At 39.8% G+C, this 72,089-nt stretch overlaps 2 protein-coding genes across 3 annotated transcripts; one reads left to right on the top strand and one right to left on the bottom strand.

The window, feature by feature from the left end:
- Positions 1-26,240: 26,240 nt before the first annotated feature.
- Positions 26,241-32,025, bottom strand: LOC116574951 (wiskott-Aldrich syndrome protein homolog 1-like). The gene is made up of 4 exons (XM_032316001.1): positions 31,978-32,025; positions 27,453-28,501; positions 26,949-27,052; positions 26,241-26,859 (listed from the first exon to the last, which is right to left on the bottom strand). The coding sequence occupies exons 1-3, from the start codon at positions 32,023-32,025 to the stop codon at positions 27,043-27,045; spliced, it is 1,107 nt and encodes a 368-aa protein (XP_032171892.1). The 3' UTR covers positions 26,241-26,859; positions 26,949-27,042.
- PLEKHF2 (pleckstrin homology and FYVE domain containing 2) lies at positions 27,946-58,367 on the top strand. Of its 2 annotated transcripts, XM_032316225.1 has the most exons (3): positions 27,970-28,041; positions 50,062-50,192; positions 55,782-58,367. In XM_032316225.1, the coding sequence occupies exon 3, from the start codon at positions 55,796-55,798 to the stop codon at positions 56,543-56,545; it is 750 nt and encodes a 249-aa protein (XP_032172116.1). In that variant the 5' UTR covers positions 27,970-28,041; positions 50,062-50,192; positions 55,782-55,795; the 3' UTR covers positions 56,546-58,367. The 2 variants fall into 2 exon arrangements, with proteins under 2 accessions (XP_032172115.1, XP_032172116.1); XM_032316224.1 differs by lacking the exon at positions 50,062-50,192 and having other exon boundaries at positions 27,946-28,041.
- Positions 58,368-72,089: the final 13,722 nt, after the last annotated feature.

Below are 72,089 nucleotides of genomic sequence, written 5' to 3'. Positions count from 1 at the left end.
CCACCCCCACCCTGGGGTTCCACTCTCATTCCGAACTACCCTACCTCTACTGCCTCACCTCTAAAGTATTTCCTATAACTGGGCATTTGCAAATGCCTATAAAATAATGGCTCTTCCATTAATACAAGATTGGCCTCTATTGCTTTTCTCTGGTACCCTTTTCATCACTTCGGGCTTCAGGGGAGCATCTGCAAAAGTGCTTTCCCAAGCCCTCTCCCTCTGAGACTCTGAGAGTGTTTGGGCTTTCTGCATTGATCTAGGCTGCAGATAATGAATCCCTGAATCATACATGAGGCACTATAGTGAGTTGAATACGGGTGAGTCTGTCGGATCTAGAAATTGATCTTAACCAATCAGGGAAGCTAGATTGTAAAGGTTCGATCCAGGGGCAGTTCTTCCCCTTCTCGGCTCCTGATCAATTCCTGTTGTGCCTCACTCTGTGTAAGGAATAAGTATACAATCACAAAAACACACTGAAATGAGGATATCCGTAAGAATTAGGTTTTAAAATGATTTCCTCCCCAGGATGCAGTCTACATGCAAAAAATAGACGAAGGGAACAATAGTAAACAGAAGGACAAAGCAAGTAATTAAAACTAGAAAGCAAGTTTTGCTCCACAAAAACTATGATGGAATTGTGGTTCACTTTTTCCTCTTTGTCAAATAAATCTTTTTAAAAAAAGAAAAAGAAAGAAAAGAAAAGAATAAAATTACTAATAGTGAAAAGAAAACAGTCTGATTTGCTGAAATGTTTGGTTTAGAGGCTACTCTGTAGAAGGTGAGATGCAAAGTTGCCTTTGACTTTCTAAATATATCATAGTTTGAATACACTTGTTACTGATTTTCTATAGGTTTAGTTTCACTTTCTGTGTGTTTTTGGTATATGTTAAACCAACTTCTATTCTAGAGCTGGGTAGTTTGGAATCACATATTTTTAAAAGTATATTAATTCAGAGGGTGCTGGGAAATACTGGCTAAATAAGGCAGCTTTCAGTATAATTTCTGACTAGAAAGCTTTGCATTAAAGAATTCTGAGTCACTATATCTATTATGTCCATAGAAGAACACATTGTTTTCTATTTTTGTAGGCATTTCCTGTTTTACTTTTACATACTCTGTGATGTAGGTATGACTATTGTTTTGTTGAGTCTTGTGCTTGGACAAGCCAAAACTCAGCAAAACCAAGCTCTTTTTCTTCTTCCCCTCCACCCCGCCCTCCCTTGCCCCAAGGTTACTATAAAAAGCAGGAATAAAGTGAATGTTGGCTGCCTCCCAGGTTAATGTTCCATAGTTTGGGTGAAGCCAGATCTTGGAGCACTTTTCATTTACCTACTCATTTAAGCAATCTAATTCTGAGTCAGGTAAATACACTTGAGCCAAATTAAAGCCAAGTGTTTAATATGTTTGTTTTCAGAATAATTTTATTTACAGTAATTGCTTTCCTGTTTTTCATGCAATACATTGTGTTCTCAGCAGGGCAAAGAAGTGAATTTAGACACTCCTGTCTGGTGACTTGGTCCATTTTCTTTGCATCTGCTGATAATATCTGTCAGTATCCAAAGTTCCAATCTCAAGCGATTCACATAATATACAATGTTGTCCTAGTCTGGTTTTCTCTTAACTGGGACTGTCTAATAGGATTTGGGCTAAGAAATTTCCAGAAAGATAATAGTAGAATCTTAGATTTGGAAGGACCTCTCAGGTCATTCAGTGCATTTCCCACCCAATACAATGATCTCTTCCATAGCATACCTGCCAGTGGCCATCACCCCTTGACTCCAAACACTTGTAGGGACAGGGCCCTCACAGTGGACAAGCAGTTCGTTCCACTTTTGGATAATGATGATGAGGGACAAAAGGCTAGCTGAAGACAAAGCATAAGCTGACACACTGCAACCTTTCCCCAGCCCCCACTCCTAGATGGGATGGTATGACATTCTTTCAGGGATCTCCCAACTATCTTAATGTTAATTCCTTGCTAGAGGGGAAAACAACCTTAACTCGACAATGGCAAGGCCTCCTGTATCTTTAGGAACTCTTTAGCCTATGGAAGTTCTTTTGAAAACTTTCCTTTCCCCTTACCAACCTCAACCCCATAGCATATAATCAGACACCCCTCACCAACCCCCTGCAGCAGCTCTTTCTGCCCCTGGGTCCTGTCCCCTTACTTTAATAAACCCCCATTTTGCATCAAAGACATCTCAAAGAATTCTTTCTTGGTCGTGGGCTCTGGACTCCACCCCACCGAACCTCACCTACATTCCAAAACCCCATTACCGAATTCCTGGAAAGTTCTTCCTCGTGTTGTCATGATGAACTGAGATTTTGTCTCTGTAATTTCCATCCATTGGTCCTAATTTGATCATCAAATGACAAATCATATTACGGTCATAAAATTCAAATTGACAGTAACATTTCAATTCTTCTTTCCCAGGGTAACAATGTAAACAGTTCTCATACTGCCTCCTAAGGTGACTTTCTTTCTCCAGGTAAACAACATTTCCTGTTCTTTTAACTGTTTGTTCTCCTTTTGTGGCTTACAAAATTGAGATTCTTTAACTTGCCAGAGGCAGAAACCCAACTCAAAATGGCTCAAATGAAGAAAAAAAGTATTAATTTACTCACTGACATGTCCACAGGAAGAGGAAGGTTCTGGCCCAGTCAATGCCATTAGAGCTTGGTCTCACTTGACATCTGTGTCATACAGTGTCCCATCAGGATTAAAAAAACACAATCTTTGGGACGCCTGGGTGGCTCAGTTGGTTAAGCAGCTGCCTTCGGCTCAGGTCACGATCCCAGTGTCCTGGGATCCAGTTCCACATCAGGCTCCTTGCTCAGCAGGGAGCCTGCTTCTCCCTCTGCCTCTGCCTGCCATTCTGTCTGCCTCTGCTCGCTCTCTCCCCCCCCCCTCTGATAAATAAATAAAATCTTTAAAAAAAAAAACAACACAATCATTTATACAGGTAAAGTTTAATCTAAAGAACTGTTAATGATAACAGGGTGTTGGAATAACAAGGGATTGGCTATAAAGAGAACTCTTTTTTTTTTTAAGATTTTATTTACTTATTTGACAGAGAGAGAGAGATCACAAGTAGGCAGAGAGGCAGGCGGGGGGGTTGGGGAGAAGCAAGCTCCCTACTGAGCAGAGAGCCCTATGCGGGTCTCCATCCCAGGACTCTGAGATCATGACCTGAGCTAGAGGCAGAGACGTAACCCACTGAGCCACCCAGGTGCCCCCAAGATTTTATTTTTAAGTAAGCTCTACACCCTCCATAGGGCTTGAACTCACAGACCCAAGATCAAGAGTCACATGCTCCTCCAACTGAGCCAGAGGAGCCGTAGAAGCAAAGAGAATTCTTTAAAAAATGCAGGAATAACACATATAAGGAGCAATATTCCTCTTGGCGCTGGGATAGAGTATCCAAGGGAGCACCAGCCATTCCCATCCCCTGACCCCAAGCTGAGATCCAGACCTTGTTGGAGCGGTCACAGCTCTATTTCACTGATTGGCAGACAAGGCTGTCATGCTGTTTCAGGAGAACTTCCTGGAAATACACCCCTGGGAATTTGCTGGAAGGTCATCCTCTTAGAATATAATATAGTATAGTATAGTATAATATATACTATATTATTTACAGGTAGTAAAGAAAAAAAATATTTAAGGGCCCATCTACACTTCTGCAGAGCAGACAATAAAAGTTGAATTTGGGACTAAGAGACAATAGATCAGTAACTGGCAAACAACCATTATATTCCTTTCTTCTCTTCAGGCTCTGTACACACTCTCTTACGATGGCAAGAGAGCTGTCAGCAGCCCAAGTTTCTATCTCTTCCTTTTGGTGACTCAGCTGGGAAGAGAGTACTTTCCCAAGTATTACATCAGATTAAGTTTAAACAACCCCAGTTTATCAATCTTGTATCATATGCTCATTCCTGCACCAATCACGGTATCCTGGTGGCTCTGTTGCCCTGATGCGCCAGCCCTGAAGTATCCTGCCCCTGGAGGAAGGGGGTGAGTCCACCTCACCCCTATCAAATATACAGAGAAAATTCCAAGTAAAATCAAGTCGTCCATACCAGAAGAAGAAATGGCTGATAAGCAGGCATAAATCACACTAGTGCCTGTTAGGAGCAAAGATCTCAATCAACCAATGCCTCTCTCTGTTTAATCACTTTTGTAAAGTCAAACAATAATAATGCCTATTTGAGCTAGAAGGGATTTTTAAAATGCTACACCTTTATTCCTGCCCACATTTAGAAATAATTGAGAAATAGAGTCAATAATCAGTAGGATGGAGTACAGCACTTCAGCTTTATTAGGGAGGAAAGTTGATATTGATGATGTTCAGGGGCTGACCCAGTCTCTGGTACTAAACAGCCCACGGGATGCTGCACACATCCCTGTCCCTCAGGCCATATGCATTGGCAGCTGTAAAGCTTATGACATAGGGGGTGCCAGGGTGGCTCAGTGGGTTAAAAGCCTCTGCCTTTGGCTCCGGTCATGATCCCAGGGCTCTGGGTTCGAGCCCCGAGCCAGGCTCTCTGCTTAGCAGGGAGCCTGCTTCCTCCTCTCTCTCTCTCTCTCTCTCCACCTGCCTCTCTGCCTACTTGTGATCTCTGTCAAATAAATAAATTAATTAAATATTTTTTTAAAAATTTAAAAAGCTTATGACATAGACCTAGGGGAGTAGACCAAGTCTTGTGTTCTTTGTAGGTAGACAAATCTCAAAGAGAAGGAGAGGAGTGAGCTGATCCAGATATGCACAATTCTTTTTTCTAAACTTCCCTCTGCAAATAAGCTACTCTTCTTCCCCTGGGGAAGAATCAGTGGGGGGGGGGGGGGGGCAAGAGAATGTCTAGCAGAGCCCTAGCCACGTTCTCTAGCTTGGTTACTTGGGCTAACTGAAGCTTTAGCTAGCTATCCGTGGAGCATCAGGCATCTATCCGATCTGGCTACCTCCTTAATGTGGCTCTCTCAGTTCCAACCACTGCTCCTTTGGGTTATTCTCTGGGTGCTTGCAGTGTTTAAAATTTGAATTAATTGCAACATCTAAAGAGTGGGTGATATCACATACAATTCACATTTCAAGTTCTTTGGTGGGAGGATGGAAATCAAGAAACTTGGGACTCTCGTTCTTGATGAAATAATCAGTTAGACCGGAGTAGTGGCTGTCACCTTCTGGATGGAGGATGCCCTCTCCTTTTCGCCCCCATCTCCACTAATCCCAGTGACTACAACTGGTCACCTCACTCATTTACCTACCTGCCTGGCCAGTATTGGCATTTAAATGTGTGCTGGACCCCCATGGTTGGGGCCTTCCCTGCCATGCTGGATATCCTGGTTCAGCCAGGTGGACATTCATCCGTACTCCTTTAGGTGGGACTAGTTAGCCTTCTAGGCTAGAAAGGCCCAGGCAAAGGCTGATCTATATCTGTAACTCTTAAAAGAATAAAACAACAGGGGCACCTGGGTGGCTCAGTGGGTTAAAGCCTCTGCCTTTGGCTCAGGTCGTGATCCCACCGTCCTGGGATTGAGCCCCGCATTGGGCTCTCTGCTCTGCAGGGAGCCTCCTCCTCTCTCTCTCTGCCTGCCTATCTACCTACCTGTGATCTCTGTCTGTCAAATAAATAAATAAAATCTTTAAAAAAAAAAGAATAAAACAACAATAGTCACATTAGCTTTGCAGTTAAGCACGGCTATGATGATTATGGTGGTATAATCACCATGTAGAAAAGATTTTAGAATGTCCACATTTGCAATCAGGAACAGCACCTCACAGCATACACAATAAAATCCTATGATCTTCCTAGTATTTACACACACACACACACACACACACACACACACACACAGTGAGGAGAAGAGATTTATTGGTAACTGTCAGAAAACAACTCTCCATGGATCTTTTTGGAGTTTTTCTGTATGGCTTGCAAGCTCAGTTACTGACCTCCCTTTATTTCAGATCATATTCCTTTTTTTTTTTTTAAGATTTTATTTATTTATTTGACAGAGAGAAATCACAAGTAGATGGAGAGGCAGGCGAGAGAGAGAGAGAGGGAAGCAGGCTCCCTGCCAAGCAGAGAGCCCGATGCGGGACTCGATCCCAGGACCCTGAGATCATGACCTGAGCCGAAGGCAGCGGCTTAACCCACTGAGCCACCCGGTGCCCCAGATCATATTCCTTTTTTAAAGATTTTATTTATTTATTTGAGAGAAAGAGTCAGTGTACACAAGCAGGGGAAGTGCAGAGGGAGAGGGAGAAGCCGACTCCCTGCTGAGCAGGGAGATGATGCAGGGCTCCATCCCAGGACGCTGGGATCATGACCTGAAACAAAGGCAGATGCTTAACCAACTGAGCCATCCAGGTGCCCCTCTAGACCATTTTTCTTAGCCTCATCTAAGAATGTTTATACAGTGAATAGCCTTGGAATATGGTTGGAATATAGAAATAGCATCTTCCAGCAGAGCGAAGGGCAGCCATGTTTACAGTCCAGTATAATAAAGATAATGTCTCCTCTGGAGCAAAGGGTATTATTACTGCCCATTGTAAAAGATTCATGTTTCCTAAGCTCAGGCTTGCCTCCTGTAACTCACCCCATTGTGAGCACAGTTGCCATTGGGTTCTCTCCACATTACCCCAGCAGCTGTGTTTATTTTGTGACCTTAGTCCCTCCTCATGGCAAAGTAAATTGGGCCAGTCTGGGCGCCTGATTCTAGGACAGTATTACATTGGCTGGTCAGTACTTACTCTGCACCCCAGCTGGACAATCAGAACTCTCTGAGAGAATGAAGTTGCTACTAACAGGAACAGGAAAGGAAAGGCTGCCTAGAAAGCCTGAACACGAGTTAGATCTGGGGCCACCAACAACGGTAATAGCGAGTCAAATTTTGAATGGAACACATGGACACAAAGAAACAATGTTGCTGTAAGAAACAGAGACAGAGATAGTGTAGCCCAAGAGAAAGAGAGAAAAAGTAGCTTTGGTTCCTGATGGCTTCCTAGTCTCTGCTAACAGAGATCTTTATCATAAATGTCCTTTTTCTAAGGACTTGAGTGAGTCTTTGTTTCAATCAACCAAAGGAGCCTGACCAAGACAGCTGGCCATGTCTGTAAGCAAACGTCTAGCTGGGAGACAATACACTCTTGCTCTATCACAAAAGACTCCTCTTCCAAAAAGGGACCATGAATGTGGGGCAATCATCTTAATCACTCATAGGAACCAGAAAGTTGCCTTTAAGAATATTACTTTCGGGGCACCTGGGTGGCTGGGTGGGTTAAAGCCTCTGCCTTCGGCTCAGATCGTGATCTCAGGGTCCTGGGATCGAGCCCCACATCGGGCTCTCTGCTCAGCGGGGAGCCTGCTTCCCCCCTTCTCTCTGCCTGCCTCTCTGCCTAATTGTGATCTCTCTCTCTCTCTCTCTCTCTCTGTCAAATAAATAAATAAAATATTTTTTTAAAAAGAATATTACGTTAAAAAGGAGAATCTTGTGGTATGTGACTTATATCTCAATAAAGCTGTTATTTTAAAGTGATTTTTTTTTAAGAAAGCTAATATAAATACAAATTATTGAGTTTTTCTTGAAAGTACCAGAGAAGTCATTAAAGACAAATGTGTGGGACAGATTGAGTCTTCCTGAATATAAGGAACAAGAAGAGCTTGGGAGTGTAATGTCCACATGCCCTGGGTCATTTGGATCGGTGACCTAAGAGCTTGGACAGTCCCAGGGGAAACCTGAGGGACCCAGGATGGCCCTGACTATGGAATTAAATAGTCTGGGCAGCAGGTATCTAGTTAGGTCGACCTAAGGTCGCTTAGGTGACCTTAACATCTGCTGGCGTTTCTCATCCATTAGGATGGCCATTAACCAAAGAATAGAAAACAACAAATGTTGGCATGGATGTGGAGAAACTGGAACGCTTGTGCATTGCTGGTGGGGACGTAAAATGGTGCACCTGCTGTAGAGAAACTGCCATACTATTTTCTACAGAAAAGGAAATCCAGTTACACAGAAGATGTTGTCCTGAGTGGTGGGTGTGGAGTGGGGGGCCTCTAAGAGGAAATGCAGTGAGGTTAGCACAGAGAGAGCATTAAATGGCTCCCAAAACCATCCCTTAGGTTTTATCAAGATCCAGGACCCAGAAGAATTGGGCAGAGCCTTGAGATGAGTCTCAGACCAACGTGGAATACTTAGGGGCTCTCTTCTCTGTAGTAGTAAACTCATGCATAAATATTCATATTCATATTCATATTATTTTGAGTATGCAAATTAGAATATCATAAATGGACATGGCATCTAGACCCAAGAGCATAGGGACAGGCTAAGGGTATGGAGTTCTGGGTTAGCCTTGAGAGAACACCTTTGTCTGAGCCAGGGGAGGTGCTACCTGGGCCCTAGGGACATAATGAATGACCCCCACACACACACTATAGATCCCCTGGGATAGTGTTTCTAATAATGTGTCATATGACATTCTGCGTGTTCCATGTAAGAAAGGATTTGGTCTTCCAATAAGGCTGATAGGTCATTGTCTGCAACCTCTCTACCCCCTTTGCTGATATGGAAACAAACTTTAATTGGTGAAATAAAAAGTGGCTTCTCCAAGATTTTGCAGATGGGGCCATTTCTGCCTCTCTTAGGAAGTATTTTGTTACACTTCCAAACAATTTGAAGTTGTGGATCAGTATGTTTTTATAGGAATTCTTCTTTTCTCTATCTTCTTTGAATTACCTTTATCAAGCCCCCTGGATAATGATAGAATGCGTTCTTATCAATTCAGAAAGGGGATCCTAATGTTGCCCCACGGAATTAGGGCAATTCCTCCAGTAATCATGCCCTTAGTCCAATAGTAGCCAGTAATGGTGGGCAGGTGTTCTTAGGACTAGGGGCATGTACCTGAGAGATGTTTGGAGAAGCAAAGACTTCAGTTTGAGGTCATGAGACAGAATGAACATATTTAACTCTGTAGCTGTGGTCTCATTAGCATCTTGCCTACCCCACAAACCATGCTGCAGACAGAACAAGCCTCAGCCTCTTACCCAGCAACCATCAAGATGCCTTTGCAGGGGTGCCTCGGTGGTTCAGTTCGTTAAGCAGCTGCCTTCCACTCAGGTCATGATCCTGGATTGAGTCCCGCATCATCAGGATCCCACTCAGCGGGGAGACTGCTTCTCCATCAGACCCTCTCCCCTCCCATGCTGTTTTTCACTCGCTCACTCTCTCAAATAAATAAATAAATAAATAAAATCTTTAAAAAAAAAAAAGATGCTTTTGCAGAGGTCTGGATCAACAGACATGATTTCATTGCTCTGTGGTGTATCGTTCATGGGTGCCATCCACTTAAGAAGCTAGATGGGCTATTTAAGCAGTTCCCACTCTTAGCAATGTGCAGCATTAGACATATTCCAGTACAGATAGAACTAACACACACTGAGTGCTTGCTCTGTCCCAGCCACAGTTCTAAGGGCTTTTGATGCTTACTCATTGAATCTTCAAAACAACCCAGTAAGGTAAGAGTTATTATTATTCTGATGGAGCAGGTGTAGAAATTTAAATAAAGAGCTGTTAAGTCACTTAATCCAAAAGCAGCAGCCTGTAAGGGGCAGAGCTGGGGTTTGAGCCCAGAAAATCTGGAGTTAGAATCTGTGCTTTTAAATCTTTACACTACTCTGCCTCCCTTGTACTATATGGCTTGATACAGTGGATAATTATACATCAGAACCACATTGTCTTCCAGTCTTCTGAAGGACCTTTTGGCCCTCTTTAGGGTTGGTTGTTTGCCCCCCTCCCCCTACCATCAAGATGTCTTTGGTTAATATCCTTTCTGGATCCCAACACTCAGTGTCAGTTCTAGGATTTGTGTTGCTATGGAAAATTTCTGGCTGAAAGTGGTTTTCTTATGCTGATTAATAAGTAACTTGTAACTTCTTCAGGCAATGAGCTTCTGGAAAGGAATTAGGATTACTTTTTAAAGATTTTTTTTTAAGATTTTATTTATTTATTTGACAGAGAGAGATCACAAGTAGGTAGATAGGCAGGCAGAGAGAGAGAGGAGAAAGCAGGCTCCCTGCCAAGCAGAGAGCCCGATGCGGAACTCGATCCCAGGACCCTGAGATCATGACCTGAGCCGAAGGCAGAAGCTTAACCCACTGAGCCACCCAGGCACCTAAAGACTTTATTTTTTTTTTTTTAAAGTAATTTCTACACCCAACGTGGAGCTCAAACTCACAACCCAGAGATTAAGTCGCATGTTCTGCAGACTGAGCCCACCAGGCATCCCTGGAAAGGAATTATTATTCCATCTCTCTGATCCTCTAGTTGGAGGGGAAGCCTGATGGGCTGGCCTGGCTTGTGGGACCTGAGAGGCCTGGGCCGGGAGGCTGAGGCTCTCACCTATGGCTATGAAGGGGGAGCCAAGACTCTCAGACAGGTTGGGGACAGCCAGTGAACTCAGGAGTTTTATTCTAACAGGTCCCCTCAACAAGGTAACATTGAGGTAGATACAAAAAGCTAAAGCAGAGAGGAATGGATTCAGAAAGCCAGTGAAGACAGGAGCAGGAAGAGGCCAGCCAAAAGCAGTCATCAGAGGGCCTTCCAGGCAATTCTGAGCAGCTCTGTGCAAGAAGAGAGACAGGGAGTTATTGCCAGAAGCACAGACAAGTTTGAATAAACTTCACAAATGTCAGGGAAAACTTAAGAATCTATTCAAATCTTATTAATTTTCATATCCCTTAAATATGCATGTTATCAATAGGAGCAAGTCTGTACACTCTTTCACTTAGTGTTAATGAAGCATTTCCAGTAATCAACAGAGTCCACATTCTTGGATCTTTTAGTTTTAAGACATTCCTTCCTATTGCTCTGTGGCCATTTCCTTATTCTTGAAGCAGCAGCTCCAGGATCTTTCTAGACTGGGCAATGCTTGCTAAGATGTTGTGGACATGTGCCTGCTAGGGCAGCATTCCCCCAGACACACATACACCTGGGCTCATACTCATTGTGGGTATAGAATCTTGACCTGAAGAATCTTCCAGGTCCATCTTGACCAGCTGGCTACCTCTGATAATAATAACCAAAGGAGTCCTGGGACTCAGTGCTTCATAAAAACCTCAAAGAACTGTGAAAGACCAAACCCAGACTACAGAAGAAGAAAAACTTATATATACCAGTTATCCTACACATGACCAGATATTCTATAAGTTTCAAGTATTGTCTAGAGTGATTCTATGTCAACTCTTAAGTCCTCTGGCCATGGTTAACGCTTTTGTCCTTGCAATCCCGTGACTCTTCTGGTTTTGTCATTCTGATTCTGTTGATTTCATTCTTTTATTTTCAACCCTCCATTGAGTTCTGCTGCTCTAAGGATGAAACCCATGTTCCCAACTCTGGTCAACAGAATAATGACCCCAAACATGTTCACATTCTAATCCCTGGAACCTGATTATGGGATCTGACATGGCAAAAGAGGCTTTGCTGATGTCATTAAATTAAGGATCCTGAAATGAGACAATTGCCTTGGATTATCCTGGGTGGGCCCAATGTCATCCAAAGGGTCCTTATAAAAGTGAAGCAGAAGGACCAGAGTCAAGAAGGAAGATGTAAGCAGAGATGGCCTCTAGAAGTTGGAAAAATGAAAAAAGTAGATTCTGTTCTAGAACCAGAGCAGAAGAATGGTACTGAGGAACATTTCTGTGTACGTGTCAAGGTTTCCACATTATCTTCTTTGATGTCATAGAATTACAGTCTTCTGAAAATCATCAAGCACAATGTAGATATGCATAAGCCACAATGTTTATTAAGTGCCCTCCATGTGCAAAGACCTCTGCTTTTTTTTTTTTTTAAAGATTTACTTATTTATTTTAGAGATGGGGAAGAGGCAAAGAGAGAGAATCCCAAGCAGACTCTGTGCTGAGCGCACAGAGCCCAACATGGGGCTCGATCTCACAACGCTGACATCACCACCTGAGCCGAAACCAAAAGTTGGATGCTTAACGAACTGTGGCACACAGGTGCCCCAAGACCTCTGCTTTTGTATATAATTATAGTAGGTTGAACAGTGGTGCCCCCCTAATAGGTTCAAATATTAACCGCTACAACCTCTGAAATGACCTTATTTTGCAAAAAGTTCCTTACAGATATAATTACAGTAAGGATCTCAAGGTAAGATCATCCTGGACTCAGGGTAGTCCTAACTCCAACAAGAGATGTCCTTAAAAGAGAAAACAGAAGGAGATTTGAGGCACAGAGACACACGGGGGCAAAGCCATGTGAAGACAGTGGCAAAGATCAGACCTATGTCACCACAAGCCAAGGAAAGCCTGGAGGCGCGAGAAGTTGGAAGAAGCAAGGAAGGATTCTCCACCAGAGTCGTCAGAGGAAGCACAACCTTGCCAACACCTTCAGAGGGAGTCCAGACTTGGGGCCTCCAGAATTGTGAAGGAATCCACTTTTGTTGTTTTAAAGCCTGGCTTGTGGTCATTTATTATGACAGCCACAGAAAATAACACAGAAACCTTCTCCATATTTCTCCATGATGCTGTTAGCTGCTAAGATCAGGTTTGCCTATCACACGGCATGGCAGACAAAAGGGACCTTGCCTTCCTGCTCCCTCTCATCCCTCCGTGCTTCTGCTGGTTCCTGTCTCATCTCTTCTGTGCTTTAAGGACTCACTACACACTTCTCAGTGTAACTTTGCTTTCAATGTACACAGTGTACCCAACATGAAGATTAAAAATGTTCAGCAACAGGGATGGCCCAGGCCCTGCCCAGCTGGAATGGACACTGGTTGCTGGGATGGAGCGCAGCCCCGAAGGCCCCTGCCGGGCCAGGCATTACCCCTCTAGGGGCTGGATCGTGGCTGCCAGATACTGGCAAGAGTCCCGCTGGGAATTCTTACTGTGTTCTGGAAACTATGCTCAGTGGACCATCTCTCCGAAACCCCACCACCACTAGACGGGTAAAGAGACTGAGGCTAAAGGAGATTCACTGATGTGCCTGAGGTCCTGTAAGTGGCAAGCAGGTGCAGAGTGAGGGCCCAAGGCCAGCCAGCTTGGCTCTGAGCTCTGTTGTGGAGCATGTAAGGAAATGCCTGGACAGGGTCATTTCTCTCCCTTGGAAAAGGAGTGTCATCCAGACTGGGGCCCTCAGAAACACAAATTATTTATTTCAGAAAAAATGGCATCATAGGGGATACTGGTTGACTCATCATTCAGTCCCAGTTGGAGCCTCAGACTCAAGGAATGCAGGAACCCCAAGGGAGAGTGGCCATGGGTATGGGGCACCCCTCCACGGGCACCTCAGGTTGAGGTGAGCTCCAGGCTCATGACATGTCATGGCAGAGAGCTCAGAGTACATGGAGGCTGAGGGACTTCCGGGGAGTTGGGAATGACAGCCAGGACCTCAAAGGTGAGAACTTGGTAAGATCTCCTGAAGCCTGAGGTTTCCCCACATGTGCTTTTCTTACCCGGCCTGCCTCCCTGAGGTGATCCTGTTAGGCCTTGGTATGGAGAGTCCACACGTGCTTATGTGAGGGAAGGACAAAGGGGGTAAAACAAGCAAGCCTGGTGTTCCAGCTTTCAAGTGGAGAAGTGAATCCAGAGATAGCAGGGGCACTGTTGCTTGGAAAGAAGACCTTCAGCAGCCTGGGCCCGCAGAAGAGAAAAAAGAGAACCAGGGAGGCCTACCTCAGCCTCCCCACCACAGCTGTGGCCCCTGGGGGCTTCACCACAGACAGATGGAGGGAAAAGGGTGTCTGGTACCATGCTATTTACCGGTGCGAGACCTCCTTGCCTTTACTCCCTGCCCCCCCCATATGCTAGTAGCCATGTTTGGTGAAAGTGGCCTTTCCCAGTACTACATTTGTAGGTATGCTTTACAGGAACTAGTCCCAAGCGATTCATTATTCTATTACATTAGTTAGCTGTTGGCAGACCTGTCATATCATATAAGAAAGCAGAGCTATTTTGGTGCTTGTACTCGCCAACTTGCTGTATATATTTTCTACCCCTGTTCTAGAACCACATTCTTTCATTCAGTGAATACAGGTGATAATGATGTTTTTACTTTCTCCTACATTCTTTTTTTCCTGAGATCAAAATAGCAACAAGAACCAAAAAGACAGATAAGACTTTCTTCAACATCCCATGGGGATTTCTAAAACTCCCTTTGACACCCATGCTTCCACTTAGATCTGAAATTGCAAATAAGCTACTATAAATGTTCTTCTGAGATTTGCAATAAGCAGAAGTGTATATCCAGAAAGCCTTGCATTTGTAGGGAAATATCAAATCCTGTGCTCATCTTACCAAATAGCCAAGACTTCAAAAAATCCCTTTATGGGTTCCATAGATCTGCTTTGTCTGTCATTGCTACTGAAGTCTAAAAAGTTTGTCTTGAACACCTCAATGTGTGTCAACCACAAGCAGGCTGAAGGAGAGAGGGAAAAATATATCGTGACTCAAGAAAAGATAGATAGTGACGAGAAGACTGTCACGTGTTTCATTCACTGCACTCTTTCCGGAAGGTCTCCCTTGGCAACTTTTAAGTGTTCTGTCATCATTTCTTGGAGGCTTCTCTAGCTGTTCAAATGTGGTGAGAAGATGAGAAAACTGTAATATGAAAGTAAGGGAGGGTCTGGCTCCTCTGATGGAAACATGTTTCTCCATTTCCCCATTTTACATCACCTTGAAACCCTCTCTCGTTGACTCAGTCACACTGCCTGGAGCTCTGTAGCATATTCTCCAAGGGACACACACTTCCCCATTCATAGAACCACATCAGGAAGTTAAAAGCATAACTTTGACTCAAGGGGAAATTTTCTGTCCACATGTTTTCCAGTACACAAGCTGTCGTGCTTCTGGTGAGGGTCTACACCGCGCCAAATTTATTCTCAGGGGCATTCAACCCAACTGCTCAACAGATAGTTTGTTGTTGTTGCTTGTTTTTTAAATAAACTCCACCCCTAACATGGGACTCAAACTCACCACCCAGAGATCAAGAGTTGTGTGTTCTACCAACTCAGCCAGCCAGGTGCCCTTCAGCAGATGGTTTTGAGAGAGACTTGGACCTCAGAGAGCTTCCCATGGTCATTTGTCCAGGCAAATGGCTAAAATTACTGAAGTCTACAAGTCAACACTTAGGGAATGGCACGCCTCAACAGCTGATAATCTGGAATGTTCTCAACTTTTAAAAGAGGATGCAGATGGTAATTTTGTTCTTCAGCCCACAGCAGGGGCCCAGACATTTCGTGGAGACTGTTCTCAATACATCTTTTTTATTTTTAAAAAATATTTTGTTTATTTATTTGACAGAAAGAGAGACCACAAGCAAGCGGAGTGGCTGACAGAGGCAGAGGGAGAAGCAGGCTCACCGATGAGCTGAGATTCCAACGTGGGGTTCGATCCCAGGACCCTAGGACCATGACCTGGCCTGAAGGCAGATGCTTAACAACTAAACCACTTAGGCGCCCCTATTCTCAATACATCTTAGGCTCAGTTGAACCTTATTTTGAAGTGAAAATACATGTATTTTAGGGAACCCAAAGTGACTTAAGGTGGCTGGATTACACTGCTATTAATTAGTAATAATTAGTCTCTTTGTTGATACCAACTGAAAATCCAATTTAGACTGATATAACAAAAGAAATTCATTGTCTTACCTAAAAGGCAAATGGTTGTTCAGGCCAGAGATGATTTAAGCTATTGATAAGTCTTGATGGACTAAGTAAGGGTCTTATTTCTTTTACTCTCTCTGTTTTGAGCCCAACAGTCCTGGGGTCATAGGATTCTTTGTTCACATCAGAAGGGGAGAGAACATCTTTTTCTTTAATTGTCAATGACAATTCCTGGGTTTACATTCCAGGAATGGGACCAATTACTGGGTCTGGGGGTAGCATGCTGGGCAAAAGCCAGCTCGTCTTTGGAGCTGAGAGTCAGTTGATATGCCTAAACCGTTTTTCTAAGAATGGGGTAGAAATGGTTATGCAAAGGAAATTTGCAATATTGATTTACCAAAAGAAGAGTACATGGATATAAGGAGGGGGGAAAAAAAAAAACCAACATCCTTGGGACGTCTGGGTGTCTCAGTTGGTTAAGCGGCTGCATCTGGCTCAGGTCATAATCCCAGCGTCCTGGGATCGAGTCCCACATCAGGCTCCTTGCTCCACAGGAAGCCTGCTTCTCCCTCTGCCACTCTGTCTGCCTGTGCTCACTCTCTCTCTCTGACAAATAAATAAATAAAATCTTAAAAAAAAAAAAAGTCCTCTGTTAAGTCTGTGAGGGGGAAAACTGTAAGCTCTCCAGAAAGGGAGGCTAAGGAGTCATAGTGAAGGACTATGTTAAGGAGTCTGAACTTGACATCCTTTGAAGGGTTGTAATCGGCAGTTTTCACCCAGCATCCACAGAAAGCTCTCCAGAGACATCTAATATCTAACAACCTTTTTAAAAATAAAGCTTTTTGTGTGTAGTTGCAAGAGTTTGATGTCTGGTTAGTAAGTAGATGGATGCCCATTATCTTCCCCTTTGTAGTTTTGTTATGTTTAGACTATTTCACAAGTAAAAAGTGGAAGTAATGTAAAGACATAGTAGACGTTACCAGTGCTTACCAATATGTCATTTTTTTTTCTCCCTCCCACACCCCAAGAAACTACATTTCCTTGCTTGCCTCATGCTGGCCAATAGGCTGTAAGCGAAAATGATACCTGTCTCTGGTCTGAGACAGTGAAACATCCTGGGCAGACGTTCAGTTCTGCCTCCCTTTTAGGAGATAGTGATGACCAGATCTTGAGACCGTAGCGCCACAAGAGCAAAGAAGCCTGCATCCCTGAGTCACTGCAAGGATGCCAGCTGCCTTGGAAAGTGGCCACAGATTCCAGTTGTTTTTTTCCGGGTGTCCAATCACTCCCAAACTTACTGGCTTAAAGCAATTATTTCCCATGGTTCTGCGGGCGCTAGACTGGCTCAGTTAGGCAGTTGTCACTAAGGGTCTCTCATACTATTGCAGACAGCCATTGACTGATGCTGCAGTCATCTAACCACTCATCTGAGCAGGATGTCCAAAATGGCTGGAATTAATGCTATCAGCTCAGAGCTCTGGCGCTGTCAACCACAGCACCTAAATGCCTTGGGCTTCTTACTGTATGGGTCTTGGGTCTGAGAAGAAGCATCCCAAGAGCATGTGTTCCAAGAGACCCAGGAGGAGTTAAAAAGCTTCTAACATCTTGTCCTTGGATGTCCCATTTGGTCATTGCTGCCATAGTCTATTGGTCAAGGCAAGTCACCAAGGTCAGTCCAACTTTAAAGCAAGAGAAATTAGACCCCTACACTTGATATAGGAAGTAGCGTATAGTATAGGAAGGAAAGGTGTTGATAGTGACCATCTTTTCTTATCTACTGTGTCTGACCTACAGTGGACTTTGGATGAGCAAGAAATAATTTTATGTGATAAGCCACTGAAATTTAGGGAGTTGTTTGTTACCTTAGGATAAGCCTCACTTAAGCTATCAAACAGAATGGGAATTACAGAAAATATGAAGAAAATCCAAAGAAAAATGACTATGATTAAACTCTCATGTATTTCCTTATCTTTTGTGCATATTTTTGTATAGTTATCATATGATGTAGATAAGTTTAGTGGTTTTTTCCCACTTAGAATTATAATATAAATATATCCTTTTCCTATCCAGAAGTCTTAGTAAAGAATTTAAATTACTGAATAGTATTTCATTGACAAAGCACTCAACTGCTTCCAGATAGTCTATCTATACTGCCATAAATATCTTTGTGTATAAGTGTTATTTCTTTTTGATAGATTATATTCATTCATCTTTAGATCCCTGATTTTGAAAGGTCCTAATAAATTTCTTGACATCATCCCTACTGTGTCCTTTGTGGACAGTGCCCCAGTTTATATTTCCAGTCCAGCTCTCTCCACTTACTCTAGACTTGACATCACTACTTGTGATCAGTAATAGACATTTCAAATCAAGTATGTCAAATTATTCTTGATTTTCTCTCCGCTTCTGAAATCAGCTCCTTTCCTAGGCATTGTTGTCAGCAAATGAAGCCACGATCTGCTCAACTGCTCAAGCCTAAAGGTGGGAGTCACTCTTCATTCCTCCCATTCTTTTGCCTTCTTGCAGTCAGTTAGCAAGTCCTACCTGTTTTATCTCCCAAATATCCCTCTTTGTCCATTTATTTCTTTCCAAGCTGCCTGCCTGGCTTCATCCGTCATTGTCTTCCCCTGAACTACTGCAGTGTTTAGCTAAGAGGTCTTCCTGCTTCCATTTTTGTCTTCAATTCGGAGTTAAATCTGTTGAAACTTTAAATCAGAGAGAGTCACTCTCCTGCCTATAACCTAGTTCAGGCTCTTCTGGCTCAGGCCAGAACCCTCTGGCTTCTGTCTACCACAATTAGCTGTTAATACCTGCCCCTTCCAGCCACATTGATCTTTCTAGTCTGAGTTCACTGTAAACTCTTTCTGCCCTAGGAACTTTGCATATGTTCCTTCTTGTCTTAGAACAGTTTTCCCCAGCTCTTCCAGGAGTTGCCTCTTTCTCATCTTTCAACTCAATTGCCATCTTCTTAGAGAAGTTGTATGGACTATTCTATTTAAAATAGCCAGTCACTTTCCATTAAATACACTGTGATAGCTCCAGAACTTTTATACAAGGGTAGTTTAGAGGCAATAATCTGGTTGAGAGTGTGTGATGGTGGGAGGGGCTAATGGCAACTTTCAGCTAGGACTCTTGTCTTAAAGATGCATTTGCATAGCAACTTCCATGAGACTGAGAGACTCTCAACTGTCTTCTCAAAGACCAGTGATAGTGTTGGTGGGGTGGATGAATATTATGGGAATAAAACACCTCCCACCCTAAACAGTTGCTGGGTCCCCCCCAAATTGGGTACCCCAATAATGGGTCAGTGATTAAAGGAGCGAGACTGATACAAAGCAAAGGTCAAGCAAAGCTTTATTTCGCGCCAAGCATCAGGAATCATATCGACCGTCAAACAGACCAGTCGGGGCCACCCCTCCAGAGAGGACGATCCCTCCCTGCTTTCCAGACTAACTTTTATAGAGCAAAGGCCATGTGGTTGGGCCTGGCCACACACAGGTGGCCAATGAGATTGTAGCACACGCAGGAAACTCCATATTGATGCTAGATGACCAACTGAATTACAATTTACCCTAGTAGACATTTGATTTAGCCTATCACACCTTGGTTAGGATTGGCGCCAAAAGGCTCCCAAAGGGGGGGGGGCCATACTCCTTGGTAGCTAGGAGACAGTATGCGCCCCCACTGATTGAATACCTCCACCTGGCCTGACCCATCCCCCACTGATTGAATACCTCCACCTGGCCTGACCCACCCTTGTACTTGGACTTTGTTACCTGTGACTGGTTTCCTGGACTTGCTTTTAAGTAAGTTCCCCTTGGGGGGCCAAGGTCAATTTAAGCTTTACAGCAAAATGGCAGTTTACCCGGAGTGGGGCTGCTCTGGCTGAATAGGCCCTTACACAGTCCTGGCTGATGTCATGGTAGTTGCCATCTCTATTTCCTTTACTGAACTCATCACTGTCTGCAATTATCTTATTATATGTGTTTTCTCCCTTTGCTAGAAGGTGGGCTCCTTGAAGACAGGGTTCTTGTCTGTCTTTCCTATGTACCCAATGCCACCCCCAACTCTAATAACAATACTTCATAGTAGTCAATGATATTTTTTAATAAATTAATGAATTGCTTTATAAATAAATAGGACTGAGTTACTCTATCTTATATTTCCATCCCAACTTTATCCCCAAGTAGATTTCCATGGATTATTTTGATCTTCTAATCCACGAGGTACATATCTATATTTCTATACATATACACGACACTCCATTTCTGGAGAAGTATAACGTGTGTCAGGACTCTTCATGCAGGATGTTAGAGGCTAGGAGAAAATAAAGTGAAGATATGCTGGAGATTATATGAAAGAAAAATGACAGGAAAATGGTTCAGTACTGGGAGAACATGAAAAGAAGGCACTGTATGGCAGAGGAGGTCATTCAGACCTTTGCATTATCATTAAAAATCTGTTCCAGATCAAAATGTCCTTTCCAACAGGTTTGACCCCACACTTTAGAAATAGTCCTCTGCACCACATCCTACAGTCTCTGGCTGTGAGCCTGTGTCTCTTGACTGTGTTCCCTATTTCTTGGCTGGTTTGCCTGCCTTGCCACTCAGTTTCATTTCCAAATTCGGGTTTCCTTATGTGTGAGTCACAGTGCAGTAAACAGAGATTGCATGTGCCGAGACTCAAATAGGTGGAACAGGACTACTGTTCTACAAGGAGTTTCTCCAGAGTGTTCTTGGTCCAGCCACTTGGCCCCTCTTCTAGAACCAGAAGCCCTGCTGTGTCTGGCCAGGCCTGCCTGTCTGGCACCTACCAGTTCTGGGAGCTGAGCTTGGGCTAAGGACTGAAGCAACACGTGGGTGTGTCTGGGTGGAAGTCATGGACTGAGATGGGTGTTGGGAGCTGCTCCATACAGAGCAGAGGGAGACGAGGTGAGAAGAGCAGCTGGGTGGTTATAGCTAAATGATGGCTTGTTTTCACAGGATGTGTTCTGCTTGTGAACATTCCTTGTTTGTTGTCATTCTAGAATGTATAAAGGGTCGTCAGAGAGACACAAATATGGAGCAGGGACCTTTGCAAGAACTGGCCAGAGATCTATAAATCAGGAATGTCAAGAATTAATAGGCTATTTCCTTCCTTTTCACATAAGTGATAGAATTTATATTTTATTAATAATTTCAACAGCAAAAAGCATTTACTACTACAACATGACCACCACATCCACTATTTATTGAGTACCTAGTATTTTCCAAGCACCTACTGTTTGCAATAAGTTTTGCCTTATATTATCCCCAATCTTTATCATCCTGGGATAGAGGGGATTCTTTTCCCATTTTTACAGATTTTACTAATAAGAAGATTGAGCAGAGCAGAACAGTTAAGCCTTTTACACAAGGTTATACAGCTAATAAGTTGGAGAATCAGAATTTGAACGTAGTTCTGACTCCAAACTCTGAAAGCTTTTCTTTTTATTGGAAATGAATTTTTTTAATGAAATCATGCTTCAATTTCTTCTCTTTACATGAAAGTATGAATGACCTATTTATACTAGTACTGCTGAAAAGTATATGGCTTTTTAGAATAGATTCTCTTGATAATACTTGGATTCCAAGTTTCTGTTGAATTTTGTTTAATCTGGCACCAACTTTGAAAAACATGTTACAGTATTCCAACTTTGTAGGTTCTGAACTTATTTTAAGCTAGTTTTATAGAAGGTGAACTTTTTCAATAACTGCTTGTTGATGTTAATGTTTTGTCATTTACAGGGTTAATGTAGAGGCATAAGGCATTTGTTGTATAATTCCACTCTACTGGCAGGGAAGGTAATGTGCAAATAATTTAGGAATTTTCTAGAGAAGAAAGCAACCATTGTGCCTTTTTGTGTATGAGTACTTGAATATGATTTTTACCTCATTGAAAATTCACTGATGATTGTGCCTTCTGTTTTTTTTTAAATAAAACAATATATACTAGTTATAACAAGTATATCTTGTTAAAGAAGGAAAAGAATTGTGCATAATCCTACCAAAGGTAAAGAATTAATATAGTTGTATCTTTTTCATGTCTGTTTTATACAAAAGTTTGCATAGTTTACACATAATTTACTACTCTACCTGCAACTTATTTCGATACAGGGCATTAAGCCTTATGTTTCTGGTAAGACAGAGATGAGTTTGAAACGAGTCCCTTAGTTTCCAGTATGACACATGGTGTCCCTGTTGGAAATACATAAACTTGGTTTGGAGCGAGGCAAATCCCTGATCAATTTATAACCACTGTTGAGAAAATTCACAAGATTCTTGATGTATACTAGATTCATATGTTAAAACTTCCAAGATCAACATCAAATTTCTGCCAAGAAAACTTAATTTTTTTTAAATGTTAATAAGCTTCTTTGTTCAAATTTAAATGTCAGTTTTTTATTGTAAGGTAAGATAGCTTGACAGGTGGTTAAAAGAGCAGTAGTCTGGGAAATACAATTTACAATAAGTCTTTTAAGAAATGAATTCAAATTCCTTCCAGAAAGCTTCTCAACTCCCCTAGCTTTTCCAAGAGACGTGTGCAATATATATATTTTTCTTTCTTCATGGATTTTATTTCTTAAAGAAGTTTTAGGTTCAAAAAAAAAAAAAAGAAGTTTTAGGTTCAGAGCAAAACTGAGGGGAAAGTACAGAGAGTTCCATAAAACTCCTACCCCCACCCCCACACACAAGCACACCCTCCCCCACTATCAGCATCCCACACCAGAGTGGCACATTTATTACAATCAGTGAGTCTACATTGACACATCCTTATCACCCACAGTCCATAGTATATGTTAAGGTTCACTCCTTTAATGCTACATTCTATTACTTTTAACAAATATATAGTGACATGTGTCCATGAGTATAGTATTGTACAGAATAGTTTCACTGCCCTAAAAATCCTGTTTATCCCTCCCTTTCCCCTAATGCCTAGCAACCATGGATCATTTTAATGTCTTACAATATTTTTAAGAGAACTTTCTATGTCATTTTATTGGGAAATGTTTCTAAATGATCTTCTAGGAGCTGACTATAAGGCTCTCAGATTAAAATGCCTAGAACTATATTTCCAGGAGTCATGGGGCCTTCCTGCTTTAAAGCAAAAAGTTTGCAATGATGCAATTAGGGGATGTGGTTATAACTTGGATTATTCTCTTCACATAATGAAGTTTTGTAAGGAATATAGTATCTGTTCCCACTTCCTACAGCTCAGGATCTCCAGTAAATGTGATGGGCCCAAGCTGGCTGTAGGATACAGTGGTCAGTAAAGCTGCAAACATCCTGTATTTAAGTGTTTAGAAAGAACCCCTGTATAGGAGAGGTTATTCCCCCATAGCTAGGGAGCATTTTATCTCAGGCAGGAAGGGTAAATTCACTTTTTATTTCTTGGAGAATTAAAAAAAAAACAACAATACATAAAATACATTGTTATTTAATCACATGGCTATCAGTCTGGACTTATTTTGAGACTGGATATTTAAGACACCTATCTTAGTTTGTTTTGAATTATTTAGTAGTTTCTTTAGTGCTTTATTGTGTATATTTTTAAATAGTTTCTTTAGTGCTTTATTGTGTATATTTTTAAATATTATGTATATTTTTAAATATTTTAAATATTTTAAATATTAAATATTTGGGGGGGGAGATTTTCAAACTTAGAGTTTGCTCGAATAAAAATTATACCAAGAACACCATATGCTCTATCCAGATTGACTTACTAACATTTTACTCCGTTTGTCTTGTCATACATATATATAGGGGGTTTCTTTCTTTCAGAGATAATATTTCAAATATATGTTACATATGAAATGTTTTCAGAATATTTGAGAGTATGTTATATACCTCGTGGTCCTTTACCCCTGAATACTTTTGTGTGTATATCCTAAGAAGAGGAACATTCTCTTATATAACCAAGACAGTAAATTTAACTTTAATATAATACATTTATCTACTTTTCAGTTCATATTCCAATTTTTTCAATTAGCCCAATAACGTCCTTTGTAGCGTTCTCCATTTCTACTACAGGACCCAGTCTAGAGTGAGGTATTATATTTAGTTGTCATGTGTTTTTCTTTTTTAGGGGGGCAGGGGGGCAGAGGGAGAGGGAGAATCTTAAGTAGCTTCCATGCCCAGCACACAGCCTGACATGGGGCTCGGTTCCATAACCCTGAGATCATGACCTGAGCCAAATTCAGGAGTCAGACACCCAACTAACTGAGCCACCCAGGCATCCCTGTCATGTTTCTTTTACCTCTTTTAATCTGGAAAATTTCCACTTCCCTTTTTAAGAACACAGCGTCACCACCCCTCTTAAAAAACAGAATATTATGGGGACACCTGGGTGGCTCAGTGGGTTGGGCCTCTTCCTTTGGCTCAGGTCATGGTCTCAGGGTCCTGGGATCAGGTCCCACATCGGGCTCTCTGCTCGGTGGGGAGCCTGTTTCCTCCTCTCTTTCTCTCTGCCTGCCTCTCTGACTACTTGTGATCTCTGTCTGTCAACTAAATAAATAAAATCTAAAAAAAGAAAAAAAAACCCACAAACCCACAGAATATTATGTTTCAGGTTTCACTGATATCTTCTCAAAAATCTAGGGAAACAGCCCTTTCTGATCTGAGCTGCCTGTTTGAAGCTGTGCTGGAGAACAGCGATTTCTCCTTTTCTTCTGCCTTTCAAATCTCACATAGGTGTCTCCACTGGCAGAATTTAACCAGGAACCATTCAGGGAAAAGTCTTCCAGAAAAGAAAATTCTGAGCTTTTTTCCCGTGGTGCAGAGGAGAATGTAGAGAGGGATGGCAATGGTGCTAAGCTGACCACAGAGAAGCTGGGGATAGAACAGAGAAGACAAGGGGCTCCCTTCCCTCACAGAGCTTCCAGTCTCCAGGGAGATCTGTAGGTGCTATGAGGGAAGCACACAGGGCTGCGACCCAGAATTACATGGGCACTCTCTCAGGGTGCAGAGGCCTGAAAGATAACAGGGAGCCACAGCTATGTAAAGGGTGGAGTGCAGTGGGCTTGACTCTCTAGGTAGAGAGTTGGCCAGGAAGTGGGTCCCCTAGCAGAAAAGAGCATGGTATATTTTAGAAACAACAGGAGACTGACACGAATGGATTTTGGTGGAGCTTGGCGTCATTTTATGGTGGAGACAATGGTCGAGGCTGGATTGTGCTGGGCTTTACAGGACCTGGGATGATCTGGCATTTTGTTCTAAGTGAAATAGAAATGTTCCTACTCCATGTGGATCTGGGCAAATGAGAGAAAGGCCTCTGCTCCTCGAAGCATTTCTATCTTGCTGGAAAACTGTTGTAAAATAGTTTTAGCAGAACAAGGCACTTCTTTGAAATCTGCCAGAGGATATTTGTAATAAATACAAAATTTACAATGCCCCAATGTGAAAGGCAATCTTCCAAAGTTTTATTCTACTACAACCTGTACAACTGTATATAGCAGCCTCTGTGGGGAGCCTCAGAAGGCTTGCTACCAGGGGAAGTGGTACAGTCCTGTGTTGTCCCTGTGTAGAGGGGTCACCAGGAGAGGAGAGGAGTTTAGATGAAGTGTTTTGGAAGAAGGTCCGATGATATTTAGGAAGCAAAGGGATTGGATGAAGGAAGTAGGAAAGAGGATGAGATGGTTGGTGGCAACTCACCAGACTTGTGGGTGAGAATGCAATTTCACTGAGATAGGCACAACTAGAAGACCAGGGGCTTCAGAAAGAAGAAATGGAGGAGTAAGTAAAAGTTCTGGTGTTTTCCAGCTCTCCTTGAATGCTCTGCTTTCAACAAAAGTTCACCAAACTCTTTGTCTTTTCCCAAATTAATACCTTGAAAAACTTACCCATTAAAATCAAGGACAATAATATGATCTTTGCCTTTCAGGTTTATCGAATTTATCAAATTCAGTTACGGAGTTTATCGAAACTCAAATTTTACCAATATTTTCAAGTTCCTCTATGTTTCAGGGACTCTGCCACAGACTTTACACACCTTATCTCATTTCCTCTGCTCAGCAATCCGTGAGGTAGTTCCTATTTTTATCTTCATTTTACAGAGGAGATGTGAAGCTCAGAGAGAGATCTTATCAGTCAATTTGAACATGGTACAGTGGTTACAGTTGTCAGGCATGAGTTGATCCTATTGCCTTAGACCCTTGTTTATGTCAGCTTTGTCAGTGCTATCCAATAGTACTTTCTGCAACATATTTTATATCTGCACTGTCCAGTAGTCATGTGGCGATTAAGTTCTTAAAATGTGGTGCAACTAAGGAACTGAATTTTTAATAACTACATGTGGTTAGTGGTTACCATATTTGTTGGTGCAACTCTAAATCAGTGGAGTCCAAATTGGGTTATGCACAGCCCAGGGAGGAGACAGAACATGCAGAGTAGAGAAAGAAAACTCACACAATGTTTTAAATAATTATTTCTGATTTTTTGTGTGTGTGTTTTATAATGTACATAATATATTAGTTATATAATATATTTTAGTTATATAAAATATAGTGTGTATATGCACACTATATATTGTATCTACTATTACATGTGTAATTAATATCTATTATATACAATAGTTTTTATCTAACACTTACATAGCACTTACCATGTACCAAGCACCATGCTTTACAAATATTAACTCATTTAATCTTCATAATGATATGGGAGGTAGATGCTTTCATTATAGTCCTTTTGGCTTCTAAGTCCACGCCTTTTAGGATAAAGTAAGTATATTGGGAGGGGAGTGTGGGCAAACATTTTTACTGATGAATGAGTGACCAAAAATGTTCGGTGACAATTGCTGTAGGCTAGACATAGCAACTCCTAACCTCAAAATTTAAAAAGATTTTGGGTGATCAAGCCTACCTTTTTTCACTGATGAAATGTTGCTTTGCATGTAGAGGGCAGAGGCTGAAAGAAGGTGCCGGTAGGGTAATGGTTCAAACAAGTGTCCCGTGAACATTGTCCTTGTCTACAGAGACAACTATAACACATGTGAAGATTTGTGTGATGGGGATACTGTAAGTTTCCCTGTTTAAAAAAGTTCATCCTTGCTAGTTTTTTTCTAGTTACTAATTTAAAAAAAAAATTGTTTCTGAGACATTGAAATAGGGGAGGATGGGAGCCGAAGACCTAGAAGAGGTAGAATCCCAGATAAAAAGCGGATCAGAAACAGGACCTGCTCCTCCTGTTCCTTGGTGAGTGCTCATTTACACGCAGCTTGGGTGCTGGCGGCTCTAATTTGAGAAACATCAAACAAAGGTTAAATATCCTTGAAATAATAGACCAATGGGAAAGATAAAATTTACCCAAATCTAATTCTCACCTACACACTTTTTGTGTGGAGTATGCAGTCCCCTTTCCCCATTCCTTGGCCATTTCGGACAGCTTGGTATCTCTCCACGTACCCACCAGCGCGCTTAACAGTTGCTGCGGTATGAGGAAGGGCAGATTCAACCTTATATACTATCATTACCGTTTCTAAGTATGTGAAGTAGGTAGATGAGGTTTTGCAGCGTCAGGGCAAAGTTCTGGTAAGACCGGAGTTCTAAGGCAGGCAATAAAGTCTTGCACTTAAAGGGCCGTGCATAGTCCGCGGGGTGTATGTGTTGCAACCGCAGCTCTTTCGGTTTCAAGAGGTGGGGGTTTCAGGGAAAGCAAATGAAAGGTGTGACAGGCAAGAAAGCCGCGCTAACTGGGAGTAGCAAACAGACATCTGCCCGCACGCCTTTGGGCATCTAACATCCAAAAAGCCTTTCTTTCCCGCCCGCAGAAAGTTCTTGAGTTGCCTGGGGATGCCCGTTCAGTGGGTGGGGAAAGGCAACCCAACCTTCCTTCCATTCTTCCGAAAAAACACTCGTAATGAGATGAACAATCCTTGCCAAAGGATTGCCAAGAGCCAGGAACTCCAGGTGAAACGTCCCACGCGCACCCAACAGATGCCAGTGCGCGAGTCCACAGAGTGAGCGGAGGAACCTCCTCTCCATCCCCACGGCCTAGGTGGGTGTGGCCTTCGCTGAGGCCCCTCCCCCTCGAGCGCGTCGCGAGGGGCCGCACGGGCGGGGCGAGGGAACAAGCAAGAAAGGGCGGGGAGTGAGCCTTGTGGGTGTGCTCGTGCCCGAGTGCTCGCGCCTGGCGTGTGGGCGGCGGCGCGCTCGTGCACGCGCAGGGGAGAGACCAGCCCAAGCGGCCGTTGTGGGGTTCGACTGGAGGGGCGGGGGAGTCACCTGCGAGCGGCGGTGCCGGCCGGCCGCCTGCCCGCCCGCCCGCCGCGTCCGGATCGCGCCGGCTGCGCGGGGCCGCTGTCTGCACACACCCTGGGAGGCTGGGGCGGACGAGCGGGCAGAGTCCGCGCCCGGCGCCCGGGACGAGGAAGAGTCGGACCTTCGCCGCCGCCGTCGCCGCCCGTGCCCGCCTGGGTAGGTGAAGCCCGAGGCTGGTTGTGCGTCGGTCCCTCGCGGGCCGGGAGAGGAGAAGCGAAACTTTCTGGCGCTTCCCCCGCGGTCCCCGGGCCGTCTGCGGCGCGGGGAGGTGTCGTCGTCGCGGGCGGCGGCCGACGCCATGTTGGGGTCTGTGAGAAACGGGGCGCTCCGGGCCGCTCCCCGCGCGCTGGGGCTGGCCTGCCGACGCCGGGAGCGAGTCGCACCCGCCCGCAGGACACCGCCGCCTGCGCCCGCGGGCTCCGGGGCTGTCCGGAGGGTCCGCGCTGGCGCCTGCCGGGGCGGCGGGGCCGCGGACCGCGGGGCCGGGCGCGGGCGGAGGCGCCAAGGGGGTCCGCAGGTCGAGCGAGAAGTTGCGGGGCACGAGGGCTGGGGTCCCGTTCGCGGCCAGTGGAGTCTCAGGGTCCCATCGTCTTTCTGTCCAAAAAGTTTGAGGGGTCTGGGCATTAGGGAAGTTGTGAGTTGAACGGCATATTTTTTATGTGACTCGGGGCAAAAAATGGCACCACAGAATTTGTTCTGATGGAAGCGTTGGCTCTAACGCGTTTATTCAGAGCCTTTTAAAGTTGTATGGTCTTCGGCCGAATTTATTTTTCCTTTTTTAAAAATTTCCCGAGGTCCGAGAGCTTGCTGCTCATGTTGCTTGAATTCCCTTGTGTGTTCTTGCATTATAGCAATAACTCGTGAGTGTGCGGTGGAAATGGTAGTATTAAGGTTACACATAGCTAAGCCCTTTTGTAATTCATGGACTCACAAAGTGTGTAAGTTGATAAATACCTTCTTTGTTGTGATGTAGTACGTTACAGGAGAGACTTAACTAAAGACAGACTTAGGAACTTTGACAGACTTAAAGGCATGTGTCTTAAGGTGAAGTAATCTTGACATTACAAAGCTTTTTTTTCTTCTCTTTGTTTTTTTTAAAGGTGAGTGTCTGCCATGTTTTGAGCATTCACCCTTTTTTTCTGTACTGTAGTAGCTCACGGGGTCCTCAGGTTAATTCAGTATTAAGGAAAGCTTCTATTTTTAATCTCTTCAGGTCTTGACAGCGCTGGAGGTGAATGGTATTAGGTTTCTTTACTTAATTGGAAAGCACATCCTATCGCCTCAAAAACAGAAAAGTGGTGTACGGACCCAAGGGATCAAAAAAGATTCAGCCCGAATTACCCCAGTCCAATGAATGTAAATTGATGTGTTTAATAAAGGCATTTTAGCTTTAAAATTCTGTTAAATGAACTGAAGGGGCTCTTAACCACAAATAGGATGAGCCCTAAAACATTTCTTGGAGAATTTCTCTTCTTAATCTAGAGGTAATGATAGAGCTTCTGCTCAGATTTGGCTGCTAATTTCCTTAGTTCTTAAATCCTTTTTGTTTTGCTCCATTGTCAAGTAAACACCATTATACACATTTGTTTTTCTGCATGAAGAATTCACCTAGGAATGAGGTGACTTAACTAACTTCTTAAGTCTTGCAGCCAAACTGGTATTGAACTGAGGTCTTTATGACTCTGAAGCCTTCGTGTTTTTCCTATAGCTTTAACTTTGTAGGATACTGAACTCCTGTCATGGAGCAGTCTCTGTCCACCTTGTTTCCTCTGTCTTTGCTGCTCTTGCTGATTTTAATTCCTCAGTAAATTTTTTTTCCTAGAGAGCTGATTTACAAGGGTTCTTGTAGTGAAATTTTCACTTGAGTCTATACTTTTTGAAACCTTCTCTGTGCTGTTCTCCTTATCCTACTCCCTTTCTCTCGCCAAGAATAATTAACTTATACCATTGCCATCCAGTAAATACTACACTGATCTGTCATGGCACCTCCTTGACTAAATAGCCTTTGCATGATTGACCTCTTCATCCCCAGTGTGCAGAGAATATAGCAGAAGCTCAGGATAGGCTTGAATGGATGAGGGCACATCTGTTCCTTGTAAATCATACTTCATGAATTTCTTATTAAATTGCCCTTCCCAGGGGCACCTGGGTGGCACATTCAGTTAAGCATCCAACTCTTGGTTTTGGCTCAGGTCATGATCTCAGGGCAGGGGGCTCCGCAGTCAGAGCAAAGTGTGCTTGAGATTCTTTCCCTCCCTTTCTGCCCCTCCTCCCTTCTTTCTGTGCTCCCTCAGGAGCGCGCACGCTCTAGCTCTCTCTCAAATAACTAAGATAAAAAATAAAATAAAATAAATTGCCCTTTCCATGGGCATAGAAGTTCAGTCTTCTCTAATACTTTTTTAGGTGGCGGGGGGAGAATGTTTATCTTGTTAACTAAGTAAATTTAGACCTGGAAATACAGACCTTGAATGTTTATGAAATTTCTAAGTAGATAATGGTATAATCAGCAAAGAAGCAGCAATGTGGCAACAAAAGAGTAATAATCATAATTTTAAAGTGTGATTGAATTTATTTGTACTAGGTGGAAATAGAGGTAATTCCTTATAAATTTGAAGGTCATGTTTATACATTTAAGCTCTTTGATAGAGCAACTCTCCTTACTGTCAGCTATTGTTTTGTCAGAATTATCTTAGGATTTTGGTTTAGAATGCCTTACTTAATGGAAAGCATATAAAAATTGCTTTTCTATTGATAAGCTTATCTATGAGAACCAGCTTTGTATGCCAGCTGCATGCTTAATAGCAATGTTTTTGTTGGCTTAGCTGAATAAAGTATACTTCATAGATACACTTGCAGAGTGCTGTGTCAGGTCGCAAACCTCTCTAGGTAAAGGTGTTTACTAATTATATAATGAAACTACTGTAGAATTTGGGGTTAAATCCCTGCCCCCCCCAAAAATAACTTTCTCTCCATTAATTACACACTAGTGTGCCTAATTTGTAAGGTTCTAGGAAGGAAGAGAAGGCATTCAAGTAGTTACTGTGAGTGCTAGAAAAAGTAGGTTGCGTGTGGGGTGGACTGGAACAAACATATCTGTAGCTGTACTCCTTACTGGCCTGTGACTCTAGAACAAGTTGCTTCATTTCTCTAAGTTTCACAGGACTCATTTGTGAAACGGACACGGCTATTTACCTCAAAGTGTTGTGAGGATTTACTAAAATATGTTTGTGGAAGTGCCTGGTGCATGATACTCAGTAAGTTGTATTAGCAAATGAACAAAGTAATTGTCATTTACATAGGATCATAGAATTTTTAAAGGAAGCAACTTTTAGGGGCACCTGGGTGGCACAGTTGGTGAGCATTCGACTTTTGGTTTTGGCTCAGATCTGATCTCCTGGTGGTAAGATCCACCCTAGGTGGGGCTCCCAGCTCAGCATGGAGTCTGCTTGAGACTCTCTCTGCCCCTGCGTTCTCTCTCAATTAAATAAATCTTAAAAACAAAACGAAAAAAAGTAAGCAGCAGTTAGATATATGTATTTTAGTTTTCAACCTTGGATGCACATTAGAATTCCGTGAAGAACTTATTAAAAATGATTCCTGAACTCCACCCTGGAACCCTAGAACCAAAAAAGAATTGCTGGGTTTGGGGTCAGAGCATAGGTAGTTTTGCCTGTTTTTGTTTGTTTGTTTGTTTTTTAAACACCCATGATTTTAATGTGTAGTCAAGGTTGAGAATCACTGATAAAATTCACTCTTCCATTTCCTTAGTCTCTTCGTTTTGTGGTTGAATAAAGTACAGAGACAGGTTAAGTACCCCCCAAATTCCTATCAGACTACAAAGAATATATCTGAATCAAGGAAAGTGAAGTATATAAAGGTTACAGTACAGTTATAATCATTTCAGACCAGAAAGGTGGGCCACGTTTGTAAGTAACTACAGTTGACTTATTCCAGTGACCCTCACCACCACTCTGCATCAGCAACCTACACGAATGACCCAGTTATTTAACCTTGTCGTCATTTTGAACTGCCTCAGGTCTTAAACTAACGAGGTGGTGATTCAGGAGCCCATGTTTCTGTTTTCCATCTTACCTGATGAACCAGCTTTTTGTCCTCATTGTCTTCTCCCAGGCTGTTCATTTTCTACCTTTCCAGTGCTGAACCTTGGAGTTCATATTCTGTGAACTCACTGGCACCTCATATTCCTCTCCTTGACCTTTGCTGTATATAGCTGGTCGATTCTCAACTTGTAAATACCGCTGTTTCCTTTTTCTGCCTAGCACTCCTGAAAAAAGTCACAGCTTTGGTGACTGTTGAGTATTTGTTTTCCAGCTGCCTGTGTACTAGCTGCTTTCTAATCCTTTTCTCATCCCCAAGTTGATTCATTTTCTCTGTTGTGTTTTCAGTCTAACTCAGATTATTAACCCCAATCTTGAAATGCTTGACTCTTAGGATGAACTTGCTTCTAAAATGGTTAAGATTTTGTGATGTGAATTTTCTATTTTCTCCTTTGCATTAACTTTTTCATCTTTTTTTCTTTCCATTTTTATAAGTGGAATTATACTTCTTTATGTTTGTTTCATTTAAATAATAGTTGAGGAAAAATTAAAAAGATCTTTATTGTTTGTTTATTTTTTATCAGTTGTATCTGTAATTTTGCATTTGTTTTTTACACATATTTTTCTACATGTTCTTCTTTACATCTTATTACTTAATCGGTAAGTATTTTTTGTCTATGAGAGAATATGTGTTGGAGGCCTGGGTTGCTCAGTCAGTTAACGTTAAGCTTAAGTGTTTACCTTGGGCTCCTGTCATGATCCCAGAATCCCACAGGGAGTCTGCTTCTCCCTCTGACCTCCCCTCCCCCCACATCTTGTGCTTACTCGCTTGCTCTCATTCACTCACTCTCTCTCGGAAATAAATAATAAATAAAATATTTTTAAAATATATGTGTTCATTATAAAATAATTAGGCAACGTAAAAATATTTTATCCTGGTACTTAGAGACAATGAGTACTAAATTTTTGGTGTGTATCTTTCCAGACTTAAAAAAAAAAAGGGTTTCTATTATATGTGCTGTTTAGAAATCTAATAACTGCCTTATTTAACAATTTTCCACATTAAATATTAATCTGTTCTGTCAAGAATTGTCGAAAAATCATAATATGGATGTGCCATAATTGACGTAACTAGGCTCCTATTGTTGAACGCTTAAGTTATTTCTGGCTTTTCAGCATTATTAAGACAAAGCTAGAGTGAACTTTTGTATGTGAATAACTTTGTACAATGGTCTGGTTTTTTGCATATGTTCTTGGAAATAGAATTCTTGTGTAAACTTTCTAGAGTGCTTCTGATGCCAAAAATGGCATTTAGAAAAGTTGTTGCAGTGTATTCTGTGAAGAATTAGTGCCCATTTCCCCCACATCTTAGGTGAATAATACATCATTTTTATTTTTATTTCTTTGATTAGCACTGAGAACCAACATTATTCCATTTACTGGTCATTTTTATTTGTTGTTTTGGAAATTGTATCTCATCCATTTTTCTTTGGGGATATTTTCCTTTTTTTTCTTTTGATTTAATTATATGGGCCTTTTTTATAGTAAAAATGTTGACCCTTTGTCGTATGTTACAAATATTTTTCTTAAACTTTAATGCTTTTTTCCCTTCATTGTTGCAGTTTTAAAATTTTTTGTGGTAAAATATCATCTTTTAAGACATTTGACTTTTTCATGGTATATATAATAACCACTCCTCTCTCTGGCTAGAAATTTAAATTCTGTTTTTCACTATTAGACTTAATGCCAGAGGGAAAACTTTTTACGTACAGCATGTGTGCCCCTCCCCCAACCTCCACAAGAGTTTCTTTCTCAAGATAAATTTCTGTGGTTAAAAATGCCAGGGTCAAAGGGCAGTGCTTTCTGAAGCATTTTATTATTATACATTACCATTAGTCCTCAATTTTTCCACGTGTTTCACTGCTATTTGTGACTTTTGGCACAATCAGGTTATTTAGTCTCTGAGACTTGTGAAACACGTGAAATCACGTTCAAAGGGTACTTTGTGCTCTCCTTTCTCCCCTTCTCTCTTCTTTTGCTTGTCTCTTGCTTTCTAAAGTAGGTGTTCCCTTAAGTTCAGTCCTTTGACTTCTGTCTTCCACAGCATCAACCAGCATCTCTATATGAATGACTGCTTAGTCTGTTTCAGTCCTGGAGCTCCCTGCTCATCCTAGCATTTGTGTTTGACTTGTGGATACCCTGAAGGTACTTCAAGATGAGTATGCCCTAAACTGATGTCTTCTTCCTCCCCAAGCAAACCTAGCATCTACCAATGACTTATGCTTAGACCTTTGAAGTCATCTTGCACTCACTTTTCACCCATATATTCAGTCGGTTTCTAAATCCTATTTTCTATACCTCCTAAGTCTCTCTTCCCCTTTTTATTTAGGCTGTCAGTTATTATGACTCAGTCTTTTGTTACCCTCTGGGTTTTTGTTTTGTTTTGTTTGCCTTCAGTCTAACTTCAGTAGTCTCTCCAGTCATCCTGCCTACTGCTTTTGTGTGTACTGATTAACCTTTTCCTATTTGAAAGCCTGTCTTCCTGTTGCCTGTATAATAAAGTCTAAACTCTTTAGTGTGATGCTTATTTTCCTTTGCAGTTTGGCCCTTCTCTCTCTTACCAGATTTCTCCTCTGCCACCATACTTTCTTCTGGCCCTACCTGCTCCAGCCTGGGCTCACCTGTTTCTTCTCTGAGGAATATGTTTGTACACCATTACTCCCTGTATCTCTCCCTCTCCCCCCAAATAGTTTGACCTACCACTTTTGCTTTATGGCCCAGCTTGAATTTCTAGTCATATTAGAGTTACTTCTAGATGTTCCCCCTGGCCACAATTACCTCCCAACTAAACACTTTGGCCCTGGGCTTCTTCACTCTTATTTATTTTTTTAATGTGTTTGGTTTGTTTCTCCTTTGCTCCTTAAACTGAGTGCACAGATTTAAATTAATCATATTCCTTAGTTCATAGCATACTACATGTACTAAACTCTTTTCTTGTCTTTTGTTTTCTTCTTTATCATTTATTCCCATCACTCTCTTTCTTATAGACACATACCCTAATGTATAACACATGAATTACATAGTTTTATGTATATAAACTTGGATTTATATACAGTTTTAAACTTGTCTTTCTCCTTCACAGAGATTGTTAGTTTGAGTACTTCTATCTTTTTATTAATACTTTGTACAGAGTAAGAGGTCAGTAAATGTTTACTGCTACTTCAACAGATTTATGGAAAATTAGTATTGCTCTTACCAGCTTCGCTGTTGCTTAGACCAAGAACCCGTGGATTGATTTCAGCTTTATTCTTCCACTTCTGGTTAGTTATAGCAGTCCTGAACCTGATCGCTATTCTTTTCCTGTTGCAAACGTCACTCTTAACAACTCATCAGATCACTCTTCCCAAAAGCTTCAGAAAGAACTCTTCAAGAACCAAAATCTGTTCTATTTTTTTTCCTCCCCTGTTTTTCTACTAAATAACTCCCTCTAGCCTCTAATGCATCTGTACATGTGACTTTTTTTAACACATGTTTTCTTGCAGAGCTTTGTGCCTTTACCATTATTTTGCCTTTTGAGGTTCCACTTATTGTTCACACCTGTTTCAAGTGTTCAAATGCTACAGTCTTCATGCCATACCTTCACTCTTCCTTTTTTGCTTCCTTACTGCTTTGTTAACTGTTTTTATCACAGTACTTAACTCATTTGCTTTTTATTAAAATTTTGTGGTCCATGTCTTAAATCCCAGTGTTTCCTTCATTCTTTTTTCCTCTGACACAAAGCAGAAAGCCTTGAAATGTGGTGAGCAGATTGCAACTGCTTTGAAAAATATTAAAGAAAATTTGTTAGGGGCATGATGGAATAACCAGCTCCACAGCAATATTTATTTGAGCCTTACTAGCTTTTCAGTATTATACAGTGGTTCTTTATAGCAGTCAACACTGTACAGCTGCCCCTGTATAAAAATTTTCTGAAATGATGCACTTCTTTATCTGAATTTTGTTGGTGGTGAAAATATGCACACATCATCGTTTTTTATTTGCTAACTAAACAGCTGTGCTTCTTGGCAAGAGAAGAAATCATTTTTGTATATTATCATGAGATTGATTTTTTTTAAAAAAACAGGATCTGTCATGCTCAATACTTAGAATTCATAATTAGATACTAGTTAAATGGATCCAAACATTTGCTTGTAAATTTAAAAACTGTGGGTGTAGTGAAGCAATTGATGTGTAGGTTTGGTTCCTGTTTTCTGTGAACACTAGTATAGATGTCAAAATGAAGTCTTTGATTTTTGTCAAACTCTAGGTTAAAAAGCTGCTGCCACTTCTAACTGTTGGCCATACTCAGATCAGTACAGACTGATAGCTTTGAGTACTGAACTGACTGAATCATGAGGAATTGGTAAAATTTCAGAATAACAGGGGAGGGGGCCACATATTGGACTCAGAGGTAGGCTAGGAAGCTCAGCATATTCTGGGAATACCATGTAATCTGCTTTGACTATAACAAAGAGTACATATAGAAAGAGGTAGAACTGGAAAGATAGCATGGGACGGACTGGGGCTTGACTCTGAAAGGCTTTGAATGCCAGATTAAGGATTTTAGATTTAATTTGATCAGCCAGGGGACCTTTGGGTTTTGAATAGGGATTACCTGATTATGTATAGTTAAAGAATATTAATCTTGGAGAATTTGGGTGGCTCAGTGGGTTGAACATCTGACTCTTGATTTCGATTTGAGTCATGATCTTGGGGCCATGGGATTGAGCCCTACATCGAGATCCACATTGGGCATGGAGCCTCCTTGAGATTCTCTTTCTGCCCCTCTGCCCCTTCCTCCCCTACCACATGTGTGGGCGTATGCACATGTTCTCTCTCTTAAAAAAAGAATAATCTTGCCTTGTGTTGTATGCTATAAATGCTGGTTTAAGTTTGGAAGTCCTGCTTTAAACTTGAGGTCTGTATTTTTCCCACTATCTCCTACCTCTCCAAAAATCTCTTGTAACTCCCAGTGTCTCTATTCTGGTTTTCCAGATTCTCTAAAATCCTCCACTATAGCTTGGTTTTTATATACTGTGGTAAATTTCTCTAGCAAGCCTAACCTATTTGAAATTGCCTTTACTGACACCCTAAATACTTTTCACTTCCTTTTAGTATATTTGAATGATCACTTTTAGCCTTTTTATACTTATTACCATGCTTTAATTTTTTTCTCTTATCACTGGCTTTCTTCACATACATAATATGGTTCACTTAAGTCAAATATTTCTATAATATTTCTGAAGGTAGCAAAGTCTAATAGAAAAACATACTTATAATAACTAGCTGTGAGGCAATAGGATGATTGTTTAACTATACATGACTTAATTTACTTTTGTAACATGTACATAATTACCACTTAACAAAATTTAGATCATTAAAATAATAAAATGTGGAAGTGCCCAGCATGTGTATAGGTGTTGAGTAAATGTTAGTTTTTTTCTTTTTTCCTTTTCTGGCTAAGCCTGTAGAGTATGCATTTGAATTTACCCTTGAATAATAGATTTGGTGTCTAGGAGAGACTTTTTAAAAAATTACTATGGCTTCTCTCTAAATGTTCAAATTTTGTTCAGTTCTCTCAATCTAGCTTTATATGAGTTTAAATTTAAAATATAGATGTTTGTCCCTTTTTTTCTTATCTAAAACATAAACTTTATTTTGTTAATCACTAATTTCTACAGTATATGTTGTAGAAGGGGTGTTCAAGATGATGGTATAGGAACTCCCCTCCTCCCATGGACACACTGAATCTACAGCCACCTATGGATCAACTTCCTCTGGTTAAGTACCTGAAAACTAGCCATACAACTCCTTACAACAAACAGGAGAAGGGCCACACTGAGACAGGTAGGAGAGGCAGAGAGGCAGTCTTGCCAAAAATCCCCACCCATTGTGGCAGTGCACAGTTAGGATGGATCTCACAAGTGGAGCAGCTCCTTGAGGAGCCAGGGGTCTCTACCCTGATAAAGTAATCTTCATAAAGATGCTCACAGAACTTAGAAGAATGAACCCAGTGAGAACTTCAGCAGAGATAGAAAAATAAGGAAGTACTCAACAAACTCACAGAGCTGAAGAATATAGTAACTGAACTGAAAAATACACTAGAGGCATTCAACAGCACACTAGATGAAGCAGAAGAAAGAATCAGTAATTTAGCAGTCCAGGCAGTGTAACTCACCCAAACAGAGCAGCCAAAAATAATAATAATGATACATAATTTTTTTTTTTTAATGAAGATAGCTTAAGAGACCTAAGGGACAACATCAAGCAGAATAACATTGGCATTATAGGGGTTCCAGAAGGAGAAGAGAGAAAGACTGGGGCAGAAAACTTATTTGAAGACTTAATGGCTGAAAACTTTCCTCACTTGGGAAGGAAACATATCCAGATTCAGGAAGCCTAGAGAGTTCCAAATAAGATGAATCCCCAAAGATCCACACCAAGACACCTTGCAATTAAAAGGTCAAAAGTTAAACAGAGCATCTTAAAAGCACCAAGAGAAAAAACAACTGGTAACATGATAGGCATTTTTTTTTAATTTATTTGTCAGAGAGAGGTGGGGAGAACACAAGCAGGCAGAGCAGCAGGCAGAGGCAGAGAGAGAAGCAGGCCCCCTGCTGAGCAAAGAGCCTGATGCAGGACTCGATCCCAGGACCCCAGGATCATGACCTGAGCCGAAGACAGCGGCTTAACCAACTGAGCCACCCAAGCGTCCCAGATAGGCATATTTTTCAGCAGAAACTTTGCAGGCCAGAAGGGAATGTGGCACAATGTATTTCAAGTACTGAAAGATAAGAGCTTCCAACTAAGACTATTTTATGTGGCAAGATTACTATTCAGAATTGAAGCAGAGGTAAAGAGTTTACCCAAACAAACAAAAGCTGAAGGAGCTGGTCACCAGTAAACCAATGTTACAGAAATGTTTAAAGGACTTCTTTAAGCTGAAAATAAAGGGCATTAATAAGATAACATTGGAAAATGTAAATATCTCTGGTAAAGGTAAATATACAGTAAAGAGAGTGGATAAATTATTTATAAAGCTAATATGAAGGTTAAAAGATATAGGTAATTTGTTTAAAACCTGTAACTACAATAACCCCATTAAGGGAGACACAAAATAAGAAGTGGCATAAAAAACAAAATATGGGTCAAAAAGTTAGAGTTTTAAGAATACATTTAAACTTAAGTTGCTGTCAAGTCAAAATAGACTGTTTTGTATCTATAGGATTTTATATATGAGCCTTATGGTAATGACAAAGCAAAAACCTATTACAGATACACAAAACATAGTAAGAAAGAAATCTAAGCATAACACTGAAGAAAGTGTTAACAGCAAGGGAGGGAGCAAGAGAAGAAGAAAGGAACAGGGAAGAACAACAATACAGCCAGAAATCAATAATTACTTTAAATGTAAAAGGATTAAATTCTCCAATCAAAAGACACTGTGGTTGAATAGGTTTAGCAACAAAAAAAGACCCATCTATACTCTGCTTACAAGAGACCTACCTCAGATGTAAAGATACACACAAAGTGCAGAGATGTGAAAAGATTTTTTCATGCAAATAGAACCCAAAAGAAAGCTGGAGTAGCTATACGTATATCAGACAAACTAGACTTTTAAAAAAGACTGTAGTAAGAGACAAAGATAGGCATAGGCATTATATAATGATAAGGGGGTCAGTCCAAGAAGAGGATTATAACATTTGTATGTGCTTATGCACCCAACATAGGAGCACCTAAATAATGTTTGCTGTACATAACAGACCTAAAAGGAGAAGTTGACAGCAATATGGTAATAGTAGGGGACTTTAAAGCCCCACTTACATCAAGGGATAGATTACCTGGATAGGAAATCAGTAAAGAAACAATCAGCCTTAACACATCAGACTAGATGGATTTATTAGATACATACAGAACTTTCCATCCAAAAGCAGCAGAATACACATTCTCTCAAATGCAGATGAAACATATTCTCCAAGATAGATCATATGTTACCCCACAAAACAAGTCTTAATAAACTTAGGAAAATTGAAATCATATCAAGCATCTTTTCTGACCACAGTGATACGAAACTAGAAATCAGTTGTAAGAAGAAAACTAGGAAAATCACAAATATTTAGAGATTAAACAACATGCTACCGAACAGTCAGTGTGTTGATGAAGAAACCAATGGAGAAATTTTTTTAAAAAAATACTTTGGGGGAGCCTGGGTGGCCCATTTGGTTAAGTATCCAACTCTTGATCTCAGCTCAGGTCTTGATCTCAGGGTTGTGAGTTCAAGCCTAAGGCTGGGTTCCACACTGGCTGTGGAGCCTACTTAAATAAATTTTAAAAAAAAAATTTTTTTTAATACTCTGGGACAAATGAAAATGGAAACACAATTTACCGAAGTCTGTAGTAGGCAGCAAAAGCAGTTCTAAGAAGGAAACTCATAGCATTATAGGCCCACCTTAAGAAACAAGAAAGATCTCTAATAATCTGACTTTATGCCTACAAGAAATAGAAAATGAAAAACAAACAGCCAAAGTTAGTAGAAGGAAGGAAATAAAGAACCAAGCAGAAATAAATGAAAAAGAGTCTAAAAAGACAATAGGAAAGATCAATGAACTGAAAGCTAGTTTTTTGTTTTTTGGGTTTTTTTTAAAGATAAAATTGACAGGGGGTCCCTGGGTGGCTCAGTGGGTTAAGCCTCTGCCTTCACTCAGGTCATGATCTCAGGGTCCTGGGATCAAGCCCCACGTCAGGCTCTCTGCTCAGTGGGGAGCCTGCTTCCCCCTTCTCTCTATGCCTGTCTCTCTGCCTATCTATGATCTCTGTCTGTCAAATAAATAAATAAAATATTAAAAAAAAAAAAGATAAAATTGACAGAGCTTTAGACTTACCAAGAAGAACAGGGAAGGGCTCACATAAATCAGAAATGAAAGAGAAGTTACAGCTGATAACACAGAAATACAAAGGATCATAAGAAACTATTGTAAACACTTACATATCAACATATTGGACAGCCTGGAAGAAATGGACCAAATTTCTAGAAATACAGAATTTTCCAAGATTGAATAATGAAGAAGTAGAAAATCTAAATAGACTGATAAGGTAAGGAGATCAAAGCTGTAATCAGAAACCTCCCAGCAAAGGTCCAGGACCAAATGGCTTCACAGATGAACTCTGCCAAACATTTAAAGAGTTAAGAACTACCCTTCTCAAACTTTTCCAAAAAATGGAAGAGGAGGGAATGCTTCCAGACTCACTTTACAAGGCCAGCATTATCTTACACTAGAACCACACAGGGGCATCACACACAAAAAAATTTGTAGGCCAGTATTTCTAGTGAACACAGATGGAAAAGTCATCAGTAGAATATTAGCAAACCCTTACTCAACAATACATTAAAAGGATAATTGAGTGAGGTTTATTCCAGGGATGCAAGGATGGTTTAACATTTGCAAATCAGTGTAACATACCCTATTAACAAAATAAAGGATAAAAATATATGGTCAACTCAATAGATGTAGAAAAAGCATTTGTTAAAATTTAATATTTATGATAAGAACTCTGAATATGTGGATATAGAGAAAACATTCATCAACATAATAAAGGCTATCTATGGGCGCCTGGGTGGCTCAGTTGGTTAAGTGACTGCCTTTGGCTCAGGTCATGATCTTGGAGTCCAGGGATTGAGTCCTACATAGGGCTTCTTGCTCTTCAGGGAATCTGCTGCTACCTCGGACCTTTCTCCTCTCATGCTCTCTCTGTCTCATTTTCTCTCTCTCAAATAAATAAAATCTTAAAAAATAAAATAAGCATTATGTATGACAAGCCCAGAGGTAAGATCATACTGAATGGTGAAAAACTAAAAACTTTTCCTCTAAGATTAAGAAAAAGACAAGGATGCCTGCCTACTTTCCACTTTTATTAAACATAGTATTGAAAATCCCCAGTCACAGTGGTTAATAAGCAAGAAATAAAAGCTGTCCCAATTGGAAAGAAGTAAAACTCATTATTTGCAGATGACTTGCTTTTATATATAGAAAACCCTAAAGACTTTATCATAAGACTATTAAAAGAAATAAATAAATGCACTAGAGTTTAGAAATGCAGTAGAGTCACAGCATACACAAAAATCAACTTAAAATGGATTAAAGAGATGAATATAAGACCTGAAACCATAGAACTCCTAGAAGAAAATGTAGGCAGTGAGCTGTTTGACATCTGTCTTGGCAGTGATTTTTTGGGTCTGACTCCAGTAGCAAAAGCAACAAAAGCAAAAATAAACAAGTAGAATTACATCAAACTAAAAATCTTCTGCACAGCAAAGGTAGCCTTCAACAAAATAAATAGGCAACCTACTGAATGGGAGAAAATAGTTGCAAATCATTATCTGATAAGGGATTTGTTTCCAAAATATATAAAGTTATTACAATTCAGTAGCCAAAAAACAGTCAATTTTAATAATTAATGGGTAAAGGATCTGAATAGATACTTTTTCAAAGAAGACATACAGATGGCCAATAGGCCCATGGAAATATGCTCAGTATTACTAGCCATCAGGGAAATGCAAATCAAAGCTACAGTGTATCACCTCACACCTGTTAGAATGGATATATATTTATTTATTTATTTATATTTATATTATATATATAAATTTGTAATGATGCATATATTTATATATATATAAAATGGGATAGTGCTCAGACATAAAACAGAATGAGCTATCGCCATTTTGAGCACGTTATGCTAATGAAGTAAGTTAGGCAGAGACAGTACTGTATGATCTCACTTAAAATTGGAATCTAAAAGCAAAGATGAAAAAAAACACAAAGATAGAATGGTGGTTGCCAGGGGATGGGTAAAATGGGATAAGGGGGTCAAGAGGAACAAACTTCCAGTCACAAGGAGGTAATATAGAGCATGGTGACAGTAGTCAATAATATTGCGCACATTATAAAATCGAGAGGGTAAATCTTAACAGTTCTCATCACAAGAAAACAAAATTTGTGTGGTGACATATGGTAACTAGATTTACTGTGGTAATCATCTTGCAATGTATACAAATGCCAAAACATTTTGTACTTGAAGCTATATGTTACATGTCAGTTATACCTCAACTAATAAAAGAATACATGTTGATTTTCAGTTGACAGAAATCCTATTGGAAAGGGGAGGACAAAACTTTTGTCTCTTATTTGATGGAATAAGTAAAATTTACTGAAATTACAAATTTAACTTGATAGATTTCAAAGTATTTTTTTTGCTTTATCATCCTAATATTTTATTGAAAATTTTACCTAGAATTTCCTGATTATTGTTATATGCTTACTAAACTATAGAACTTTTGAAAAGGAGAATGGGCCTGTCCTTTTCATATGTGGTAGACACAGAGATTGTTTATTTGACTTACCTGTATTAGGAGGAGGAGTAGTTTGCTTTAATACTTTTACATTTGCCCAGGGAGGATGTATCTCTGATAGTTTGTTGCTTTTTTCCCCTCTTCTTTCATTACTTTTCTGTTTGTCTTTCCCTTTTACGTTTTCTGTAGTCTCAATTCAGCAGTAACAACAGATTTTTTTTTTTTTAATTTCTTTTCAGTGTAACAGAATTCATTCTTTATGCACCACACACAGTGCTCCATGCAATACGTGCCCTCCATAATACCCACCATCTGGCTCCCCCAACCTCCCACCCCCCCTTTCAAAACACTCAGATTGTTTTTCAGAGTCCATAGTCTCTCAGAGTTCATCTCCCCTTCCAATTTCCCTCAACTCCCTTCTCTCCATCTCCCTATCTCCTCCATGTTATTTGTTATGCTCTACAAATAAGTGAAACCATATGATGATTGACTTTCTCTGCTTGACATTTCACTCAGCATAATCTCTTCGAGTCCCGTCCATGTTGATACAAAAGTCAGGTATTCATCCTTTCTGATGGAGGCATAATACTCCATAGTGTATATGGACCACATCTTCCTTATCCATTCGTCCATTGAAGGGCATTGTGGTTCTTTCCACAGTTTGGCGACTGTGGCCATTGCTGCTATAAACATTGGGGTACAGATGGCCCTTCTTTCCACTACATCTGTATCTTGGGGGTAAATACCCAGTAGTGCAATTGCAGGGTCATAGGGAAGCTCTATTTTTAATTTCTTAAGGAAATCTCCACATTTTTCTCCAAAGTGGCTGCACCAACCTGCATTCCCACCAACAGTGTAAGAGGGTTCCCCTTTCTCCACATCCTCTCCAACACAGGTTTCCTGTCTTGCTAATTTTGGCCATTCTATCTGGTGTAAGGTGGTATCTCAATGTGGTTTTGATTTGAATCTCCCTGATGGCTAGTGATGATGAACATTTTTTCACGTGTCTGATAGCCATTTGTATGTCTTCTTTGGAGAAGTGTCTGTTCATGTCTTCTGCCCATTTTTTGACATGATTATCTTTTTTCTGTATGTTGAGTTTGAGAAGTTCTTTATAGATCCTGGATATCAGCCTTTTGTCTGCACTGTCATTTGCAAATATCTTCTCCCATTCCGTGGGTTGCCTTTTTGTTTTGTTGACTGTTCCCTTTGCTGAGCAGAAGCTTTTGATCTTGATGAAATCCCAAAAGTTCATTTTTGCTTTTGTTTCCTTTGCCTTTGGAGACATGTCAAAGATTATTTGACCTAGAGTTGAGGGTCCATATCTGGGCTCTCTACTCTGTTCCACTGGTCTGTGTGTCTGTTTTTATGCCAGTACCATGCCATCTTGGTGATCACAGCTTTGTAGTAAAGCTTGAAATCAGGCAACGTGATGCCGCCAATTTTGTTTTTCTTTTTCAACATTTCCTTAGCAATTCAGGGTCTCTTCTGATTCCATACAAATTTTAGTTATTTGCTCCAGCTCTTTGAAAAATACCGGTGGAATTTTGATCAGAATGGCATTAAAACTATAGATTGCTCTAGGCAGTATTGACATTTTAACAATGTTTATTCTTCCGATCCGAGAGCATGGAATGGTCTTCCATCTTTTTGTGTCTTCTTCAGTTTCTTTCATGAGTGTTCTGTAGTTCCTCGAGTACAGATCCCTTACCTCTTTGGTTAGGTTTATTCCCAGGTATCTAATGGTTCTTGGTGCTGTAGTAAATGGAATTGATTCTCTAATTTCCCTTTCTGTATTTTCATTGTTAGTGTATAAGAAAGCAACTGATTTCTGTACATTGACTTTGTATCCTGCCACGTTACTGAATTTCTGTATGAGTTCTAGTAGTTTGGGGGTGGAGTCTCTTGGGTTTTCCATATAAAGTATCATGTCATCTGCAAAGAAAGAGAGTTTGACTTCTTCATTGCCAGTTTGGATACCTTTTATTTCTCTTTTTTGTCTGATTGCTAGGACTTCTAATACTGTGTTGAACAAGAGTGGTGAGAATGGGCATCCTTGTCGTGTACCTGATCTCAATGGGAAGGAAGGCTGTGAGCTTTTTCCGATTGAGGATGATATCTGCTATGGGTTTTTCATAGGTAGATTTTATGAAGTTCAGGAACGTAGTAACAACAGATTTTAAAATCTTAATTGATAGTAAGATACAGTCAAAATTTTTATTACAAATTAATTTGTGGGCAAATTAGCCTTGCAGTAAACCAGAAACATGTCCCAACCACAATCAGAGTTTATTATTTTAAAGACAGAAGGTCAGGACGCCTGGGTGGCTCAGTCGGTTGGGCTGCTGCCTTCGGCTCAGGTCATGATCCCAGAGTCCTGGGATCGAGTCCCGAATCGGGCTCCTTGGTCAGCAGGGAGTCTGCTTCTCTCTCCTCCTCTGCCTGCTTGTGCATGCTCTCTCGCTCTCTCTCTGACAAATAAATAAATAAAATCTTAAAAAAAAAAATAACAAAGAAGGTGCTTTATAGATTACTTTATTTAAGGTGGTGGCTGCTGCTGCTCCTCCTCCATCCCCTCCTCCATCCCCAACAGTTAGGTAATTTGTGTGAAATCTCTTATTTTAGTGCCTGAGTTGAGATTAGAACCATTTGGTTCATAGTGTATTGATTTTCCCAACTATAATGCATAGCTGAATACTGATACTCACTGATAGCAGATGTCATGGGTACATGTAAGAAATTAATTATATGATTTTTTGTTTTAAACTCACCTCAAAGATGAGATAAGAAGTTTTGATTTTCAGTAAGAACTGGGCCATCGTATTCTGTGACAGTTGGACTCGCTTCTCCATTGTAAATAGTATTCTGTCTCTTTTTTAGAAGAGTTTTTGCCTCTTCTAGTGTTACATTTTTAACAGGTGGTAGACAGTCCACTGAAGAACAGAAACAAGATGTTACCAAAAAGACTAGAGTGGACAATTCAAATGCATTTCTTGTCTACAATTATGAAGGAGATAACTTGAAACTTTGGATTGTTAAAAATTTTTTTTATTTGGTATACAAATCTAGCTTTGTAAAAGTTTAAGTTTTTTTTTATTCTTTTGCCTTGGATTCTTACATTTTTAGCTATGAAATAGCACTGCCAGATAATTGTTTGCTGGAAAAGAAGACAAAGGGGATGTCATTTGGAAAATTGGGAGTTTATAGAGTTCTCTGAAATGCCCGGACATGGGAGGGGAAAAGACAGAAGTACCAGTAGTTTTCTTATCAATACTAATAACTAATTAGAAAATATAATGGGGGAAAGCTAGATTCAAAATGGCAACAAAAACTATGAAGTTTCTGGGAACCTACTAAAGAAATGTGTAGGGGCTTAGTTGTGGGCATAGTTGGTTAGTTGGTTAAGTGGGTTGGTGGCTTAGTTGGTTAAGTGTTGGACTCTTGATTTCAGCTCACATCATAACCTCAGGGTTGTGAAATTGAGCCCCATGTCAGGCTTCGTGGAGCCTCCTTAGGATTCTCTTTCTTTATGCTCTCCCTGGCCCCTCCCTAAAAAGAAAAAAAAAAGAAGAAGAAGAAGAAAAAGAAAAAAGAAATGTGTAATAATCTTGTGAGAAGAAACCTTCAAAATTATTGGGCCACAAAAGAAGATTTGAAACCTTGGGAAGAGATAATCATCAATCTTGACGAGGAGCAATAAAAACTCAAGAAGATGTTGGAGTGTTAACTTACTCTAAACTAATGTATGGGTATAGTATGAATTCCATAAAAATTTTAGTGGATTTTTTTCTTTAATTTATTGTAACTGAAAAATGGATCTAAACCTTAATTGTATATTAGAATTACTTGGGGAGCTTTAAAATATTCCACTGTCCAGGGGACCTGGGTGGCTCAGTCGGTTAAGCATCCAATTCTTGGTTTTGGCTCAGGTCTTGATCTCAGAGTCCTGAGATCAAATACCCACTCTGTCTCTTCCCTCTGCCCCTTCCCCCATTGATGTTTTCTTTCTCTCTATCTCTTTCTAAAATAAATCTGTTAAAAATTAAAATTTTTTAAAAAATAAATAAAGTATTCCAGTTTCCAGCCATACCTTCCATACCCCAGACCAATAAAATCAGAATATTTTATTTGGGGGGAGGGACCTAGGGATCAGTATTTCTATAACCCTTTATGTTTGTAATTAGATTGGCTTCCATTTTTGGTTTTTGAGTTTCTATTTTAAGCAGTTAAAGTTGTAGTAATTGATATTTTGTAACTTTTACCATTTCTTAGAGATCTGCAAAACAAAAAGGGAAATTACTTACTAAGAATAGAATAAAATTCATTCTAGCTTGCAGTTATATCCGGCTTCATAGGACATACATAAATCTATAATACAGGTTCTTAATGACCTTGCTTTTCTATATTTTGAAGCAGTTCACTATTTCAATGTCCTAAGAATTATTTAACCAAAAAGAAAAAAAGTGGAAGACTAATGTAATTGCCTAGAAGGATGATACAGGGATGAAATAAATCATCACTATTACACCATCTTTCAGTTTTATTATGGCATTGCCCAAAATACACATCATCTTTCAAAAAGATACAAATACAGTTTAGAGGTAGTCATCCTTTTTCTGTTTATTTTAAGCCTTCATTTAACATAGTTGAGAATTTAGATTTTTTTTATTCTGCATTTTTCATCTTTAACTGCAAAGAAAAAAAATCAGGAAAGGTAGACATTTCAGAAGTGCCAGACAAGTAAGAAGGTGAGTATAAAGAAACGGCAACATTTAAACTAATAATGCTGGTGAATCATTATAAATGAAATCTCAAGACTGTGTTCAGATGATATTCTAGATGAGTTTTCTCAAACTCAGAGTCATTAAACATGGAAATGAATATATTACAGATTCATGCATGATAGCTTATAAGCATTGAAAGGATGCTGGTTTTTGGATATATGTACCTTCAATAACAGATGTGAAATAAGTTTGCTATGTTTAATTTTTAATAAAGATCATTCTTAAAATCATCTTTAACTATTCCTTTAATTACTTCCATAAATTAGTCATAAAATGGCTAAAAATCTTAAAAATAAAAATTTTGGTCTCAGTAAATTGGGAGGACTATGTTTTCTGGTATACTGGAAGTTAAAGCTCTCCGTGATTCCAGTGTACAACTAAGGTTGAGAATCCCTGTTCTAAGTAGACTTCATCTGGACAAATAAACAGAGTTTAAGTAAGACTTTTTTAAAAGGTTGAGTAATGGGGACAGCCTAGACTAGTCCTACAAGATGCATGGTACTCAGATAAGAATTAGAAAACCAGGGGCGCCTGGGTGGCTTGGTGGGTTGGAGCTTCTGCCTTCAGCTCAAGTCATGATCCCGGACTCCTGGGATCAAGCCCCAGATCAGGCTCTCTGCTCAGCAGGGAGCCTGCTTTCCTCTCTCTCTCTCTCTCTCTCTCTCTCTCTGCCTGCCTCTCTGCCTACTTGTGATCTCTCTCTGTCAAATAAATAAATAAATCTTAAAAAAAAAACTGATTCACATAAAATAATTTTTTAAAAAATATTAGAAAACCAGGGATACCTGGGTGGCTCAGTTAAGTGCCTGCCTTCGGCTCAGGTCATGATCCCAGGGTCCTGGGCTCAAGTCCCGAATGGGGCTCCTTGCTCGGGAGGGAGCCTGCTTCTGTCTCTCCCTCTGCCTGCCACTCTGCCTGCTTGTGTTCTCTCTCTGTGTGTCAAATAAATAAATAAATCTTAAAAAAAAAAAAAATTAGAAAACCAGTTAATAGATTTGACTGAATAGCCCAGAAGCAGATACCAGAATATATAAAAGTTGAATATAAAACGGTGTTGTAAACGTGTAGATTAGATTATTAATGCCATTAATAAGTGCTGTCCTTTCATTACTACTTGCTGAACATTTTATATGCATTATCATTTAATCCTCTTCCTGACATAGCTGTTGCTATTATTATTCCCATTTACAAGGGGGGAAACCTGAGGTCACGCAGTATTTGGGGGTTATGAAATACTGGATTAGCTCTTTTAGAATGCAAATATTCAAAAAGAAAAAAATTTTTAACCTCTCTCAAGAAATTTCAGGTGGATTAAAGAATTAATATCCTAATAGACAAAAAATGTATACCCCACTTTTGAAAAGTGAGTTTGAACAACTCACTTTTATGAAAGACCTACATTAGTACCTGTTTTCACTAATTGAAAGAAACCCAAAGAACGGTTTTACTTTTATGAAAAAAGGTGACGTAAGTGAAGATAGTGTCTGTCTGGGGCACCTGGCTGGATCAGTCAGTAGAGCATGCGACTCTTGATCTCGGGGTTGAGTTCGAACCCCACATTGGGTGTAGAGATTACTTAAATATATATAAATATATATATATTTAAAATATATATATACATATATATATACATATATATATATGTATATGTATATATAGAAAGAAAGAAAATAGTGTTTTGCCTTTATAGAGGCAGTACAAAGCCTGAGCAGCTGGAGTGACATCACCAAGCTCCTTTCCTGGAGCTCAGCATGCCCAAAGCTGCCACAGCTTTGAATTGTGTCTTTGATAAAACATCTGTGTTTTTATCTTCATTTATTTCTGTTTACCTGTTAACAGGATGTGTCCTAAAGAATCAGAAAAGCCTAAAGTAGGGGGGTTTTCAGTCTGGAAACACTCAAAAATTTTTTCATGTAAATTAATGGTAATTGTTTTTTTTGCTTTTAAGCCTTTTTGGCTTACAAAAGGTTACCTAGGAATGCTCTACTTTGAGATAGCAGAGGAAACCTGTGGGTGTGTCTGATATTGGATCAGGAGAGCTTAGGAGTCGTAAAAGAGAAATCACAAAGGACTATACTGGTAAGTTTAACTACCTCAGAGATAAAGCTGTCCCTACATCACATTCACATTCGTAGAATTACAGCTTAATATACTATGAAAAGCAAAGAAATAAAAATTTTAGCCTGCATGTGTAAAACACTCATACATATTGATAACCCCTATATATACACGAGCTTAGAAATATAGGTGGTTAATAAACACATTAGAAAGTGGTTGCCTTCACTAGATAGCTATGAAATAAAAAATTTAATTAAACTAAAAGTATTGTATTGTTCTTTGCTGTCTTAGGACCTTTGTCCGCAGTATTAGTTCCTTTGTATGGCTGACTCCCCATCCTTTAAGACTCCGTGTGTAACAACACTGCAGCCTTTTTGAACTACTCAGTAAAGGAGTTTTTGCCTGTATCTTGACACCCTGCTGATTTCCTTCATTGCACTTCATGTTTGAGAATCACCTAGTTGTGTACTTACCTGCTGTCTTTCTCCTTCAGTAGACTCTGTGCTTTAAGAGGGAAAAAATGTGAATGCCATCCTAAAAAGCATTAAGGAAATGTTGGATAAATGAAGTAAATGAATAAAAGATACCATTTTTGAAATCTATCTTGTTTACTAGTTACTTTTTAAAGAAAAATATGTGAGATGAGATGGATTGGGTACAGTCATTGTGCTGCTTGGTAAATTAGTGTTACCTTTCAGAATGGAAATTTTGTAAAAGGTAGCAGGAGCCTTAAACATTCATGTCTTTTGACCCAGTAATTTTACTTCTTGGAAACCATCCTAAAGAAGTCATCTCTGCTAAGAGATGCAGAAGCTTTCTTCCTCGCTCTTCTGTAGTCACTGGTATTCCTAAGAGAAGTAGACAAATTTAATTGGTCCTTGTCTTTTTGTTGTCTTCTGCTTCCTCTTGCTGTGCCCTTCAATGAGTAAGTTATCCAAAGAACTCACTCCTTGGCTAGGCTGAGTGATGCTTGTAATATTCTCACAAAAGTCTTTAAGAGTTCTTACTGCCTGAGGCACCTCAGTGTGCTGGTGGTAGATTTGGATTTGAGCTTTGAGGAAAGGCTGAGGCCCTGTTGAGTCCCTGAGCTAAAGGGTAATACCCTAACCCAGTTCACCAAAGAATCTTACTTTGCAGTATCTAGCAGTAATCCAGTTAAAGGGGTACTTTGATTTCCCTTTCACTAACTTTCCCCTGTTCTCCCGTTCCTTTCTGTGCTGTTCCTGCTGGATGCCCAACTGTGTGTGTGTGTGTGTGTGTGTGTGTGTGTGTGTGTAAGGCACTTGTGTATTTCTGAGGTTTTTTAGCTCAGTCCTTCCTTCTTCCTGTCAGACACATACAGAAAATATTTTAGGACTGACAGGGATAATGGAAAGGTCTTCAGTTCTTCATGCTCATTGTTTTTCCAGTAGAGGTCACAGTCCATTAGTGAAATCAATCAAGTGGGCTGTGACTATCATTAAAATAAATGAAGATAATAGGATACATTATACTTATAGTTGAAAGAATTACATGAGTATGTACTTAACAACCTTATAGTATGAAATGTACTTTTTATGTGGGTCACTGTCAAACTTTGAAAGCTGTTTTGTTCTAGACAAATACCAATTATGTCAAAGCTTTTCTTTTGTTGCATCATTCTTAAATGGCACAAGATTTATGAAAAGAGATTCAGGCTTTAATACATTGCAAAATTCAAAGAATGAAACGTTCAAGATACTAGCTAAATAAATCATGATGACCTGTCATTTCAGGTTATTTGCTCAAGTTAGTATTTTCTTCTTTGTAAGTTGTGCAGTGAAGTTCCAAAGGTTAGCAATAGCTTTCTCAGTTCTTGTAGAGTTAGTAGAGTCGTAGGGAAAAATTATTGTACCATAATATATTGGGAACAGCACTGAGGAATCAGATTGGAGCCTCAGTTCTGTAACAGCCTTAGGCAGAGTACTTCTTTTATCTGTTTACTCATCTGTAAAATGGAGCTAATAGTGCATATCTATTTAAGGTTGCCGTGAATAGAATATACTGTATTGCATTCAGAGTGTTCAGTTGGTTGTTTGACTCCCAGTGAGTAGAATTACTTCCAGGCTGTTTTGCCTGGAATATTATTGAATCTCTCTGTGTCTCAGTTTCTCCTTCAGCTTATGTTTCAGCTGATTTTATTATATGCTGTTATTAGATGCTGCTTTGGAAAAATGTAAAAACTTCTCTAATTACTTTATAGGAATTTGAGACAGTTAAGTCAAAAGATAATAAATGTGAAAAATGGGGCGCCTGGGTGGCTCAGTGGGTTAAGCCTCTGCCTTCGGCTCAGGTTATGATCTCAGGGTTCTGGGATTGTGTGAACCCTAGTTGGGCTCTCTGAGAGCTCAGCAGGGAACCTGCTTCCTCCTCTCTCTCTGCCTGCCTCTCTGCCTACTTGTGATAGCTCTCTCTGTCAAATAAGTAAATAAAAATCTTTAATAAAAAAATGTGAAAAGTACTGCACAAATTTAGATGGTATTGACTCCAGTAGTAGCAATCATAGGAAGCTGTTTGCATCGAGTATGAGCTGCTTAATAACTGTATATCCAAAGCAATAGAATCTGCAGTTGATTTAGATGGGAATAAATAAGTACTTTCAGTTCTCTAAAACCTCTTTCTGCCTTAGCACCTCCACAGTTACTCCTTTTGCTTGAAATGTACTTCTTTGTCTTCACACTTCATGCCTATCTAGTTCTTCTTATCAGCTGAAGTAATACCACTTTAGAAAGGCCTTCCCTGACTATCCAGTCTGAATAGCTTCCCATTTGTTTTTTTTAAAAAAACCACTTTAATCATAACATTGATTTGTAAGCTGGTTCTCAGTTTTGTTTTCTGTTTTACTTCTCACCAACTAGGATGTAAGCCTTAAGGAGCAGGGATCTTTCCTGTATTGTGTATTTTTTTCTCTTTCACTTAGATCTGTGCCTAGCAAAATAAATACTTGTTGAATGTTTTAAGATAGTATAAAGTATGAAAAATTATCCATAATTGTACTTCTCTGAGATAAATAACAATTGTTGATATTGTGTTACATAGTTCTCTTATTTTCTGTGTGTGCTTACATATTTACAACTATATATGATTATGTGTTTATACCATATTTCATTGAGTCTAAAGATGAACATGTTTTACTCTATTTTATGTCTCTGAAATTGGGACGTCATATAATCAGGGGTATGCCATGATGTAATTGGCAGCATTTTTTATTTTCAGTGGCACATAAAATGAAGATGTGTCTTAAAATCTGTAGCATCTTAGATTTGTGTGTGTGTGTGTGTGTGTATATATATATGTATATATATATATTTATTTGTATGTGTGTGTATTAGTGTATATGTGAAACAAATGAGATTATGGTGTTCAGCTCTTTCCCCACCTAAATATCTTGGAACATTTTCCCATATCACTGTGTTTAGATCTGTCTCCTTATTGACAGATGTCTAGCATATTGTTATAGGTGTGTCATAAATTGTTCAACCAGTTCCTCTTGGTGGACATTTGGAGCTTTTCCAGTTTTGTGTGTATGTTAAGAACCAGTGCTATGTTGGATATCCTTGCACTTACCTTTATACATTCAACTGGAATTACTTTTGATAAAATCCCTAGGTCAGTGAATACACATATTTTATAATGTATGAGGGTGACTGTTTCCCTATATCTTCGGAAATACTGCATCTTAGGAAATTTTTTAAATTTTCGTTGACCTGATAAGTTTTGAAAAAATTACACTAATGTTGTATTATCATTTCTTTAATTATGCATAAACATAGAAAGAGGCTCAATCTCTCTTTTCGTGTTTATGAGCTATTTTTATTTCCTCTTCTGTGATGCACTGTGCATAGGACAGTAAACCTTTAAGTGGCTGGGATATTTGCTGCTATTGGAAAAGGAAGTCATCACAGTTTGGAATCACGCATTATCATATAATTTCTTGGGAACAACTTTTAGGACAGAGCCTGTTCTTGTGGAGAGCAAGAGGGCTTTATGAGGACCCAAGATTAGAGGAGACAAATTCAGGAATAATCAGGACCTTTATAATGGAGGCCAAGAAGGGGTACAGGATCATCACTTTATGAGCTGAATACTGGAATTTAGATACAGCTGTTAGACTTTAAATGCTCCTCTTCTCCTTAATATGACTTGGTTGTGGTAGCATTAGGTTAGTAGATTTGAAATAGGTCACAACTCATGGACTTGAGTGAAGTCATTATTGGATCTAGAGATTAAATCTATGATCATTTAAGAGTAGATTAATATGATCACTTCTCCGCCTTTTGTCTAAGATCAAGTGAAAAGTAGACTAATATGAGCTTTTTGTACAATGCCAAAATGTTCTTGTCAGCATTTTTGATCACCTTTGCTGTGCCCGAGGGTGCCAGTTCCAAAGATAGATAGATGGTCTCTTTTAGGTTCCATTGCAGCCTTTAAAGAAGACAGATTTCAGTCCTTTGGTAAGAATGAAGCCAGAAGGTGCTTGGAATGTAAAGAGCATGGAGGAAGGTATTTGGTCTAAAAGAGTTTAAGGGAGACTTCTGGCTTCAATATGATAAACTAAACCGAATCCTGAAGTTTAAGTAGTAAAGGGTACAACAGCATGAGAGAAGGTGTGCATGGATGAGGTGGGACTATAAGTAGTGGAGTTTTCTTAGAACATCAAGTTTAAGCTGGAGAGTGACTAATGACAGGTCTGGGAAGTGTGGTAAACAAGCCTGGGTGGTTCCGTAGATGTAGATTAAGCGTTGCCTTCAGCTCCTGTCATGATCCCCGTGTCCTACGATCAGTTCAGCTGGGAGCCTGCTGCTTCTCCCTCTGCTATCCCCCCAACTTGTGGGTTTGGCTCTGTCTCACTCACTCTCCCTCTCTCATTTATTCTCTCTCGTTCTCTCTCTGTCAAATAAATAAATAAGTAAAATCTTTAAAAACAAAAAAAGAACCAGATAATAAACAGCCTTGTATACCATGCTAAAAATTCTGCATTTTGTTGATCAAGGGGAGTTCTTTGGAATAATGACATGGCAAGATTTGCATTTGAGAAATCACTGCCTGATTTAGGGAGGAAGACCAAAAGCAAGGAGACATGTTCTGAAATAGTTCTGGTAATCCAGGTGAGAGGATTAAGTAAGGCTTTAGCTCAATGGGACTAGCTTACCAGAAAAATCATTAATTTCTTCGGGTTTTACAGAATTTCACCCTTTTTTAGAATCCTTCTGAGATTAAATTTCATGGAACTGAGATTATTATTTTGCAGAGATGACTTATATTTATTGTCCAGTTGTTTATTCCTTTATTGCCTGTAAGAAGTTTATACTTTTATAAAGACCTACTTAATGAGTATAGTGCAATGTGAAGATGGTTAATAAGTATTTTTGATGATTATAAAAAGTAGATGTTAACCCTTTTGATATGCTTGGTGTTTATCTTGGAGGGAAACAGTTTTAGAGCATTTTGCCTTTGAGTAAAAGTAAGGATTTATTAGAGCAAATTTAAGTTATATAGTTTAGGTTATATAGGTTAGGTTATATAATTTTTATATATGCAAACATATGAATTTATCATTCTGTGTGCTAATTTCTCTCTCTTTTTTTAAAGGCTACAAGCAAAAGATGGTGGATCGCTTGGCAAACAGTGAAGCAAATACTCGGCGTATAAATATAGTAGAAAACTGTTTTGGAGCAGCTGGTCAGCCCTTAACTATACCTGGAAGGGTTCTTATTGGAGAAGGAGTATTGACTAAGTTGTGCAGAAAGAAACCCAAAGCAAGGCAGTTTTTCTTATTTAATGATATTCTTGTATATGGCAATATTGTCATCCAGAAGAAAAAATATAACAAACAACATATTATTCCCCTGGAAAATGTCACTATTGATTCCATCAAAGATGAGGGAGACTTGAGGAATGGATGGCTTATCAAGACACCAACTAAATCATTTGCAGTTTATGCTGCCACTGCCACTGAGAAATCAGAGTGGATGAATCACATAAATAAATGTGTTACTGATTTACTCTCCAAAAGTGGGAAGACACCCAGTAATGAACATGCTGCTGTCTGGGTTCCTGACTCTGAGGCCACTGTGTGTATGCGTTGCCAGAAAGCAAAATTCACACCTGTTAATCGTCGTCACCATTGCCGCAAATGTGGTTTTGTTGTCTGTGGGCCCTGCTCTGAAAAGAGATTTCTTCTTCCAAGCCAGTCCTCGAAGCCTGTGCGGATTTGTGACTTCTGCTATGACCTGCTTTCTACCGGGGACATGGCCACGTGCCAGCCTACTAGATCGGACTCTTACAGTCAGTCATTGAAGTCTCCTTTAAATGATGTATCTGATGATGATGACGATGACGATAGCAGTGACTAAGGACATATTTTGAAATATTTAATTGGGTGTGACTACCTGAGAAATCAGCTCTGGGGATATATAAAATTCTGAGCTTTCTCTCAGTTTTGCTCTAGCCGTGAATTTGCCTGAGAAACTTTTAACCTATGTGCCTCAATATATCCTTTAGAAAATAGGTCCCGTCATTGTGTTCTCACCCCATCGCCACCCAACTCCCCACTCTTCTACAGGGATAGATTATTGCAAAGTATATCAGATAAATTTTTGGTTTCTTACGCTTGTTTAATTTTAGATTGTTTTGTTGAAAGGTTGGGAAAAGATATTTAACAGATCATGTACTACATTGTTGTTTACTATGTGTTCTGTTATATGGAAAAACTAAAAGCAAAAAATGATGGGAAAAGGAGAATAATATGGTTAGCTAATATTATTAGCTTTTTCCTAACCATCCTATCTAATGGTTAAGACACCAGTAACAAAAAGCGTGATTTGACAATACTTTGTTTGGCTATTTCATATACCAAGTGGTGCCTTATTATAATAGCACTGTTACGTGAAATAAGCCCCCACCTTCTTTTAGTTCATCTTGAAAATACACTGGTGCTCTTTGAGGTGATAAAATGATAAAATTTTCATCTGCCAGCTACAAATAACTAAATTTAGAGCTTCTTCATTCTATAAGAATAAATATTTTTCCATAAAATAGTTGTGATTATATTTTTACGTTTTATAGGTACCAAATTATAATTGTCAGACATATATTTTAAATCAGTAGGTAGGTTTTCATTCTTAAAAATTTGGTTTGAAATTTATCAAATACAGAATTGTCACATTGCATTAGTTTCTACTTTTAGTAAAACATTTGTAGTTATGAGTTCATCTGCTTTAATATTATTTCTAGAATGAAAAATCTTATAAAACCTTTGAAATTAAACAATCTCTTAAAAAAAAAATCCCATGGTAGAGCACAGATCTACTTAGGCTGAAGACTTCAGAAATAATGTGCAAGAATGAATGGTCAGGACAGACCAGTTAAGTTTGACTAGATTTTATATCGGTGGAAGTATTGTCTATTTCAGTGTGAAATTATCTTGAATTTGCAAATATAGTGTTATATTTTATAAAGTTTTGTAAAGTCCCAAGCAATATTTCTATTTTTGTAAAACAATTGTGTGTTTAATCTGTTTCTGAAATCCTTTTGCAAACTATAGAATAGAGTAGCAATTGATCTCTCTAAATTGTGAACTTTATTGAGTCAGTCTGGATTGCTTTTGAGAATTGGTAATTTTTCACTCTTTGCTTTTGAGGCAGCCATTTAGGTTGAAAGTATATTTATCATATAAAACTTGATGCATTTTGCACTATTCTCTCCATTTGTATGCTGCAAATAACTACAGTCTTTCAAATATGAAAAAATCAGCCTAATGTTTGTTTTAAATTCCAAACTTTTGTTTTAAATATTTAAATCTGGCTATGTTGCAGATGTCATGAGTTTGAATTAATAATGTGGTGGAGAATTTTGGGGTTTGGTTAAGGCACTAACTTGACCGTTAAATTGTGAAGGTATCTGAGATCTATAGATCTCCCTGTAGGAAATGTGAAACAAAGACCCAGCAGTTTTTTTGTTTAATATCAGATGGACTTTTGTTTCTAAGCAATATATACATATAATTAAACAACATATCTCAAAATGACCATGAAACCGGAGAAGTGCTAATGGAGATATTCTGGTCCATCAGAACCTAGCAAATTCAGGAACCAAGGGGAAATGTTCTGTGATGACATTTGCATCGTCAACTTCTGTTGACTCTTTTTTTACAATAAAAAATATTTTACAACTTAACTGTGCATATTGTGACTTGAAGATTTCCCCCCCCTTTTTAAGGTAATGGAAGTATAATGCATATTTTGCTTCTTTCAGTAGGTGTGAGGTGTTGTTCTAAGCACTAAGGGGCAGAGCAGTAAACAAAATTTCCTTCCTCTTCATGGAATTTACATGCAGATAGAATCCAAGATGTGTTTTCTTTCAGAATGTGTTCTGTATTTTTAAAGCTTTTCTAAATCTTAGTTATATGTAAACCTGAAATGATTTTGGTGCCTATTCTTTAGGCCATTCCTCTTGAGTGGATTATACTGGACCTGAAGTACATTAACCAAATTGGTAACTATTAATATGAAGGAAGCAAGATTCTCTAGATACCAAGAGAAAATATTAAGTTGAATACACCTTAATACAGGAATTTCATACCTTTGGGTCAATGTATAAAATTCCATAGTTAATTTAAAGTCATTTGTTTATATATCTTTATTACCTGTATGCTGAAACTTTTACAAATGGGTAGCATTCAGTTGTATACCTAGTAATTCTTGAAAGGTCCCAGGACTGTAGCCACACTGTTTTCTCTCAGATATACCAATTTTGTTCTCAAATATAGGTTATAGCTTTGAAGAGTATAGTAGCAATTATGTACCTATTCACATGTATTAGATTGCTATACATTTTACAAGATAAAATTACATAGTGAAGTCTAGGATTAAAATATATGAAATTATATTTATTGAAGTAATTGTAAGGCTTTTTTAAAAAACTAAGTTATTTGAGATCATGCATTTATTAACTATAATGTCAGGCTCCATAGATTTGGTGTTGGGTAATCTAAAATTTTTAAGGTATATTTCTGTAAAGGTTATTATCAATGGCATTCTCTTAAATATCAAAATAAATTTTTAAAAGTTACTTTGTATTCAGGGCTCCTGGGTAGCCCAGTGGGTTAAGCCTCCAACTCTTCGTTTCAGGGAGTCTGCTTGAAGATTTTCTCCCTCTGTCCCTACCCCCCGCCCTTGCTCTAAAATAAATCTTTAAAAAGAATTACTTTGTACTTGGCATCTACACTAAGAGAAATATTATTTTACAAAAGCATTCTCCTAGGAAATTTTGCCACTAGGAAGCAGAATTTTAAGCCATAAAACCAACAGTATTTCTCTCTGCCTCCACTGCCAATGTCTGGGCAAGCACAGACTGCCGCTGGTGCCATTGCTTGACATGAGATCCCTATTGTTCTATCAAAAAATGAAAAGTAGAGGAAGTTGGTTGATAATATTGTTAACACTATGTTGTCTTCATCCAGACCATTATTTATTATTCGTACCAGTTAAAATGACTACAGTAAAGCTTTGATGGTATTATCAGCTAGTTTATCAAGAGAAAAAAGCAGTAAGTACCACTTTACTCAGACTCTGAATTTGCATACTGCTGTCATCTTAATCTTTAGAGGAAATACATGCTTTACTATTCTTTATTTTTAGCAACTCTGAGATATAATTCACATACCACACAATTCAATTCAAGGTATAAAATTCAGTGGTTTTTGGTATATTCGCTAAAACCATGCCACTATTTCCAGAACATTTTCAACACTGCAAAAAGAAGTGGACTGTCAGCAGGCTCTCCCTTTTCATTCCCCAATTCCCCTAACCCTAAGCAGCCACTAACTCACTTCCTACCTCTATGGATGTGCCTTATGTGGACACTTCACTAATGAAATCGTGTATTATGTGGTCTTCAGTGACTGGTTTCTTTCACTTAGTATGTTAAGTATCATTTGTGTAGTATCAAGCAAGAGTACTTCTTTTTATTGCCAAATATTGTAATATTTTATTCTTCAGTTGACATTTGGCCTGTTTCCACTTTGGGGCTATTATGAATAATGTTGCTGTGAACATCTGTGTTAAAGCTTTTGTGTAGACATGTTTTCCTTCATTTGGGGTATATACCTCGAAGTGGAGCTGCTGGGTTATGTTGTTCTCTGTATTAAACCTTTTGAGAAATTGCCAAACTTTTCCCAAGTCCACACCATTTTACTTCCCTATCAGCAATATAGGAGGGTTCTGATTTCTCCCCATCTTCCACAACACCTACTGTCTCTGATTATAGCATGTGACAAGTATCTCTGCTTTTCATTTGCATTTTCTTAATGGCTAATGATGTTAAGGATCTTTTTGTGTGATGATTGGCCATTTGCGTATCTTCTTAGGAGCAGTGTTAGTTATGATCCTTTGCTCTAGGTTGTTTTTTTCATTGAGTTGTAGGAGTGTTACTTGTGTAATCTGAGTATAAGACCCTAACCAATGCAGGATTTGCAAATGTTTTCTCCCAGTCTGTGAAATGTCTTCTCACTTTCTTGATGGTATTATTTGAAGCACAAAAGTTTAACTTCAATGAAGTCCAATTTGTCAGTTTTTTTCTTTTGTCAGTTGTGCTTTTGGTGTCATTGCCATTGTCAAGATCATGACGATTTACTCCTGTCCTCTTCCAACTCTGAATCTGATGAGAACTCTTGGTTATTGATACACAGAAAATAGTTTTAATATTAACTCCAAAATTAGAGTTGGAAACTACCTCCTAGTGAATTAGATCCATTCATTAGCAAATTTTCAGGCAAGTGAAAAAGGAATGTGTTCACATCAGCCTTTTCTTTTTCCAGTCAGTAGGGTAAAACTATACTTATGGGTGTACTGCAGGCCGACAGAAAACACATTATTCTGTATACTGACAACATAGTTTATTGTTATTTGGAGCTGCCTAAAGATAATCTTACTTTGTAGTTCAGTGAGTGTGAAAAAGAATGCCTCAGGATAAGCTATTCTGACTTAAGATAAACTACTACAAAAGTAATAGGATGAAATTGTAAAGTTTCAATTTTTTATATATTTTATAGGAACACTTTAATGACTTGAAGAAACCAAAATTCCAGAGCTGCTTAAGGCAAAGTTTTTACTTTATAAACATTTATTGAGCACTTTTAATGTGTCTGCTACTGTTGAAAAGAATGAGTTGCTGTTCCAACTCATGATTCTCGTGATTTTCATGACCTTGATATTTTTCGGTCTTTTAATGTTGTTTATTGGCCATTCATTCAAAAATAGATATTCAAATCTTTTGATAATTTTTAATAGTTTTTAAATTTAATTTAATTATTATTTAAATTTTATTAACATATTATGTATTATTTGCTTCAGGGGTGCAGGTCTGTGAATCACCAAGCTTACACATTTCACAGCACTCCCCATAGAACATACCCTCCCCAGTGTCCATAACCTAGCCACCCTATTCCTATCCCCTTACCCACAAGCAACCCTCAATTTTGTTTCCTGAGATTAAGCATCTCTTATGGTTTGTCTCCCTCCCCAGTACCATCTTGTTTCATTTCTTTCTCTCCCTGCCCCCCACGAATCCCCTCCCTACCTCTCAGATACCTCATATCAAAGAGATCACGTAGTTGTCTTTCTCTGATTGACTTATTTCACTTAGCATAATACCCTCTAGTTCCATCCACGTCTTGCAAATAGCAAGATTTCAGGGGGTTTTGATGGCTGCATAGTATTCCATTGTGTATATATACCACATCTTCTTTATCCATTCATCTGTTGATGGACATCTAGGTTCTTTCCATAGTTTGGCTGTTGTGGACATTGCTGCTCTGAACATTCGGGTGCGCGTGCCTCTTCCGATCACTACAGTTGTAGACCTTGTTATTTTTTAAATATGCTGCACCAGTGATTTTGTAGAATGACCCCCAGCAAGGGTTTGTCTGACATTTTCTCATTTTTAAGTTATGCCTCTGTGTAGCAGGAATATCACCGAAGTTATATTTCTTGTCATATCAGGCGGTGCTCACTTCGGTTTTGTCCCATTCCATTATGTTCACTTAGATCAACCCATTAAGTGGTGTAGCCTAGACTTTTGCATTGTAGGGTTACTCTTTTTATAATAAGTGTGTGGTTTTTTGTTTTTTTGTTTTTTTAAAGACTTTTTAAAATTTATTTGCCAGAGAGAGAGAGAGTACACACAAGCATGCAGAGAGGCAGGCAGAGGACAGCGAGAGAAGCAGGCTCCCTGCTGAGCAAGGAGCCCGATGCAGGACTCGATCCCAGGACCCCGGGATCATGACCTGAGCCGAAGGCAGCGGCTTAGCCAACTGAGCCACCCAGGCGTCCCTATAATAAGTGTTTTGTGAAGTACTTTGGAGACCATGTAGAAGTTACATTCCTCAACAAATCTTCATTTTATTCATTTCTTTAATGGACTCATGGTTTCCTAGTTCAGTGGTTTTCAAACGAGTGTATGAGAATGTCTTGGAGGGCTTATTAAAACACAAGCTGCTAGGCCCCATCTCCAGAGTTTCTGTGGGTCTGGATTGAGACCCCAAAAATTTGCATTTCTGAGAAGTTTCCAGTGTTGCTGCTGCTGTCAGCCCAGGGACCATACTTTACTACCCTTTATTATCATAGTTTATTTTGAAGCTCATATTGTCCCTAATTTGGCCAGTGCCAAGCTGGTTTCTGTGGCCTATTGACAAACTGTTATTCGAGTTCTTTACATTTTGCTACAGTAGGATGTTCTAGACTCATCCTGACTTTCTCCCGCCCCAACCCAGGAGTTGGCCATTTCCCTAGGAGCTCTTATATTATAGTGGAGAGTACTTAAAAGTCAAGTTCTGGGGGCACCAGGGTGGCTCAGTGGGTTAAGCCTCTGCCTTTGGCTCAGGTCATGATCTCAGGGTCCTGGGATCGAGCCCTGCATGGGGCGCTCTGCTTGTTGAGGACCCTGCTTCCCCCTCTCTGCCTGCTTGTGATCTCTCTGTCAAATTAAAAAAAAAAAAATCTTAAAAAGAAAAAGGTCAAGTTCTAGGCACTCAGTGTGCTTGTTTCTTTGGAGGGAGTACCACTCTCAAGCTCTTTTAGGAGACAAATCTGGAGAGCATGCGTATATACATGTGGACATATACACATTTAGATCTAGATTACTCTCTGTCTCTGCATTGAAATCCATGACTTCATACTGGTGTTTCTGACTGTAACACTATAGGGTTTTTCTTTTCCCTGATGGTGAAAGACTGGGTCACATTCACTTTAGTATATTTAAATTATTCGATCAGTCTCCCTGTTTGTAACCTCTCATCACCACTTAGCTCTCTCTCACATGGATACCTCTAACCCCACTGGGGTTCTGATGCTTCATACCAGGCTGTTCCATCATGGGTGCTTCCCTTATCTCACTTAGGCTCCAACACCCCATGCCGGGCCAACCCCACTCATATCCCCTGTGAACATCTTCACCCTCTTCATTCTCTGAAACCTCATTCTGGACCTCACTTCTCGATACCCTCCACACTTGGGTTCCAGTCCTCACCAGTGGACTCCCCGCCCCCCCCCCCCCGGGGGACACTCTCCTCACCCTGCCTAGCTCTGAAACATCTACACAGACATTTTTACCCTGCTTGGTCTCTGACTCCCCTCATTCACATGGCTGAGCTCCCTCTTCATCCTACTTGAGCTTTGACACCAGACCTCCAGGCTTCCCCCCGTGTGACTGCCCTTTTCATCATTCTTGAGATATGGAACTGTGCACCAAGCTACCCCCATGGAAGGATACCCTCTCTCCTCACCCTGCTCAGGCTCCAACCAGCATGCCAACCTGCTCCCCCGACATAGACATCTTGCTCTAACTCCTTGCACCAGGCTATCTATCCTCCCCCAACCTTCACACCTGCTCTGCACACTCTCCTCTAGTCTCTGACACCCTATACCAGCTGCTCCTCTGCATAGACCCCTGCCTTGCTCCGGCCCACCTAATGGCATTGGGACAGAATCATGCAGAAAGGAAGGGCTGCACATTCCATACCTCCTAGAAAAAGAAAGGCAGAGGTGACAGAAAAAAGAGAAAGCAAGCAAGCAAAACAAACGCAAGGGTAACATATACAAATCAGCTAAAAACTAGAGATGGGAGCTCTAGAGCACGTCGAAGAGAGGCTGGAGAAGGGAGAGTTGGAAAACCAGGAACCAAGCCCAGCCCTCATTTGTCCTAACTGCACCCCTGCTAAGACCCCAGGGGATTTGAAACCTGCTGCTTTACAGTCAGTGGACATCTGTCACAGCACCCAAGCGCTAGCTTTCCCAAGATAAGCCAGGTGGTTTCCAGTTGTTCTTATTTCATGACGATGATTAAAAAGTACAGGCATAATAAAAAGAAAAGAAAAGAAACTTGTATGTTAGCACCTGTTAATAAACGAGTTCAGTTAAAAGAGTAAAAAAAAAAAAGCGTAAACTTATTTTCAGAGTTTTAGTTTAACTTCTAAGTAAATCACAAATCAACAGTGGTATGACCCTGACCTAACAGAGAGTAAGCTTGAGGGAAAAGACTTCAGGCCTCAGTTTGGATGAGGAATTCATGAATGAAATTTATTCAATTTTAAGAGAGTTTTAATGAAAAGCCATAATGTAGGTGTGGAGCTCACAGTTCTCCAGAAATTACTTGAAAACATATTTCTGCAATAGGAAAAATAAGTGGCCACGATTATCAACAATTTTACATCTGTGTTTGAGCCAGTATGACACATCATGGTATATTTCAGAAAAATGAAATATGTAAACAGAAATATTGGTATTCACGTGTACAAAGGGAATGTTGCCAACTAGATGAAAACAATTATACAGAGTAATGTATCAGGAGATAGAAAAGGCAGAGCAAACTGCTAGAGCAAGAACAGTGAGGGTGAAAGAGATTATGTTTTTGAATACCTGGCTTTTTTTGAAACCAGTTTCCTTTTAACTCAGTAAAATAAAGCATATTTGGGAGCATAATGACTTCCAATTTTATAAGCTTCTGTCTTTTAAAAGCATTTCTCAGGGTGATTTTATCTAAGTCTGTCAGTATAGAAGCTAAAACCTGTGTTAATGATAGTCAGGTTTTTCCCTGTTGTATTCCTTGCCTGAACAAAAGAATAAAAAGCATTTCTGGTATTTAAATGTAAATGACTTATAAAATCGTTAATGATTTCCTAAAATTTATATCCCATAATAGAGAAGTATCAATGGTAACATCAAGTTTATAGTGATCATATGACATTTTATATCTGGTAGTTCAGAAATAGTTTTTGTGACTTAAAATATTTTGTGGTAGCTTTTAGGGTGTTAAAAGCAGAAAGAATCAATGACAAAATATTAAAAGCAGTGTTCACTTGGCCAGTTACTAAGATGCCAGATTATCTTAATTCCAAACAAAGGAAGTTGTAGACTCTAGACTGGTAGGTGTAAGTTAATATACAGTTGACCCTTGAACAACATAGAAGATGGGGTGCTGACCCCCATACGTTGGAACATCCACTATAAATTTGACTCCCCACAAATTTTACTGATAGACCAGAAGATATAAAGTCAATCAACAAACACTTTGTGTAAGATCTTTACACAACAAACACTTGTGTAAAGATCTCGGCCTTTTGGCTAAGATCAAGTGTGTAAGTATTATATACTGTATTCTTACAACAAAGTAAGCTGGAGAAAAGCGAATGATTAAGAAAAGCATAAGGAAGAGAACATCCTTCTACAGTACTGTACTGTTTTTATGGATACAGTAAGTTTACATCACCTGACTGCAAGATGAATCATCTGTCTGTCATGTCTATCATTAGCTATTTCAATATTGTCTTTATAAGATACAAACACTGTAGCCGTTATATGTATTATTCACACTAGACATCAAAAATGAAAAGATAATGTGAAACATAATTCTCATTTACAAATATAACAATTCATGTGTTGACAGTAAAGAAGCAACAATATGATTACTTTATGGTTACCTACTATAATCAATAGGATTGCTTCACAGCAGCCTAGCCTGTACACTAATGAATGGTTATAAAATTTTTATGGCCTACCATATTACGGTCATATTTATAATGCAGTATTAGAAACATGGTTACATTTTTAAAAACCACTTGCCTATGATGATAGACGGATGTGTAATTTCTCCAATTATGAAAGATGCAATACTATATGGTAATGTAATTCTTTGAAAGCAAGGTTATAAAACAGTAAGATAAGTACCACATTATGAATTTTATATTAAATATCACTCACTTTGAGCACCTGGGTGGCTCAGTCTATTAAGCGTCCAACTCTAGATTCTGGTTCAGGTCATGATGTCGGGATCATGAGACTGAGCCCTGCACCAGGCTCCATGCTGGGCGTAGAGTCTGCTTGGGATTCTCTCTTCCCTCTCCCTCTGTCCCTCCTTGCTCTCCCCCCAACTCATGTGCACTGTCTCACTCTCTCTCTAAAAAAAAGAAAGAAAGAAAATTACTCACTTTATGCCCATAAGGATAGGCTATCTACTTCCATATGAGTCTTGCAGATGTCTGGGCAATGAATACTTAGGCCGTGATGATGATGGTGACACAAAATGTCTCAGACAGTTCTTGCTGCACAGTTGTTAGGTTTTCACATGAAGATACTCGCACACGTACACAACAGAGGAGTTTTGTAACTGTACAGCATGAGGATTACTTATTATTCATTAAGTGGAAGTGGGTCATTGAAGGTCTTCATCCTCCCCTCCTCACCAAGGCTGAGGAGGAAGAGGGGTTGGTCTTGCTCTCTCACAGGGGTGGAGACGCAAGAGGTGGGGGAGGCGGAATTCGAGGCGGACAGGGAGGCACATGTGGTGGAACTTTATGGAAATCCGTCATAATTTCTATTTGACTTTCTTGCTTCTTATTTCTCTAAGAATATTTCTAGAGGGTACCAGTCCTTCTTCCACCATTTGCTTCAGTTTCGATGCCCATGTCGTAGAAGGGTCCATGTCCTAACGGAAGTCAGAAGCAGTCTTGAATAACCAGAACCCTTGTGCCAGATTGCCTAATGTCAGTTTGTTTTCTGGCACAGTTCCTTCGTCGTCTTTTTCCTCATCATCCAGCACTGGTTTGGAATCACTCGCTTCCATGGGGTCATCTTCTGTTAATGCCTCTGGTGTGATGTTTCTTAGCTCTTGAGTTTCTCCAAGATGCATATCTTGAAACCCTTCACCCTGTCCCACCCCACCCCACCCCTGCCCCCTTTTTTATAATAGCCACGATCTCTTTCATGACTTCCTTGATTGGCTCTGTTGTAAACCTGGAAGTCATGTACATCTAGACCCAGTTTTCTCCAGCAGGGATTTATTGTTTCGGGCTTGCTGGCTTCCACGGCTTATTCTGTAACAATGGTATCTTCAGTGGTATGACCCTTCCAAACTTCCGTGGTTTTCTCTCTGTTGGGGTTCTCCTCCCGGGTATTGCCGGTCTTCTCCATAGAGCGCCCTGTGTAATGAGCTTTAAAGGTCCTTATGGTCCCTGATCTACGGGCTGAATTAGAAACATTATATTTGGGGACGAGTAGATTCCTTGGACACCCTCACTTTTGAACTCATGGGGTTCTGGGTGGCCAGGGGCATTTGTCCAATATCAAAAACTGTAAAAGGCAGTCCCTTACTGGAAAGGTACTCCTGACTTCAGGGACAAAGCATGGATGGAACAAATCCAGAAAAATGTTTCTCATTGTCCAGGCTTTCTTATTGTACAACCAAAAGCCTGACAGCTGGTGTTTATCTCTTCCCTTCAAAGGCTGAGGGGTTAGCAAACTTTTTTTTTTTTTAAGATTTTATTTATTTATTTGACAGAGAGAGAGACAGTGAGAAAGGGAACACAAGCAGGGGGAGCGGGAGAGGGAGAAGCAGGCTTCCTGCCAAGCAGGGAGCCCGATGTGGGGCTCAATCCCAGGACCCCAAGATCACAACCTGGGCGGATGGCAGACGCTTAATGACTGAGCCACCCAGGTGCTACAGTTAGCAATTTTTTTAAAGACTTTATTTATTTATTTGTCAGAGAGAGAGAGAGAGCAAACACAAGTAGGCAGAGAGGCAGGCAGAGAGAGAATCAGGCTCCCTGCTGAGCAGGAGCCCAATGCAGGACTCAATCCCAGGACCCTGGGATCATGACCTGAGCCAAAGCCAGCAGCTTAACTGACTGAGCCAGCCAGGCATCCTCCTGGTTAGCAACTTTATAAGTATTTATAAGTAAGGGCAGCCTGATCATAAACCCAGCTTTGCATTTGCACAAAACGGTAAAGCTAGCCTACCGTTTCCTGCCTTAAATCCTGGTGCTCACTTCTCTTCTTTACTGATAAATGTCTTTTGTGGCATTTTTTTTTCCCATAGGGGTGCCTGAGAGGCATGGCACTTTTGATCTTGGGTGGTGAGTTTGAGCCCCAAACCGGGCGTGGAACTCACTTTTTAAAAAAAAGAAGAAGAAGAAGAAGAAGGGGGCGCCTGGGTGGCTCAGTGGGTTAAGCCTCTGCCTTCGGCTCAGGTCATGATCTCAGGGTCCTGGGATCGAGCCCCGCATTGGGCTCTCTGCTCAGCAGGGAACCTGCTTCCCCCTCTCTCTGCCTGCCTCTCTGCCTACCTGGGATCTCTCTCTCTGTCAAATAAATAAATAAAATCTTAAAAAAAAAAAAAAGAAACTTAAAAAAAAGAAGAAAGGGAAAAAAATTTTTCAGGTAGATATCTTTTCTCTTCAATGCTTTTTTTTAAAGATTTTATTTATTTATTTGACAGACAGAGATCACAAGTAGGCAGAGAGGCAGGCAGAGAGAGAGAGGAGGAAGCAGGCTCTCCGCGGAGCAGACAGCCCGATGCAGGGCTCAATCCCAGGACCCTGGGATCATGACCTGAGCCGAAGGCAGAGGCTTTAACCCACTGAGCCACCCAGGTGCCCCACTTCAATGCTTTTTTTAAAATTGAATTATAGTTGACACACATGTTACATTAGTTTCAGTGTGCAACATAGTAATTCAACAACTCATACATTATGCTAAGATCACCAGAGTACAGCTACCATCTGTCCCCACACAATGCTATTACATTATTGGTTATATTCCCTATGCGGTACCTTTCATCCCCGTGATGTACTCATTCTATAACCAGAAGCCTGTAGCTCCCACTCCCCTTCACCCATTTGCCTATCCCCTCACACGCTTCCCCTCTGGCATTCATCAGTTTGTTCTCTGTATTTATAGATCTGCTTCTGATTTTTTTAATGTTTGTTTTGGTTTTTAGATTCTATATATCAGTGAAATTATATGGCATTGCTCTCTTTATCTGACTTATTTCACTTAGCATAATACCCTCGAGATCCATCCTATGTTGTCAAAATGGCAAGATCTCATTCTTTTTTATGACCAAGTTATTTTCTATTATATTATAGTTATTTTCTGTTATATTCTACTTATGACCAAGTTATTTCTATTTCTATATAGAAATATATATATATTTCTCTCTCTCTCTCTCTGTATATATATATACAGAGATATGTATATATATATATATATGGCACAACTCCTTATCCACTCATCTATCTAGTAAACACTTAGCTTACTTCCATTATCTTGGCTATTGTATATAATGCTGCAATAAACAAGGGGATGCCTGTATCTTTTTGAGTTGGTGTTTTCATTTTCTTTGGGTAAATACCCAGTAGTGGAATTATCAGATCATATGGTAGCTCTATTTTTAACTTTTGAGGACCCTCCATGCTGTTTTCTACAGCGGCTGCACCAGTCTGCATTCCCACCAGCAGTGTACCAGGGCTCCTTCTCCATATCTCACCGACATTTGTTATTTCTCATCTTTTTGACACTAGGCATTCCCAGAGGTGTGAGGTGATATCTCATTGTGGTTTTAATGTACATTTCCTTGATGATTAGTGATACTGGGCATTTTTTCATGGTCCTCAGTGATTTTTCTTTTTTTTTTTTTTTTAAGATTTTATTTGTTTATTTGACAGACAGAGATCACAAGTAGGCAGAGAGGCAGGCAGAGAGAGAGAGAGGAGGAAGCAGGCTCCCCACTGAGCAGAGAGCCCGATGTGGGGCTCGATTCCAGGACCCTGAGATCATGACCTAAGCCGAAGGCAGAGGCTTTAACCCACTGAGCCCCCCAGGCGCCCCCTCAGTGATTTTCTTATTGGCATCTGGGATCTCGTCTGTTGCCTCTTGGCCAACAGAAGCTGCTTCTCCTGTTATCTCGAACTTTTTTTTTTTGGTTTTGAACTTTTTTAAGCCAAATCTCTCCACTTTCTGAAATTATCAGACCATCCTTGGCTGGCATTAAATTCTCCAGCTTGAGATCTTTCACCTTGCTTTTGCTTTAAGTTGTCATATAATGACTTAACTTTCTCTCGAATCATATTTAGAGTCCACAGGTATGCCTTTCTTTTAGCAATCCTACACCCTCAGAAAGGCTGCATTTTCAGTATGAGAGGAAAAGGTATTTTGCCAAGAGTGCAAAGTTTTCGCAACCTGCTGGTTGTATCTGCTGCATAGCTTCATGAATTTTCTGTTCTTTTTTTTTCTTTCTTTCTTTTTACAATGATCCTTACACCGGATTCATTTATCTTGAAAGCGTGGGCCACTGCAGGTACAGACCTCAATCCTCAATTTGTGGACATATCAGGGGATTCAACTTTTTCTTGTAACGTCACAACTTTTCTCTGCTTCTTGAGAGCACTTGTAGCATCACTAGTGGCATGTCATATAGATCTAAGGATGTGATTCAAGGTAAACCTGCTATACTAACACCTAAAATATGTGGGAAGAGTGAGATCAGTTTTTACAGTGATATGCGATTACTGGAGAGACAAGCTCTTCATGGAGATAATTCGCATCACGTAACTTTTTAAGCAGATACAACATTTGAAAATGTGATAGCAACAGGAGGTGGCCATGAAATTATGACAGTACTACAGTAATTTGATGCAGTTATGATTTAATACTTCATCTTTCCATTTGTTTACATTTTTCTCCAGGTGAATAGCACCATGTACAGTCTGTAAGTTCACATGTGCATACATTTTGATATGTTTTAACTTTTTATAATAGCTTCATGTATATTTGAGGTGGTAAATAATAAAATAGTCTAGAATCTACATACATTTTATACATTCATGACATACTTAATTTTTTTGATATTTCTAGGCTATACCGTTTGTTATCTTTTTTCAAATTACCACAGATCTCGAAAACTCTTTCCAATATATTTACTGAAAAATTTCTGCATAAGTAGACCTGTGTAGTTCAAATTTCAAACCTGTGTTGTTCAAGAGTCAGTTGTATTTTGGATACTATTTCTATAGGTAAGGGTGGATACAGGAGAGATTATTATTTACTTTAAGAGGCTTCATGAGCCTAATAAAAGGTGCTGACCAAGTTTGGGGGTCTAGCCTGGAGATGATTAGTATGGAATCAGATTATGTCAAAGGGAACTGGAGGTTAACCACATGCTACATAATTCCACTTAGAGACAGTGGAAGACATACAGCTGTGATTCAAAACCCTTGAGTGCAATGTAACGTTGGAACCCTAGTCCGGCTGTAAGTCAGAAGGGGTAAATGGGGAAGATGAGCAACATCAGTCATTTATGGTTACCATACAGTTAGGCGAATTGCCCAAGAGCGTGACAAAATTAGAAGGAGGTGGGCAGGGTTGGGCTTGATTGAAGGACATACAAAAGAAAGGGGAAGAGGAACACGTGATGACTTATTTTCTTTTTTCTCTCTCTTTTTTTTAGATTTTATTTATTTATTTGACAGAGAGAGACCAAGCAGACAGAGAGGCAGGCAGAGAGAGAGAGGAGGAAGCAGGCTCCCTGCCAAGCAGAGAGCCCCTTGCGGGACTTGATCCCAGGACCCGA

This window comes from Mustela erminea, chromosome 16 (assembly GCF_009829155.1).
Source record: "Mustela erminea isolate mMusErm1 chromosome 16, mMusErm1.Pri, whole genome shotgun sequence".
In the NCBI taxonomy this organism is placed as follows: domain Eukaryota; kingdom Metazoa; phylum Chordata; class Mammalia; order Carnivora; family Mustelidae; genus Mustela; species Mustela erminea.
The sequence above is the reverse complement of the archived record's forward strand: the minus strand, read 5'-3'. Positions and strand labels throughout refer to the sequence as shown.

Bases quoted from the DNA above. Each gene is read 5' to 3' on its own strand.
- PLEKHF2 (XM_032316224.1), top strand. From the start codon at position 55,796: ATGGTGGATCGCTTGGCAAACAGTGAAGCAAATACTCGGCGTATAAAT.
- LOC116574951 (XM_032316001.1), bottom strand. From the start codon at position 32,025: ATGAACAGCCTGGGAGAAGACAATGAGGACAAAAAGCTGGTTCATCAG. The intron at 28,502-31,977 runs GTAAGATGGAAA...CCTAATGCCCAG, and splicing joins ACAAAAAGCTGGTTCATCAG to ACCCCTCAAACTTTTTGGAC.